The sequence below is a fragment of the Mesocricetus auratus genome, unplaced genomic scaffold (assembly GCF_017639785.1).
Source record: "Mesocricetus auratus isolate SY011 unplaced genomic scaffold, BCM_Maur_2.0 Super-Scaffold_6731, whole genome shotgun sequence".
NCBI lineage: Eukaryota > Metazoa > Chordata > Mammalia > Rodentia > Cricetidae > Mesocricetus > Mesocricetus auratus.
The window spans coordinates 3,423,300-3,495,388 of record NW_024429185.1 but is presented as its reverse complement, the minus strand read 5'-3'; the positions used below and the strand labels follow the sequence as shown (position 1 = coordinate 3,495,388).

Sequence of the window (72,089 nt, the reverse complement as noted above, 5' to 3'; positions counted from 1 at the left end):
GTCAGAGCTAGCCAGTAAGAAACAAGCAAGGCCAACAGCTTCATAATTAATACAGCTTCTTGTGTGTTATTTGGGGACTACAACACGGCAGAGTCCAGGCAACTGGTGGGGAAAAACCAAAGTGGCTGGCAAGGAAAAGGCTTCTCTCTACAAGTAAAATCAATGAATTTATGTCTCTAGCAATCACTTTGGAAAATAGAGTGTAGGAAAAGAAAGAAGAATTTAGAGATAGAAAGGACACTTTGGTTCTAGTTTGACACAATAAAGATTTCTATTGCTTTCACAACTTGGTGCAAGTCACTTGGTGCAAGTTACAGACTATAAAATGAGGCACACGAGATGGCCAACTTCGGTTAGCTGCTTTGCAAGGTATAGGAATGGAAAGAGCTGTGCAAACTATCACCACCAGACTAATCCCAAGGATGAAGATGACTGTGGATCCAGATGCATAAGTGGGTAAAGAGATGGTCCCTGGTTTGGTGAGTCTGAGGGTGTGGCCAGTAAGACATCAGGATAACAGTGATTAGGACTATCTTGCATGCTTATAGAGATGCCTGTGATTCACAATACATCCAGGATTTGCAGGTCCCCTATGGGTCACTGGGTAATTTTCTCACTATAATTAGTCTGCCAAACAGGGGTGTTTCTCTAGATCAGTAGGAGAGTTCTAAGGAAATGCAAGTACTCCATGATCTATTGTTCAGAATATAAACCTTAAGAAAGATTTTGGAGTGTGGGGACAACAGACCCTGGCCAGAAACCCACTCCTCCTTCAGCCTGGGAGCAGGCAGCTGCGAGACAATTTTTACTAAAAACATGTTTACTGAAAACAATCCAGTGCCATAAGTTACTGATAAGGGCTCGATAAGGGCTAGCCACTTCTTCCTGTCCCCCCTGCTGTTCCCGATTCTGGTGTCAGGGATTTAACCATCAGCCAGGAGGAGAAAGAGGGGTGTGGGATATGTGGGCGTGTATGTATGGCAGAAGTTTTTCTGAAGGGAAGCGTTTTCTTGGGAAGTTCTCTTAAGCCGACTTGGGGAGCATAAAGATTTCTTAATGCAACTGACCGGTCTCTGTGTCATCAATCCCGACACCCTCGCCACATTCTCGGATACAGGCTACGCAGCAGGCGTGCCATTGGAGTATTTCAAAGAATTTTGATTTTAAAAGAGACTTTTAAGCTTTTTAAGAGAGAAATTGTAAAATGTTTGAATTTGTAAGGCTGTGGGATTGTTAAGGTGTGATGTCTTCATTGAAGTGTAATCTTGGGGATGAACGAGATCTTTCCCTTCTAACCTCTCTCCCCAGCTCCTTGCTGTGTCCCATTTCCCAACCCCAGCAGTCACTGTGGCCCTAGGGGCTGTTCCTGACAGGGCAACTAGTAGGCTGGGGGTGAATGAACACATACATCTTCTGCTCCTCCAGATCAAATCCCCCCAGTCTAATCCCCAGCTCTGTGGCAGAATATCTAGGTCTCACTTTTCCCCTCTAATCCCTTCCCCAATGTATCACGAAGATCATTTCTCCCAACCTTCCTTCCCCCAAGTCATCCTACTATCCCAGCCTCCAATACCAGCAGGCACACGGGGAACACGCAAGCTGAGCAGGTCAGGGAAACAGATAAACCAACTGAAGACATTCACATCTCGCTCCACCCCTCCAAGGCCAACCCCTCAGTCTCAACCCCAGCACCACAACAGAGCAGCAGCTGAAGTCTTCCTTACCCTCCAGTGCCCACATTTCCTAGCCTAACCTCCCTCCCCTCACTCGACGATTTATCGCAGCCTTTAGCTCACGCACCACCTGCAGATCTTCTCTTCTCCCTCTGTTCCCCTAGATGCGACAGCCCATCTCATCCCCAGCTCTGCAGCAGATCCCCCGTGGCATCCTTCCCTGCCTGCCTGTCCCCATCTCCTGTGGATTCCACAGATCTTCCCTCTGCCCTCCCTGTTCCTCCCCGGGTGAGTGATGACGGGGTGGGACAGGTAAGAGCGGTACCCGAGTGGGTGATGACTGATTCTGTTCTCCTAGGGATTGCTTTCTTTCTTTCTTTCTTTCTTTCTTTCTTTCTTTCTTTCTTTCTTTCTTTCTTTCTTTCTTCTTCTTCTTCTTCCTCCTCCTCCTCCTCCTCCTCCTCCTCCTCCTCTCTCTCTCTCTCTCTCTCTCTCTCTCTCTCTCTCTCTCTCTCTCTCTCTCTCTTCCTTCCTTCCTTTTTTAGTTTCGTTTTTCTTTTGAGACAGGTGCAGCATTGGAGCCTGTCCTGGAACCAGTCTTTGTAGCCCAGGATGGCCTTGAACTCACAGAGATCTACCTGCCAATGCCTCCTGAGTGCTGGGATTTGTGGCATGTGCCACTACTGTCCAGCAGGGATTGCTTTCTTAATGTGTGGTTAGCACCACATGTGTTTCCCCCATTGTGATGACAGGCATCATGATGTATGGCATAGATAGCAACATGAGACAGACAGCCTTTGAATTTTTGTTTTGGATTATTCTCTGAAATTGTTTAGACAAATTAAATCTTTAATATGAAAGGAGAGTCTTAGTTATTTATGTACACACATTGGAAGTTTAGTCAGGAAGAAATAAATTATTTAAAATGCCATCACAGGATGTTCAGAGATGACAAGCACCAGGTGGTAGTGGTGAACGCCTTTAATCCCAGCACTCTGGAGGCAGAGGCAGGTGGATCTCTGTGAGTTCAAGACCAGCCTGGTCTACAGAGCGAGTTCCAGGACAGGCACCAAAACAATACAGAGAAACCTTGTCTCAAAAAAACCAAATAAAAACTTTATTAATAAGGAAACTATATAAATATATGCACTATGTCTAGTGGAGAAAGCTGAATAGGAGAAATAGTACATAAAGAATATAGGGTCTGGAATTTAAATGTCCCAGTTTTGAAAGACACAATGTTAATCACCACTAAACATAGTCTCACCTAAGTTTGCTTTTATTCCCTCTGATGTCTTTATTGGACTCCCCTTCAAATGACAGGTGAAGTGATAGAAAACCATGATGGACTCAAAGAAGAACATTTATTGTCAGGGTGTTGGGCCAGGAGTACCAAGGAGAGAAAGAGCTCAGGGATACATTGTCACTTGGAGTCCCAAGCACTGGAACCCAGATGGTGTGAGGTCTGGTGGCCTGGGGACAACTGCTGCCTTCAACAGAGAAGCTCCTTTTGTGCATGCAGATACCCTGGTTGCTCAAGGTGCCGAGGATCATTTAATTCTGAGTTTCATCTGTAAATGGGACACCTACATCACTCCCTCTATTCCTCAGAAAAGACTGTGGAGCAGGAACTCCAAAGAGTCTAAACATGGATGTGAAAACTGTTCTGGTGTTGTATAGCCTTTGTCATCATGAGCTCACACCAGTGTGGTTCTTGCCTTGAAGAAGACTAGATCTGTCACCATTCAGTCCTGGAGGAAGGACAATTTCAAGGGTACTTATGCCTCCCTGGGAGGGAGAATTATGGGGTATTTATGGATACTTGTGAAAAGGATTCATTGACATCAGTGGTGTAGTGCCAATTCCATCCTGAGTAGCTCCAGGGTTGGACTTGATTGGAGCAGTGAGGGAATGAATAAAAGACAGGCAGACAGACACAGGACAGAGATCTGGGGTTGGTGGTTCTGGGGTCTCACATGCGGAAATCTAAGCACCTAGTTTCTCAGAACATTTATTGTAAAAAGTTGAACAGAGACTTGGGGTTACTGCAACCCTTGAAAAAGAAGGTGGAGTTATACACAGTAATAAGCAAGAAGGTGGGGTTGGGTGCTTACATCTGGAATGCAGAGACAAGTTTATCTAACTAGATGAGTGCAATCTCCATATGGAAACAGTATTCAGGATGTAAATACCCGTGTGAGAAAAAAAAACCCATACTATCAATACTCACACTTAGACCACTGAGTTAGGGCATTACATTTCTCTGAACCTCACCAAGGGTGATGGAAGATTTACAATTTTTCCATGGGTGTGGGGTTATGGTTCTTTACACTGCTGGTCTATGTCAAGAACACACATTAAGGACTTGACACACTCTAGACTTCCTCCACTCTACACAGTATAGCCACACTTAGTCTGCCTTGCTGCAAAGAGGCTTGCTGCTGCAGAATCGTGGTGAGAAAGCTCCCTGGGCATGGCTCTGTTGGGAACTCCAGCTGACTACCTACACCGGGCTCCTCAGTTGGCTTCTACTGAATGTTTGTTAGCCCCCAGTGTGATGAAGTGTCCTTTCCCCTTCTCATTTCTGTTCTCTTTGAGAACCTCAGCACAGTGGAAACTGCTTTTACTGGGTCTCAGGAATCCCAAGTGCCTACCTTAATGGAGATTCCATATTAAATTTCTTCTTGATGTTTTGAGTGACTAGCTTAAAGATACATTTTTATATATCTGTCTGCCTGCTTGCCTGCCTGTCATCTATCCATTTATCTTCTACCTATCTCTCCACTGGTATGTATTCTTCTACTTTGGATATAGGTACACACACACACACACACACTCTGTATTTGACTCTCACAGCCCCTTATACATACACACATTGCAGGCTAGAAAACACATATGAAAGAGAACATAAATTTTTTTATCTTTCTAAGACTATGTCACCGCACTCATAATATATCCTTAAGCTGGGCACATGGTGGTGGCTCACACCTTTAATCCCAGCACTGGGGAGGCAGAGATTGGTGGATCTCTGTGAGTTTGAAGCCCACCCGGTCTACAGATAGCATTCCAGAACAGGCTCGAAAGCTACAGAGAAACAATGTCTCAAAAAAAAAAAAACAAATAAAATAAAATAATATATCCTCAAGATCTGTCCTTTCTATGCAAATTTAATAGTGTGTGTATGTATAAGGACTGATTCAAAAGAAAAACTATACTCCAACAGAGGAAACGCACAACATACATGCAACTCTGAAAATACTCAGCACCGCAACAAACCCAAAGCATTCACTGATATATCCACTGATGACTCAAAAAGCAGTGGCATTCAGGCCTCGAATAGCATAGCAGAATATCAGGGCAGTGTTAGTTACCAGTCTTGTGTATGTGGTGTCTGTGTGTGTGTCTGTCTGTCTGTCTTTCTGTATCTGTGTGTAACTGCATCTGTGTGTCTGCCTGTGTGTGTGTATATATATATATATCTGTGTGTGTGTCTGTGTGTATATATCTGTGTGTGTGTCTGTGTGTATACCTGTGTGTGTGTGTCTGTGTGTGTGTCTGTGTGTGTCTATGTGTCTGTGTGTATCTGTATCTGTGTGTGTGTCTGTGTGTTGTGTCTCTGTGTGTGTCTGTGTGTGTGTGTCTGTGTACGTGCACACACTTGCACACACAGTCTGTATACTGAATCTTTCACAATCGAAGTTTTCATCAACAGCACTGTCTAAGTAATGCTTAGTTTCTTTTTCATTTCTCATTAGCTTACAAAGAATCAGGCTTTATAATTGCTTTTTTCAACAAAAGTTGCTTTTCTTGTTGTTCTTCTCCCCCTGTTCTTCCCATCTCCCTCCTTTCACCGAGTTCTCCAACTCCACAAGCTTCCTTTCTTCCTCGTGTCGCTTGGGGCCTCTCCCTAGTCTCAACCTCTTGCCCGCCTCTCTTGGCACCTATCCAGTTTTACAGTATACAGTACATTCTCACAGCCTGTTATTTACATACATACAAACATTTTAAGTTAGGATACAATATGAAAGAAAGCATGAGATTTTTGTCTTTTTGAGACTGGGTCACCTCATCTATAATATCAACTCCCAGGATCCATCTATTTTTCTGAAAATTAAATAATTTCATTTCATTTGTTTACAGCTGAAGGACACGCAGGCATTTTGCCAGCACACTCATTGATGAATCTGAGGAAACAAGAATAAATGTCTTCTGTGTATTTTGAGGTGTATTTATATCACCAGATTAAATAGTATAGGATATAAATTGTAGTCTATGATAGACTGACATTTACAATAAAACTATTCAATTCCTCGTTTAAGTATTTCTAACAGAATCAGAGTGTCATGGTTACTTGTTATTTGTATAAATAATCATATGGTTTAAAAGTAAATGTACAATAAGGTGACTACAGGTAATAATACTATATTAGATGTTTGAGATCACTGAGTGTACATCTTCAATGCTCGATTTTGAATGTATTAGATTAAAAGCCAATGTATATGAATCATCAATCGTAAACTAAAATGGCCCCTGAAGCAAATAAAGAGTATAAAATACAAAAGTGAAGAGGTCCTATATTATATCTTTCAATATTTGAAAGTTGCAAATCTCATAGCATTTTCTCCCAAAAATGGTAAAGCACATATTCTATTCTGTTGAGAAGTTTAACACTGATAATTACTTAAAGTCCCTCTTCATCAGGCTCCTCTAACCATGTCAAGCATGTCTCCCACAGATAACCAAGGATCGCTCATTGCATTTGATCATCATGTCATTTTAGTTTATTTAAAACTAGAAGGCAGGCTCCCTTTTGTTGTTAATAGCACAGAGCACAGTCTGGTCTTGCAAACAAGCAGTTCATGTGAAAAACAACTTCCTGGATGGGGAACAGGTTTGGCATTCCAGCCCGCATCCTCTCCAGATAGTTAGTCTACTTTATCAGCCCAGCAGCTTCTATAAAAGGTTTATTTATACAGATATATTTTAGATTACTTTATTAGGAATGTGTATATGGGCACACACACATGCACTCATTCTACAGCATGCACGTGGATGTCTGAAGAAAGCTTGTTGGGTTGAGTTCTTTCCTTCCACCATCTGGGTCCTAGGCCTTGAATTCAGGTTGTCAGGCTTGGCAGTAAGCACCTGTGAACACTGAGCTTTCTCACCAACCCTGTTTACTGAGATGTGACCTCTCTGAGCTCACTCAAGGAGGGAAGCTCTCTGTCAGATTTTCTTTTAGAGTGGTATTGCATGAAAAAAAAAAGAAACTAGGTGGATTGACAAAAGGCTAAAAAATATGTGAAGGCAATTTTTAAGAGTGAGATATCTGTGAGGTTTCTGAAAACTTCAAACATATTCCTACAAATTTACAAGGCCATAAGCACATGTTCAAGCCAATAAAAATGGACAAAAGATACTTCATCAAAGATTGACAGGTTACAAATGTGCACATCTGCAGATAAGTCCGCATTTTACCCATTAGGGAAATGCCATTGAAAACCACAGTTAGACCCTGCTGCAATCCCCATAAGCACTGAAAGGGATGTGGAGGGCTAACAGCAGCTTATTATGAAGTTACAAAAAACTAACCTCACAACTTAGTAGTAACCTTCCTAGTAAAGTGGGAGAATTGAGCCGGGCGGTGGTGGCACACGCCTTTAATCCCAGCACTCGGGAGGCAGAGGCAGGCGGATCTCTGTGAGTTCGAGGCCAGCCTGGTCTACAAAGGGAGTTCCAGGACAGCCTCCAAAGCCACAGAGAAACCCTGTCTCGAAAAACCAAAAAAAAAAAAAAAAAAAAAAAAAAAAGTGGGAGAATTGAAACATGTATTTACATAAAAGCTCAGACACCTCATAACAGCTTTGTTTACTAACTGTTAAATTAGTAAATGCATGAAATAACTCAGTTTTTTCAAGGGGTGAATGAATAAAAAAAAATCAGACATCCAATTAATGGAAACTCAGCAGCAGTAAGAGTGAATGCACGGATACATACAGAACCGTAGATGAATCTCAAATGTATCATGCTCTGTGAGCTAAACCAGTATCAAGTGCTACCAGCTGCATGGGTCTATTTCCGTGGCAAATCGGTAAAGGTGAGCTGCAGGAGCAGGCAAGAGAGGACCAACCGGCAGGGCTAAACATTTGAGAGTGTGGTGGCAAAAGGTCACACTAGAGAACTTCGGAGGGGGCCGGAAATGTTGTACATCCTAATTTCAGTGGTGCTTACGTCAGACCATATGATATTTCGAGTTCTAGAAACAGGCCGACTTGGTGGCACACACCCATAACCTGAGGATTCAGGAGATGAGGCAGGAGCTTTGCTGGGTTTGAGGCTGTGCTAGTCTACAAAGGGAATACCAAGTCAGTCAGAGCTACACAGTAAGACGCAACCTTACAAGAAATTTCTAGAGATGAATGACAATATGTGTGTGATGGTTTGTGTATCCTGTGATAATTACACAAGTATTTATGTGTGAAATTTTATTCTTCATAAATTACATTTCAAAATATTTATTTAGAAAATGCTTCTAATGCCATCACAGCCTCACTATGGCAAGCATCCTACTTGAGGCTGGGTTGTAGAATGCAGGGCTAGAGAATTTGTTCTGGAGAAAAATCACATATAGATATCTTGCTGCCCTAAAGAACTTACAGAAGAACCATCAGTTGGAGATGAAAAAAAAATGATTTTTTTCTGTTTGTGGATGACTTTAGATGGTGAATAATAAAAATACACAGTTCTCATGAATTTCACAAAAATACAAACTAAAAAACTTCCTTAACTCCTTCTCTACCTGTTGAAAATAACCATGGTTTATAGTTTAGTATTTACCTGTCTGGAACACGTAAATATGTACTTTTTTTCTGTTGAATAAATGAAATCTTTGCACTCAGCACACAATGCTTTTTTACACTCAAGATATTCAACAGATGCATATATTCACATATAATATATACATAAAAGGTATTTGAGCCAACAACACCTTCTGTCCCAAAAGAGACCCTGACGGAAGACAGAAGAGGCACAACTTGAGAAGACTCACAGCAAGACAAAAAAAAAAATCTGTTTCTCTGACACAAACGGTCTCCTTTCCCTACTCCATGGCAGTTCCTATCTTAAATATCATAAAAATCACCCTAACTTATGCTTTTGCTATTCCTCAGCCCCTGTGCCTTCAACATTCCTAATGTTTATCAGATCCCTGAGGCAGGGGAGTGACGAAGGTGCAGGGTGACTGATGCAAGCTCCCTATCATTGCTGAGTCACAGGACACCAAGCTGATAGCCTGACACCAAATCAGCATTATCAGGTACCGCTTCCCACGGAGACTGAACACCATAGTTCTCGGCCAGTTCTGGGGAGCAGGAGCAGACTCTACTCTAGCTATGTGTGGACCACTGGGGCAGGGTCTCAGCTGTGAAACTGACTTGCCTGGTTGTCATTTTAATTTTCTTCTTTTTTCAATTAAGCAGTGCGATCTGGTGGCCTCTGGGGTCTAGCAAACAGGACTTTTGTTCCGGGTGAGGCGAGGCCTGCCAATGACTATGGAATGGCAGGTGTACAGCCCTGGCCACAGGTCCCCTCCTCTGTCACTCATGCGTATAGCAGCTATGAGCGCCCCATTTGTCCTGCACAAAGCCAGAGGTCTGGGATGCACACACCTCCATTCTCCAGATGTTTGTTCCCCTGCAGCCCCTCTAGCCCTTCACACCCAAGCCACATCCCTCCAGAAAGTGCCAGCACTCGGGACAGAGCAACATCCAACACATCCGACCATAAATGGGAGGTGGGGCCTAAGCCCGCCCCTGTGAGGCCCTCTGGCCCAAAGAGCATCCCGGAAAGAGTGTTAAAGGCCCCTCCCCCTCTCTGGCCTAGAACTTTGAGCTTGTGGCGGCTAGAAGCCGTTAATAACTGCTGTGGAGCTGCCGAGACATGGAGGCGGAGATGTGTTGGTGAGAGCAGCCCCAGGACAGGGTGGCCTGACTCAGGGTCTCTGAGCGGTGGGCCCCACGGGTGGGACACCACCATCTCCTCCGAGTCTCGCCTTCCTCGCATCCCGGGGTCCCAGAAAAGCAAGGGGTTAAAGCACTCCAGGAGGTCACAGTAACCTCTCAGCCCAGGGCCAGTGAGAACTGGGGCAACGCGTCTTCCCAGAGCCTGGTAACTCGTTCTCACGAGGGCAAGATGCCCTGGATGGTGATGATTCACAATGGCGGGTGCAGTTTCTACCGGGAGTCTCAGCCCTGCCGAGGCTGACAAATAGGTGCAAGAGTTTGAGACCATCCCACCCTCTTAGGACTCCAGTTTCAAAAAACACTACAGCAAAATGGGTGGCGGGTAGGTTTTTGGAGAGAGAGCTTTGGTTTTCTGTTTTCCAGTATCAGTGTCCTTACTGAGACGACTTTCATTATATATAATATATAAAATATTTTCTTTATCCATTCATATATTGGTGGACATCTAGGCTCATTCCATAAATTGTCAGTTGTAGGTAGTGCAATGTTAAACACATGCATGTACATGCATGTGCACACACTCGAACATATATATGATTCTATGTAGTGAGTTCACTTTTGTAAGTATGCATACCCTGGAGTGATAAAACTGGTATGTCTATTTTAAATTTTCATTTGGAACATCATTGTAGTATCCACAGTGCTAGGATTGTTTTACATTCCAGTAAACAGTATATGTGTTCTTTTTATCCTTTTCAGCATTTAATGGTGGAAAATGCAATCTTGAAAAGAACACATAAAGCTGGAATTATGGTGCAATCTTAATATTATTCATCACCAAAAGTAAAGATCATTTTAGTCCTTTTTTACACTTATTTTACTAGTATGAGAAATGGGTCTGGGAACCTAAGAACAGTCACCACACCATCCACAGTATTTGAGCCAGGCTATAAATCCTCCTGAAAATTTATTCTAATGCAAATGTTAGCCATGCCTTACTCTGAGTGGTCAGAGCTTGTCCTCATAATTTCATGGCTAGTTACCTCAAAGTGGGCCACTCAGTAAGTAGAATGCACTTTTGAGTTTCTAGTGCAACTTTGCACCCATATTTGTGGCAGGTGGGGATACTAACCACTATACTAATGAGGAACTGTTGCACACATATTTGCATTTCAAGCAATGTTGAGCCTGGAATTTCAACTGAGTGGATTCTTTATAGTTTTGTTTTTAGTATCTTAACCACACAGACACACACAACAGACACATGAAAACATTTCTATTCATTATAGTGATTTGAATGATGACTAGATAAATAAGTCAAGAAAATTAAATAAAAGGAATACAAAATAAAAAGAAAGTCAAAGGATTCTAATTTACAATGTATAGTTCTATACACAGGACACTCTAAAGAACAGTAAAACCAGCTAATGCCATTTTCAGTAAAGTGAAAAAATACAAATTAACAAATCAGTAGTCATCCTACATATCAATGACAAACACTGACAAATCAGAGACAGGACACACACACACACACACACACACACACACACACACACACACTCGGGAGTAAATATAACCAAGGACATGAACTATCTATACTGAAAACTTTATAGACACTGAAGAAGAATTTCAAGAGGACAGTAAATGTTTGGAAGACCGATGCCTTTAAAAAAAATTGAGATGATCATACAATTATTTCTTTTCTCCCTTTCCTCCCTCCAATCCCTCCCATATACACCTGCTTGATCGCTTTCTAAATCACATCCTCTATTTTGATTAATTGGAGTTGCATGCATATATGCATATGTAATATATCCACATTCTTTAACTATAAGCTCATTTTGTGTGATATGACTTTTTGTGTGTTTGCAGGGCTGACCATTTGCTACTGAATAAGCAATTGTGTGATTCCCTGGGAAAGACTTTCTTCCATGCTCAGCATTTCTTTGTTGCCTGTAGTTCTTTGTGTAGGACTATGGTTTATACTTAAGGATTACAAGAGTAAATCTTGGGGAAATGGGCATTTTATGAAATTAAATCTATATAGTAAATGCAATTCTACTCAGACATCCAATGCAGTTTTCACAGAATTTTAAAAAATACAAAAAAAATTATATGGAAGCAAAGGAGAACAAGAATAATCAATACATCTAGACAAAGACGCAATATTAATTATAAATGCCCAGCTGATAGCTCAGGCTTATTATTAACTATCTCTTTTTGTTTGTTTGTTTTTGTTTTGTTTTTTGAGACAGGACTTCTCTGTGTAGCTTTGAAGCCTGTCCTGGAACTAGATCTTGTAGACCAGACTGATCACGAACTCACAGAGATCCGCCTGCCTCTACCTCCCTAGTGCTGGGACTAAAGGTGTGCGCCACCACCACCCCGCTTACTAACTAGTTCTTGCAACTTAAATTAATCCATTTATATTAATCTACATTTTACCACATCATATTGCCTCTCTTTCCTTGCACCTCCAGATTCCTCTCCATGTCTTGCTGGCAACTCCTCTAAATCCTTCCCTTCTCCCCACTGTCCTTAGTCTGGTTTTCCTGCCTAACCTTATCTTGTCCAGCTATTGGCCAGTTGGCTTCTTTATTCAACCAATCACAGTGTAATTTGCACAGTACACGGAAGGAATGTTCCACAGCAGCAGTGGGCATTGGTGACTCACGACTGGCCAAAGTTTAGAGAATACACAATTGTGACATGGTCACACCTCAGCAAGGTATCTGAATCACACCCTCCAAGGCTCAGGGGCTGCTTTTGAAGAGGGATGCAGAGGTTGTAGATGATTTCTGTGAGATGGTGTCCAGGACACAGTGATCATCATACACGGGGAGAGGTCCATAAGGCCCACCCCCATTGAGGTACTTTGTGCATTTTATGTGAGCTGAGGGATGGGATGTCATAAAATTAAAGGAAAAGGAAATACAGGTTAGCAACCACACTTTAACTCTATGGATGTTAAAGACAATATGGAAGTTTGGGAGTTGTTTTTACTTATGTTTGAGTATGGAAACCTCAGCAAGACTGGTTTGTGACTTAGAAAATCCACTAAAATTCACTGATGCCTGTTGCGTCCAAAGGAAACTTCAGTTTCCAAAACTACAAAGGCAGGTACGGATATCCAGAAATGGGCTCACCCTGGACTTTCAGAGGATTTCTGGAGGGGGGGGGGGTAAAAGCCAGCATTCCTCAGAAACTCATGAAGCTGGCTCCCCTCTACCCAAAGGTATCATTTCTCTTATCACTGGAAGCAGGGGAAAGCGGCTACCTGTTGTGTGCACACACATAATAAGGAGCACACTGGCCTCCAGGCTCCCTCAGTTTCACAAGTGTCTCTTATGCTTTTCAAAGTCCATGCTGGTGTCCTAGGTCTTCTCCTCTCCTCCCCTACCCTAAACCCCCTCTAGTTCACAAGCATCCCCACCCCCACCCCCCCACTCCTGCACCCCCCCCCCAGCTTCTCATTCTCTTTCTAAACCCCTCTCTTCGCCTGTCTCTCTGTCTCCTGTTTCTCTATTCCTCCCCCATCTCCTCCTCTATCTCCCTTTCTCTGTCTCTCTGATCTTTTTCTTCTGTTATGGCCAGGTCCAGTCAACTGATTATGTTCAGCCAACTTCTCCTCTGTTCTGGCCAACAGTTGCCTCTCTCTGTTCTATCTCTGGTATCCATACTAAAAACTTTCCCCTTAACCATCCACTGAGCAGCCATGTTAATCAGTTTAGACAATGCCAAGAAACAACTTAAAATCGTTGTATAGTACATTTAAGTGGGAAGATATTACAAACTTATGTACCGAATTCAATACATACTGTGTCACCTTTCAAAGAAATATTCAAGTTTAAATTTTCTATATTTTATAAAATCTTCCTGACAGATTGTCACTTGATGTCAATAGGTCCTGATAGGTACTTATTTCGAAGAACTAATGATCAGCTTCAGCAGCAACTAGAAATACAGGAATTATCAGTAGTATCATCAAGAACATCATTGATGCCATCATCAGGGTAAGCAGTGGCATCATCATTAGAATCTTATGCAGTATCATCAGTATCACTGTGTTTGAGGTGTGAAGATGTGGAGTCTCATTTTGTTGATTTTATTCTGAGATGCTTGTCTCCAAGATAACACTGTTCTCATAAGTCACAGTGCATGGACTTAGGAAAACAGACTGTTTAACAGTTATATTTCTCTGCTTAGCCACTCAAAACACAAGATTCTCACTGGAAGAAAAATAATTCCTCATTCCAGAATAGGAGTCAACCGTGAGCCAACCAACTTTACTTGGACAGTTTTGTTGGTTTTTAACTGACTTTGTTATTTTTATTTGTTGTATTTTCAATATAATTGGGAAAAGGAATCTATTTGTTTCTGGTTCCAGGTAATGCCTACATAGCCCTATATAAAGCATGAAATTTGTTATCATAAGTATTGGTGCCAAAGAGAACTAGTTTTCTAGCACAAAAAATCTTCACCTATTTTAAATCATTGCTGTGGTCTAACTCACCTTGTTACTCTTTTTTTGTTTCTGGTAGCTCCTTGGTAATTTTCCCCGTACCACCTTTGCTGAATTCAGTGTGTTACCCATATCATCACCAGTAACAAGAATGTCAGAAAACACATGAAGGATGTTACCAGGAGTGGTGGCATGTCTGGTGCCAGAACAGAAACAGGTTTGGTGTCAGTGCTCACACCATGGCCAGTGTGTGCAGCTGAATGTGCCGCATCAAAAAGTATGTCCGTTCTTGATTTAGTTTTGGCAAATGATAGCTGTCCATAAAATACCTTGGGGTAACGCTAACCAAACAAGTGAAAGACCTGTATCGTAAGAACTTTGAATCTTTAAAGAAAGAAATTAAAGAAGCCCTCAGAAAATGGAAAGATCTCCCATGCTCTTGGATAGGTAGGATCAATGTAGTAAAAATGGCAATCCTGCCAAAAGCAATCTACAGATTCAATGCTATCCCCATTAAAATCCCAGCACAATTCTTCACAGACCTTGAAAGAACAATAATCAATTTTGTATGGAAAAACAAAAGACCCAGGATAGCCAAAACAACCCTGTTCAACAAGGCAACGTCCGGAGGCATCACTATCCCTGACCTCAAGCTCTATTATAGAGCTATAGTCCTGAAAACAGCTTGGTATTGGCACAAAAATAGACAGGCAGACCAATGGAATCGAATTGAAAATCCGGGTATTAACCCACACACGTACGAACATCTGATCTTCGACAAAGAAGCTAAAAATATACAATGGAATAAAGAAAGCATCTTCAACAAATGGTGCTGGCATAATTGGAGACTGGCATGTAGAAAAATGCGGATCGATCCATGTTTATCGCCATGCACAAAACTTAAGTCCAAATGGATCAAAGACCTCAACATAAATCCAGCCACACTGAACCTCTTAGAAGAGAAAGTGGGTGGTACCCTTGAAAGAATTGGTACAGGAGACAGCTTCCTGAACATAACACCAGTAGCACAGACAGTGAGATCAACAATTAATAAATGGGACCTACTGAAACTGAGAAGCTTCTGTAAGGCAAAGGACACAGTCAGCAAGACAAAAAGGCAGCCCACAGAATGGGAAAAATATTCACTAATCCCACATCTGACAGAGGGTTGATCTCCAAAATTTACAAAGAACTCAAGAAGCAAGTCTCCAAAACAGCAAAGGACCCAATTAAGAAGTGGGCTGCAGAACTAAATAGAGAGTTTTCAATAGAGGAGTCTAAAATGGCTGAGAGGCACTTGAGAAAGTGCTCAACATCCTTAGCCATCCGGGAAATGCAAATCAAAGCAACTCTGAGATACCATCTCACTCCTGTCAGAATGGCTAAAATCAAAAACACCAATGACAATTTATGCTGGAGAGGATGTGGTGAAAGGGGGACACTCCTCCATTGCTGGTGGGAGTGCCAACTGGTTCAGCCACTTTGGAAAGCAGTATGGAGATTCCTCAGAAAAATGGGAATAAACCTACCACAAGACCCAGCAACTGCACTCTTAGGCATATATCCAAAAGATGCCCATTCATATAACAAAGATGTCTGTTCCACTATGTTCATAGCAGCTTTATTTGTAATAGCCAGAACTTGGAAGCAACCTAGATGTCCCTCACCCGAAGAATGGATAGAGAAAATGTGGTACATCTACACAATGGAGTACTATTCAGCAGAAAAAATAATGGAATCATGAGATTCGCAGGCAAATGGATGACACTAGAAGAAACCATCCTGAGTGAGGTAACCCAGTCACAAAAAGAGAAACATGGCATGTACTCTCTCATATATGGATTTTAGACATAGATCTGGGGAGTGCCAGCCTACAATCCTATTGCCAGAGAGTCTGGGAAACAGAAACTTCATTTACTGGCTGGTTAAGTACTGAGCTGAACTCAAGAAAGCCAGTATCAGAGAGGGAGGACTGATGATCAAAGGGATTAAGACTGGGCTGGTTGAACCCCCAGAAACAGCTGACCAGACAAAGGTTAACTCTTGAATCCCAGGCATCAGCCTGGGAATCCAGCATGGGACTGATCAAGACCCCCTGAATCTGGGTGTCAGTGAGGAGGCCTAGGTAATCTATTGAGCCTTGGACAGCAGATCAGTACCCATCCCAAGTATACACATGGTCTCTGGACTCCCATAGAACAATGTGAGGTGCACTCTCACCCTGAACTCTTGGGGAAGGGTCTAGGCCCTGCCCTATATGAAATGACAGACTATGGACACCCCCATGGAGGGCCTCACCCTCCCTGGGGGAATGAGGGGATAACGGGGGGGGATGGGGGGAGGGCACAGGAGGAGGGGAGGGAAAGGGAGAGGGACCTCGTACTGACTTGTGAAGCAACCTTGTTTCTTATCTAAATTTAAAATGGAAAATAAAAAAAATATTAATATAAAAAAAAAAAAAAAAAAAAAAAAAAAAAGTATGTCCGTGTCCAGAGCAAGGTCCAGAGCTGCATTGGGGACATGAACGGAAGCAGATTCCTCATCGGAAGTGCATCTGTCACATTTGTGTTCTGCTTTAAGACAAGCTTCAAGAGCTGGGTCAGCATTTTGAAAGGGTTCATGATATCACCAGGGATGAGCTCAGGAGTGATCAGCGTGTGGTCTGCCCCTAGCATGCCCGGTGCAAATACCTAAAGTAAGTGTGAGATCCAGGCCAGGGCCATGAGCTGCATCCAAGTTGCTGTTCTCGCCTGCCTCACCAGTCAGCGTCACCTGTGCCACCAGCACATGCAGAAGGAGCTGCCTCAATGTTGGCAGTGGCATCATGAGCTGCATCCAAGTCACCTTTCTCAGCTACCTCACCGGTGTGACTTCTGTCATGAGCACATGCAGAGGAATTTCACTCAAGGTCAAGTAAGACAAAGCATAGCAATGCTATACCCATAATGCACATGGAGGAAAACTTCTGGATTCTTTGATTCAAACTTAAAGGGAAATTTGAGATGTTTCTATTTAATAGATTTCACCTGTTATATCCATTTTAGCGCCTGTCTGTTAATATCAGAGTCTTGATTTAGAGTCCCCCAAATGTGTGTGTGCTCAGTCTAATTTTATCACCATAGCCACTGATGTCCTGTAACGTCTGTTTCCTTTCTGTTTGGGTAAAAGCCCCAGAGTTTTGAGAAATCTTAAAAGGGGATCTGTCCAGCTTTATGCCTTCTTCTCTTCTGCTCTTTGCTACCTGACATTGTCATTCTCTACATTGGGAAGATGTAAAAGAAAAGGACAAAATGTGTCCTCTCCTGTCCCTATGACCGTGATTTTTACATTCTGGCCAGATTAAGAGAATGTGACAGTGGGGGCTTTGGGAACAAATGGAACCTCTCTCTTCTGCACTGCACTATGCGTCCCCAGGAACTTTCACAATTGCCCTTTAGGTTCCTGGGATAGCAGGGCAGTGAGGGTGACTTTTGAAATGTAAAGTATGCCACTACCCACAGCAGTGGGGAATTGTGGAGCTGAAGTAAGGATTCTGGGAGATGCCTTCCAATTTCTCACTCCTTAACCGTGACAATTGTTATACGTGGAGGATGGATGAAATGGCTTGCTCCAGCACCTTTGTGGTGGCTTGAAGGAGAACAGCCCCCATGGGCGCATCTATTTGAGTGCTTGGTCTCTTGTCAGTGAACTATTTGGGGGGGGGGATCAAGAGGTGTGGCCTTGTTTGAATAGTTGTGCCATTGGGGGTGGGCTTTGAGGTTTCAGAAGACTGATGCCATTTCCAGTGATTCTCTATTTCTTGCGTGAGTCAGGTGCCTGCCTGAACCATGATGGTGACGGAGCTGTATGTTTTCCATTAGAATCAAACACTCCAAACAAGTCTGTCCTTCTAGAAGTTGCCTTGGGCCTGGTGTTTTATTTAATAGCAATAGAAAGTAACTAATATAATCATCCACTTACAGTAGGAGTGACATGAACAAACCCTGAAGGATTCATTCAGAGCTCTGAAGGGGTGTTACTCAGTGGATTATGCCAAAAAACAGGGAGACAATTCCATAATGCTGGCTTAGGTAGGATACAGGAAGTGTGAGTTTTGAAAATGCATATGATGCAGCCTGGCAGATGGGAAGTCTCATTGACTTTTATTCCATTACAAATAATGTCTCCAGGTCTTTGTCATTCATGACATCTCAGTGAAAATCCCAACTTACCGGTCTTCTTTTGCCTTTCACACATTCCAAAGCTTACCCAGCATCATCAAGCAATGTAACACAGAGATGACCAAACAAAATAGCTTAAGAAGCATTGTTGATCAAAGAGAAAGAGATGGGGAAGCTTATATCTCACATGTGTGTCCAAACTATTCAAATGGATACTTATTTCCACTTTCATCATTTGCATATCAAACATGCATTCTGGAGGCTGGGCTGGAGAGATGGCTCAGCAGTTTATAACACTTGCTGCTCTTGCCGAGGACCTGGGTTGGACTCACAGCACCCACATGTTGGCTGACAACCATCTGGAACACTAAGTCCAGGGGATCAAATGCCCTCAGCACACACACAGTGCACAAGCAGAATGCATGTAAAACATTTATACACATAAATCAATCTAAAACACACACGTAAAAGTTGGTTACTTTCACGTTGACTATAACTACTCCTAGGGTCTTATTTATTCTCTGTATCTTATGAGTTCTTCTCACTTGTGATAAAAGTTACTCACTTGTTGATTTTTGTTTCCATAGTCTAATTTACTATTACTTATTCCTCAGAACAGAAGTTCTCAACTTGTGAGTCATGACCCATTTGAGGATCATAGAATCTTTCACAGGGCTAAGACCTTTTGAAAGCATAGATATTGACATTACAATAATTCATAACATTAGCAAAATTATAGTTTCATGGCTGGGAGTCACCACAGCATGAGGAACTGTACTAAAGGTCCTCAGTATTAGGAAGGTTGAGAACCACTGACTTAGAGGGTAACTGGCATCTGTGTTCCTGGGAGTGAGGGGATAAAGGAGGTGAAGGTTCCTCTTCTCTGACACTATTTGCAATACTGCAAACAGGAACACATCATTCCCCTCACAACAAGCAAATATGTCACTTTTCAAATTCCTGGTAATTACTGCTAAGCATGTTTTCTCTTCCGAGCTCCCAGGTTTTGGCTCTTCAGATATGTTTCTTTTCATATGGTGGGAATCACCATTAGGAATGTTTTCTCTTCCGAGCTCCCAGGTTTTGGCTCTTCAGATATGTTTCTTTTCATATGGTGGGAATCACCATTAGGAATGTTTTCTCTTCAGAGCTCCCAGGTATTGGCTCTCCCTGATAACACAGGTTAATTTCAGATTTTCTAAGAACTGTTTGGTTCCTCTTCTTTATATTCTAGATCTTGTTACAATGTAAAAATGGTTTCAGTGTTTTCTGCAATGGAACGGTTTGGTTCTAAAATTTCCTCTTTGTTTTGGGGTACATGCTTTCAAAACTACTTTTGTCTTTAGTAGTTACAGGATATTGACACATGATAAGTGTCATAAAAAATACTTAAAACACACTATTACCTAGAAGCGAAATATCCTCAAATATGTCTATTTAGAAATTCCTACAATATCATTAAGAAGTAAAAAATATTTATGCTAGCCTAGATTAAGAGAAAATTGTAAACTGAGAAACTTGTCCTTATCCTTGTTGTTGAAACTAAACTGAATTCCCTATGCTTTAAAATTGTAACTATTATCTGAGATGACTATTTGTCAGTGTTTCTCTTCCATGGTTGGGAGGCAGAAATGTGTATTATCTTCTACTTTAAATAAACACTGATTTAATTAGTAGTGTCATCCATGTCATAGTACCTATAGTACCTATGAAACTGCTTTATAAAAATTCATTTGTCCATTTTTTTACATTCAGAAATCATTAATATGCAATGTACACTTCACACAAACCTTCACTCTGGGCTCCCGGTTTCCTAACCTCCAGCAGCTCACGGTGATAAGGTCACTTTAATATGAATATAGAAGTATCTAATTAAAACCCTCCAATATTTTTAAGTGTTTGAAAGTGGCACAAATAATGTAAGTATACTATTTTAAAGTATAACAAAAGATCCAGAAGTGTTACTCTACGGTAATCGACTCTTCACTTCTAGAACAGCTGGCTAATTGGGGAAAAGATGCTTACTGTGTAACTAGAGGAAGAGTTTTCAACATACCCTAATGGAATTAAGTAGAAAACATGCTGGAATCTCTTCATAATGAAAATTTTGATGAACAGATTACAAATGGCTAAATTCCCACAATTTCCTGCTAGTTTAAAGACAGAAACAAAGAAGTTGCTCTTATATGTGATCCTGAAATAGGCGTGTGCAAGGGAGGATAAAACCTTCCTGAATTTATGCTGAAGGTAAAACATCTGGGAAATTCCTGGATCACTGAAATAACTGGACCCATTAAAATGTATTCAGGTATATTATCAGAGTCTTGTTTTAAAGTCATGCTAATGTGTATTGGTTTCTGCAAACCATCCTTGGTCAAACACCAAACATCTTCTATTATGTGAAGACTGCCCTCAGTCTTCCACTCACTGTTTCCAGTTTGTTCTCTTATTGGGCCACCACTACCTGCAAGGTCTTACTGCTCACTTGCAATTTATAGAAAGCATAGCTCACAGCTACAAAATGCTTTTCTCTGACCAAATTGCCATATAAAACTGCGATAGGTGAACTACTGCTGCATTTTAGCAAAATTCGTAAGAAAATGAATTTCACAAAGGAGTATTTTACCTTAACAACAAAGGATCTTTATCTTCTGTTACAGATACAGGAGCCTTAGGCTTTTCAGAACCTTTAGAATAAAAACTTGCAACAATGGGTGGGTGTGGTCCTTTGAGCAACTCTGGTGAAAGATTTGTTACCTTATACTAAGTGACTTTTTTGCATTTATGTAATTCAAATTTTACCTATTGTAAAGTTTTTTGTTACCTTATCTCAATCTATAAAACATTCAGTTAAGACTCACTTTTATTTAAAAATAAAAGTTAAAAGAGGCAGTGGCTTGGGAGATGGCTCAGTCAATAAGAGTGCTTGCTGCCCCCACTCAACAGCCTGACTTTGAATCCTCAGCATCCACGTAAAAAGCTGGGCATGGACACATGCACTAATAACTCCAGTGCTGTGGGTGGTAGAGACAGGGTATCATTTGGGATTGGTGGCTGGCAGACCAGCTCCAGGTTCAGTGAGAGACCTTATGTCAAGTGGATCAGTTAAAGAATGATACAAGACACCAGTATCCTCCTCTTGCCTTCATGACTGCACACAGCAGGTATATACAAACCATGCAACACACGCACACACACACACACACACACACACACACACACACATACACATATGCACTCACACGCACATGTGCATACACAAGAGGAGGTATGGAGGTTCTCCCACACACCTGTAGTATCTGTTGGCTTTGTGTTGATGTGTTCAATGTACTTAATGCTATTCCATTCTTCCCCTACCCCTAGAGCACCATGGCCCCCTCAAATGCCGAGGAACTTCTTAGGCATTTCATTGAGTCTCATGCTCCCTTCCAAGAAGTTGGTTAGTAGAGCGTGAATTGATTCCTACCTCTAGGCGTTGAACTGCATCACTCTCAGAAGCCCACTCTGTTGAAGCTGCCTTTTTGATATTCTATCCACAAGTATATGATGAAACTGTCCCTTGGCTATTTTTATGCTCCACTCTGTCGTAACTACAGCGAAGAGCTCCAAATTTCAGGACTTCTTTCTGATCAGTAAACTCTGAACCAAACACTTTGTTTCCCTATCTTGGGTTTCACCAGAGTTGTGGAACTCATTGGGTACCTATTTAACCTGATTCTGTACTACAAGGCCATTCTGAGGGGATCCTCAGCAGAGCCTGGGAGAGTCTAGAACCTTGCCATTTTAGTCACACTATTCTCAGTAGGCAACTTGCCCCAAACATATTACTGGCCTGATTAATAACCTGAAATTTAATTTTTCTAATATGTGTGTATAGGATGTTATGTGCAGTATATGTGTATGTGTGTGTGTTTGTGTATATACATGACAGTGTGCTAGTGTGGTGATTGGAGTACAGACTTGGGGTTAACCCTCACCTTCAATCTGCGTTTTGTGGCTGGGTCTCTCGTTCGTGAATGCAAAGCCCAGCCTAGCAATCTAGCAAATGTCTGGGGATCCTCTGTTTCCACCTCCCAAGCTCACCATAATCTTCCCCGGATTAAAGATGCACACAAGAGCATCAGGCCTGATGTGGATTCTGGGCATCCGAACTCCCGTTCTCACAGTAAGCACTGAATCATCTCCCTAGCCATGCATTGTTGACAGCATCTCACGCTGTATCAGAGGTGTTATCAGTCAGGTCAACATTGTGTGCTCTACACATAATCATTCAGCTTTGATTAACAAATAAGCAACAGCAATTGTCTTACACAAGGGAAACCATGGTGTCATTTTCTGAACTTTATATATTCTCCACATACACTGCATACACTACATATACCACATACGCAGCGTGTTTTAAAGCCCAGACATTTGCTCTGTTACCAGAGTGAGGCCCTTTGGTTCTTCCACTGGCTACTAAAGAGAAAGGAGAAATATAAACAACTGGAGAAAAGGCGACCATTAAATGCAAAGACTAATTCTGTTACCACATGAACTTTGGCACCAACTAGATACAGCCTTTAAAGTGAATTTTGATTCATAGAAAATAAAACTCTTAATTTCTCCTTTTATGTTTCAAATACAAGGAGACAATTTTGTCAGAAGTTACTACTTAAAATTAATTGTTGTGGCCGGGCGGTGGTGGCACACGCCTTTAATCCCTGCACTCGGGAGGCAAAGGCAGGCAGATCTCTGTGAGTTCGAGGCCAGGCTGGACCGATAGCCTCCAAAACAATACAGAGAAACCCTGTCTCGTGAAAACCAAAAAGAAAAAAAAAATTAATTGTTGTGCAAATACCTATGATCGTGAGCACTATCAGGTAAAGTAGCATCTCAACCAGAATCAGTATCACATGCTGAAGTGTTAGAGAAACAGCACAGTGTTGCTTTTGCCACTTATCTCTAGTCATAGGAGAATTGTAAGATAATATACTCATCCTGTACAGGAGTGAAAAGAGCTTCTCCAAGGACTGAGTTGAACTAGTTCTATTAAAGATAAAAATTCTTGACACAAGGAAGCTAAGTCTATGATGACTGCCCTTTTCAGCATAGAAAAGCATAAGAAATGCAAGCAGACCAAGGACAAAGACCTTTGTAAAGAATTTCCAGCTACCAATGCGGCAAAGTTCCAGAGAGGTTAGTATGTGTACTTTCTCTCCTGGACTGTTTCTGAGGAAGATGCTGAAGCCCATCAGGTCTAGCTCTGGTCCTCGTTAACACACAGTGCAGAGAAGTTCAGTATCAGCGGCCATCACATCCATGGTAAGGGCTAGTTATGTACCCTGAACTGGGAGAGAAGCATGGAAGAAACATGGGAACAGCCACAATTCCAAGGGAGTAGGGCCTCACCTGGAACATTTCTATTTGTTTCCACATAAAAACATGGAGTGAGTCAAGCACTGTATACTAACAGCCTGCCCTCCACAAAGAACAATTCCTGTTTCATTTACAGCATGTAAAACTGAAGTATAGCCTCCTTGGCATTGCCCAAGACTGGGCAGAGCATTTGTGCAATCAACAAATGGGCTGAGATAAAAAGGTTATTGAGTGAGCCTATTATGCCAAGATATATTCACATCAAATGGTAGATAATTCAAAATAACAGTAAGACAGCATGTGGATTGTCTAATATGTCTAAATTGAGAAATTACAAAAATGGAAAATACCCAGGTAATCTTAACATTTCATCCTCAAAAAACTTAATGAAAGTAATTGAATGCTGTATGTACTTTTGCTTTTTTTACATGAATATCTTTTATTGACAATGATGTATATGATAGTATGTTGCAAAACAATGCAGTTATCATTAAAAAAACTGAAAGAAAAATACATTGCAGCCGGGATATGGTGGCGTACACCGTTTGTCCCAGCACTTGGGAGGCAGAGGCAAGAGAATTTTAGTGAGTTCGAAGCCAGCCTGGTCTACCAAACGAGTTCTAGGGCAGCCAGGACTGTACAGAGAAACCCTGTCTTGAAAGACAAACAAAAAAGAAAGTCAACTTGCTGTTACATGACTATAGAGGACACTTACTGTGAACTAGGTTAGAAATCTTATTTATACAAAGGTGCTACATGAATTAGCAGCTCATGTTAAATTAGCAAAATGTTTCAGATGATATAGTTTGAGAATTGAAAATTCTTAGAAAAAATTTGTCAAATGTTAGGAAAACTTTTTAGAAGGATATAACTACAATTATATCTGATTTCCTTAATTCATTGTTTGCAGGAACAAACCTTTTTTTGTAATTAGGGTAGGACCAACAGAGCGGTCACTGTCAGTGTAACCTGTACAGATCTGGACAGGCTTATTCAGTATGGCTCTTAGGTGTCTTGTCAGTCTTACTCCACTGTGGCATATTTTAAAAGGTTATAATTTAATATTCATATGAGAATATTTACCAAAAGCTTTGAATTCTTTGCTGTTTGACTTCCCAACATACATTAAATTAGAAATTTACAAACAACTTTTAACTTGTTCTTCAATTGGTTGATTGTGTTGGTAACACTTTTACAACTTTTCTCATGTGGAAGAAAGGGAAGAATGAGGCACCAAAAACTATCCCAACAAAAGTACATACATACACACACGCATGCATGCACATGTGCACACGCGCGCACACATGTATGCGAAGAAGGAAGACTCTAGTTCCTTTCCCAGCCCTTTTTTTTTATGGCTGCAGTAATTGATGGTTTTATATTCATGCGCTTAATGTAATTAGAACCGTGACTCAATCTGTCATGTCATTCCGTGCCCCTAGAGCTCCACTGCACCTTCTCTGCCGGGATACATTGTGGATACTTCACTGACTGTGATGTCACCTCCAACAGGCTGGTTAGTGAACCATGAAATGGATACCTGCTTCTGCTAACACTCTTACAGGCTACCAAGGCTTTGGTTATGTTCAAGCTGTTCTTGTGTAGCCCATTCAAGAGTGAATCCTGAAAACACTATAAAAATCTTACCTTCGCTGAAACTGACACTTTTTCTTTCTCTGTTCTGGCTGTTTTGGAGATGCTCCAGCATTTGTTTAAAAGTGGTCATTACTTTACAATTCATATGAAAAACACATTTTCTAAATTATTTTTGAGTCCCTAATATATCTTACATTAGATACTAACAAATAATATATTTTTAAAGAGATCTCACTATGTATCCCAGCTGGCCTTGAACCAACTATGTAGACTGATGGGGGAAGTCCTTCTGTATATACGTTTCTCTTATTGGTTGATGAATAAGATACTGTTTGGCCAATAACCAGGCAGAAAGCACTGGTAGGTGTTGCACCCTTCCCCATGGGGTCTGTCTGAAGACCGCTAGTACTAGGAGCTTTTAGCTAAACACTTCTCCACCCTCTCCTCTCAGCAACACCTGCAGCAAGTTCCTGTTATCCATCCTTTGTTTAAGTGCTAATTCCTGTTTTGGGCCACCTTTTGCTAGAGGGCCCTGGGAACAGAGGCTTCCACCTTGGGGATTTTCCACCATGCCTGCCTTGGATATTTAAGGCTCTACCCCTGCAAGAATAAACACCATTCTCCTTGTAAGAATGAACCGATGTCTTTGTCTTCATTTTACATCCTTAGCCCTTTGCCTCGGATTGTTGTGAAGTATGGTAGCACCATAGCTGCAAACACACCTGCGGCTCACTACAGGTATGGCCACCAGACTAGGAGAAGACTGGGGAGAAGAAGGCAAAAAAGGAGATGCCATGTGGGGACACCAGACCTTGAGCAGAAACCCACTTCCCCTTCGGCCTGGGAGCAGGCAGCTGTGTAATGTTTACTGAAAACAATTCAGTGCTTTGAAGCTCTTGATAGGGCTCAGATAAGGGCTCCTCACTGAGATACCATGACTTTCACACCCCCTACGGCTAGATGCCTCTTCCTGCCCCCCCCTGCGGTGTCTCCCCGATTCTGGGGCTGGAGATTAACCACCAACCAGGAGGGTGAGAAGTCTGGAAAGAATGGTATATAGATGAATGGCAGAAGTCCTTAAAAAGGGAAGCTCCTTTTTCTTAGAGACACTTCTCCTGAGAGCTCTCCTAAGCGGACTGGGGTCTCCTCCTAAGCTGACTTGGGAAGCATAAAGTTTTCTTAAAGCAACCAACCGGTCTCTGTGTCATCTATCCCGACCACCTCGCTACATTCTCGGATGCAGGCCGCACAGCAGGTGCGACAATGCCATGTAGCAGATGAAGAAGTAACAGGTCCAGACCCTTCTCCAGTAAGATAAGATCACGTGGAAATACTTAGATTAATAGAAATTGATTAATAAGAGCTAGCCAGTAAGAAGCCCTAGTCATCGGCCAATATTTTATAATTTATATAGCATCCATATGTTTATTTGGGGTTAATTGGCTGCAGTACCAGGTGGAAAGAAACTCCAGCAACAGTAGACCATGTTGGCCTTGAAATCAGAGATCTGTCTGCCTCTTGCCTTCCAAATTCTGGGATTGAAGGCATGGGCAAACAGGCCTAGCCAAATAACTTTGAATACATTCTTCAACAGTTGATTATGATTTATGAATGCTGTCCTTTCCACCTTTTCTCATGGAGAATAAATTGGAAAAACTTAGTTCTTGATTAAAACAACACACACACACTCATTCACACTCACACACTCTCACACTCACACACTCTCACACTCACTCACACACACACACACACACACACACACACACACACGGGAAGTCAGGCCGTGGTTCTGATGGCTGCGGTGACTTCGTATTTATGTACTCATGAGTTAGTGCTCCTGCTTCATCTACCCATGTCCCTAGAGTACCACAGCCTTATCTCTTACACATGCCCATACACACAAGTTTTTTTTAATTAGGGTTTTGAATAGGTATGGAGAAGTAGATTACCATCAGTGAGAGTGGTTAACATTAGAAGGCCCACCTTAAAGCTGTTACTTTGGAAATAATGGCTAAACATAAAAAATGTGAAATAAAAACTTTTCAGCCTGAAAGAGTGTATTCCATATGGACTGTGGCATATGGCTTTATAAGGACAACATGATTCATAGCTAAACATTGCCATAGTTCAGGACACATTTTATAATGCTGAAGCATCAGAATCTGCAGAAAGAACCTAATGGCTTGTACATCCACTTTGAAGACTCCATATGAAATGTGGAAGAAAACTATCTCTCTTGGGCAGCAGAAATACCAAGAGTTCTGGGTGACTCTAGTATGAGCTTGACATTTCAAGACTCAAACACATAATTAGGAAATCCAATTTGTTACCAATGGTTATGGACTGTATAATTCTAAAAAAATGGCTAATACTGTGATCCTTAGGGGCAGAGATCATAAAATTTCTGACTTAGGGGCTATGGATGTATATATATACACACACACATATATATGTGTGTGTGTGGGAGAACATTCGCCAATGGCATACATGTGTGACCTTGAGTTCAGTGACAGACACAGTCAAAAAGCAAGAGTACTGCAGTACAGCATCCAGCTACAACATCTGGCTTATTTTTTTTTATTTGGTTGACAGCTCATAAAGTTCACTAACTGCTGTTGGAAAACTGTGTAAACCATACTAAGATCAGCGAGTCTGAATGACAATTAGGTATATCCACTGAGTCACTCACTGTCTCCATCAAGGTTTCCACACAAGGTCTTTTTTTAAACCTGAGATCTACTGGATCCCCTCCTATCTCCACTTCCCACTAGACAGGGATTACAAATTCAGTTAGAAATACCCATTTATGAGTGGGTGCCATGGATTTGAATCTGTTTGCTTGAACTATACCATCAAGAACCCTATCTTTAAGCTTTCTGAGATAATCTTAATATCTTTAGATCTGGAGTTTACTGTTATCTTTGTCAAATTTGTCATATACTCCAGTCCATGTTCTAAAATGCTCACTAAAGTTATCTTTGTCAAATTTGTCATATACCCCAGTCAGTGTTCTAAAATGCTCACTAATGTTATCTTTGTCAAATTTGTCATATACCCCAGTCTGTGTTCTAAAATGCTCACTGTTATCTTTGTCAAATTTGTCATACACCCCAGTCTGTGTTCTAAAATGCTCACTTCTGCACAAACCACTGAGGTTCCTCTTCAGTCTCCACCTTGCTCTGTTATCTCATGCCCATCCTCCTCTATGTGACTAACTTGCTAATTCCACACTTGCTCTTTCCATGGCCTTGAAAGACCCTAACTCAACATTTTTAGACCCCTAGCAACTAGCCCAGCACAGAGTAACTTGTTCTTCTGCCCTCTCCTGAGAAACCGGTGACCTCAAGATAAACTTAAAAGATAACATTCTCTGATTCAGGAACTAGCTCACCACATTCCTGACGCATCGGGTGCCTTGCTCAATGTTTAACTGTACAATGCCCCAAGAATGCTTGCTCGAGATAACCTATAACCTTCCCGTTATCACCTAACTTCTGCATCCTTTATGGTGTTTACCTAACTTCCCCATCCTTTATGGTGTTTGCCTAACTTGCCCATTCTTTATGGTGTTTGCCTAAACTCCCCCATTCTTTATGGTTTTTCCCTTTTAAAAACCCCCAACTGCAGCTACTGAGGATCAAACTCCCCTGCCCCTGTGAGGCTTATGAGCTTGGCCCCAGTACACTGGTTCCCCGAATAAACCTCGTGTGTTTGCATCAAGAACGGTCTCTCTTTAATTACTGGGGTGTCGGCTTATCCCGAGACTTGAGTGAGGGTCTCCCCACTCTGGGGGTCTTTCAGCCTCACTAAATGCATTCTAATCTTATTACCAGATACTTGAACACTAGTGGGCAAGTCAGGAGACATCCAGCCTTACAGTTGAGGAGCTTGAGTGAAAATTATCATTTCTGCCTTTCACTGTTTGCCAAATCAATTACTTTAGTGTGTTTTAACTTTGGGTATATTCTAGATTCTTTTATATGTATTCAGAAAAAAAGTAAATACTTATCTCTCAGAAAATTAAAACAAACGTCACAGGAGGAAAGATGAACAATAAAGGGTAAAAATCAACAAAGGAGTATAGTTATAAAATAAGAAGGGGAACAAAACCCCCTGGGGTTGAAGCATGTCAATGAAAACATCCTCTCAGCAGATGCTAACAACTACTTCTCACTTACCACAGAACTTCCTCTGCAGGACTTGACTGCTTAAGTAAAGTCTTTGGTCATCTTACCCTTGCTGAGCCTGGTCTGCCTCAAAACTTCTGATGACCAAAGCAAAGCAATTGTAACAGTGGCAATTGTCAAAAAATATTCAGGCTGTTGGGTCTTGTAAGCTGGGTTTCTTCTTATGTGCGTAAAGCTCTACATTAGAGCCACTGACACAACCTAATCTAGTTTTCTGAACCTGTGTGATGTGTATCTGCAGCCTGACACTGGAGGGCATGGGTCCCAGTCAACCTGTACAGAAGGCTAAAGATGAACAGGAAGACAAGACTAGGTACAGCCTCACGATCTCTAAACACAGGTACCTAGAGAGTAGGAGCTCTATCAGACAGCACTCTCACTCCATAACCCCAGTCTGATTGCCCTAAGGCAGAGCAAGCACTGAACACAGGATATGGCATCCATCTCCTTAGATTAGAGTGTAAGTATCAGCTTCTAGTCTTTGCATTACCCGATGACTTAATGCATTTTAAAACCTATAAAAATCTTACCTACATGAAGATGTCTGTTCAGTACTGTCCACTTCTAAAACAAAAAAGAAATGTATTTTATAACAACTGTAGTACTTGGGATGTAATTGGCCACCATAAAGTCAGAGAGAGTGGCATTATTATGATGTGTGGCCTTGTTGGAGGAAGTGTGTCACTGTGGGGATGGACTTTGAGGTTTCCTTTGCTCAAGCTTTGTTCAGTGTGACACTCAGACCACTTCCAATTACCTAGGCATGTGGGACTCCTTGACTCCTCATCCATACAAATACAAATCCAATGATATTCATACTGAAATAATACAAAAGAAACTCCCCCAACTGGGAAGAGGGCCACTTGGATTCATCTACAGTATGTACTCCCTAGTGCAGTTTCCAAGATAAGATAGAAAGATGCTGTGACAACAGCTTTTGGAAGAACAGACACTTGACAGTGTTCCTTCCTTCCAGAAGCTATGAGACTCAGTGGACCAGGACAGTGCAGTTAGTGCTGTGAATTACAGAACCTGGACATTTGTTCAGTTTTCCTCCTGTTGGGGGAAATTGCTGTGGAAACCACGCTTTTGAGCATGGGAACCATGGGTCATCATATCCTATATTACTAATAAGCAACAGGAAATGAGGTTCTAGAGGAATAGCTAATAGGGAGAGCACTTGCTTAGACTACTCACAAAGCCCTGTTTTCAGCACTTAGTTGTAAAAGAGAAGCTTTTTCTTTGGGAGAAGCCTTCCCGCCAGCCTGGTTCTAGAGCCGCATCAGTCCCAAATAAACACACAGGAGGCTATATTAATTATGAAGCTGTTGGCCTTGCTTGTTTCTTACTGGCTAGCTCTGACTAAAGTAATTATCCCATAATTGTTAATCTAAGTATTTCTCTTACCGGAGAATAGTTCTGGGCTTCCTACCCCATGGCGTTACATCTTGACTCTCTGTGTTTCTCCCTCCCAGAGGTCTCCTGGACTCCTAGTCCCACCTATCTAGATTCCTATTGGCTCAACAGTGCTTTATTGACATAAGACTTCCCCAACACTTAGTATTGCCTAATGAAAGAAAGAGAAAATATAATTGTTTTAACCATCTTCAGTGAGTCTATTATACTGTACTATGACATGACAGTCACTTTCAAATGAGAGATACTTAAAGGTAACAGTGACAGAGTATCTAAATAGAAACTAAACAGCTAAATAGAAATTGAGGAATATAAGTGGTTTAATTGTGTAGCCAGCAAGAAGATAATGAAAACAATTGGATATTGTATATTATTTTGTGATATAATCACATTTTAATGAAGTTGAACTATGCATTAATATGTAGATAGAAAACATGTATTCATTATAAAAACTGAAAGAGAATGGGCTTGAAAAAATGTTGGAAATCCTTTCATAATCCTTACATTTGCTATAATGTACCTGAAGAGGATACTCATAATACCAGCTTAAAACCCATTTTCTTGTATATTAAGTGACAGTTCATGTACCAGGAGCCCAATTAAGTGAACCAATATTTTTCAGAAAATACTGTTTGAGATTTGAAATTTCTTGGAAATAACATCTGCATTTATACTTGGTTTCCTTGCTTCCTTTGGGGGAAATCAACTTTTTATCCTTCTTTACAATGTACTGAATTTTCCTCCCACTGTGGGGGATTGCTGTGGAAACCATGCTCTGGAGCAGGGAAACCATGGGTCATCATATCTTTTATTACTAATAAACAACAGGAAATGAGGTGCTGGAGGTGCAGCTAATAGGGAGAGCACTTGCCTAGATCACAAAGCCCACCACTTAGAGTAGGTGATTATAAAAAATCTTACTTTCATCGACCTATATTTAATCACAATGACTTAATCACTGATTTTTGAATGTTTCCCTGTGATAGAGTTAGAAATCAATAATTAATAATCACATGAACATTACCCAAGTGCTCTGAATTTCTCTCTTTTTTTTGCATTCCACATGTAGCTTACATTAGAGATTTATTGACAAATAACTTTTAATTTCTGATTTAACACTTAATTTTGACTTGTGACTGTTTTCCTTATGACCTTTTCTCCTTTTGAAAAATGTAGTTCCTGATGAAAACACCGCCACCACCCAGGCATGCACACAGGGACAGGGGTCTCTTCCACATCCTTTGTTCTGATTTCTGCGATAAGTACATTTTATATTTGCATATGTACATGACCAGTTCAGTTATCACTTCTAGCTCATCCCTCCTCTCCTGCCCCTATAGCACACACCCCCTTCTCCGTTCTCCCAATTTTAAAGGGCATCAACCCATACTGTAAAGAAAAAAATTACATTTTATAAATTGACTTGTTTCTCAACTGAAAATTTATCGCAGATTCTGTAAACATAAATATGCCCTGTGAAGAGTCGCAAAGGATAGATTTTCCTTCAGCCCCCGCCACACTTTTACACACACAGCTGCCTCCTTCCCTTTGACACAACTTTCCCCTGCCTGTGAACACCACTCCTCTCCAAAACTCTCCCCAAATACTCACTGGTTCCAAGTGTCTTAGTTCCATGACACACCTCCATTGCGCCAACCCTAAAACGTGGGGTATAGGCTTGCTGTGCCTCTGTTGAATGAGAGAGCTCATTCAAAAGTATTTCTTCCCTAAACTAAGAATCATTATTTCCCATACTGAACAGCGTTTCCTATGTGCTGAAAGCCTTGCTCCAGATGGGTTCAATGATGTGGCATGGATGTGTGAAGTCAATGCCATTAAGAGGCTGTGACCACCTGTTGTTGTTCAAACATGTGATCCTGGATAGCCTGGGCTGTCTTTATTATACAGTTTCAATGGTTTAAATGAACAGTTTTACAACCAGTCTTGCTTCCTATGTTTCTAAAAATGGTTACAATAATTACCAATTTGTTCCTTGTCTCCTACCCCTCCTGCTTCCCACTGGTAATCATTACCTGTATAATATATAACATAATCTATAACTCTGTTAGAAGCATAAGCAGTTTTGCAAGCTACAAAGGAACTTGTCTAACTAGGCACACACAGAGGTAGAACAGTGTGCGTATTGGCAGCATACGAGGTTACAGCATCATGCAGGGTGAGAGACAGCTTTGTCTCTTCTGGTTAATATTTACATCCGATAGTGCCTGAGTTCTCACAATCAACTCACCAGCCGAAACTGAATCAATCCGTTCTACATTCTATTCTACTCTCCCTCCTCTGGGGATATACCAGGTTTTTCCATTTATCCTATAGGCAACATTACTTGGAAACTGACTCTTAATAGTGAGATATTTATCCCTTGTCCTTATGTCTGTCTCTCTTAACCTGTTAGGATATTGGCATGGTATTAGAAATGAGGACACTGTAGATTTCTATGATTCTGCTTCATTCCCTATCTCTAGACTGTTCCCATTAATTCTTGATTCCATCTATTTAATAACATATCTCAAAGACTCTTGTGGTTAAAAACATTATTTCCAGAACAGTTATGCAAATATGTATCCCTAATCTTCATGGCCTACTGTGACTCAGTCAGGCCAGCAGTGTGGCCAGCATAGTATAAGCAAGGAGAGCATGTAGCACACACGCTCCCGGAGTCACACCCAGAAGCATGTGTCCACGGTTCTCGCCAAGTGGGTCGGGCTCTCCAGGCTCTCCAGGCTCTCTCTCCAGACTCTCTCTCCAGGCTCTCCAGGCTCTCTCTCCAGACTCTCTCTCCAGGCTCTCTCTCCAGGCTCTCCAGGCTCTCTCTCCAGGCTCTCTCTCCAGGCTCTCTCTCCAGGCTCTCCAGGCTCTCTCTCCAGGCTCTCTCTCCAGGCTCTCTCTCCAGGCTCTCTCTCCAGGCTCTCTCTCCAGGCTCTCTCTCCAGGCTCTCCAGGGTCTTGCCTCAAGGAGAGTCATTTGTGCCAGTCTCAGGCCTTGTTTCCCAAAGAAGTCACATGGCTCCTGCCACTATGTACACAGAAAATTTGAGAAAAGTTAAATTTTTTAAAAAGTCTCCATTGTATGTTTTCTTCAATGATCAAATTTCCAAATTTGCTAGCACCCCTGTGACCTTTCTTGTTTTCCTTTCCAGCTTCATCTCTGACAACATCCACGACTTCTTAAGTGCAACCAAGTTCTGTTTATTCTAAAAAACATTTACCTTAAAATTAATTGTTATTATTTGTGTATATGTGAAGTGTGTGTGGGCCCAAATACTTTATTCATTGAATTTTAAAATAAAGGTCAAATTCTGAGGCAACATATGCTGTGCTGTGTTCTCTTATACTACCTATCAAAAATATGAAAAACACATTTGGAGAAATTTTTTTACTGTAAATAGATTCAGTGGCAGTGCTTGAGCTTTGGAATGTACAAAACGAATCCGAGTATCCAACTGTCACTGTTGGAAGTGCATGGTAATGAAGTTGAATGATTTGTACCTCTGCTTTGGCTTCAATATCTGCATGGTATTCAGGCAGTTTTCTGGCAATTGTTGTGTTACCCCTAGAAACAGCGTGGTGCAGGGATATATTTTCACTGAAATCTATCAGGCGAGGATCAGCACCCTGCATCAGTGTTACAGAAACACACTCTGCATTGTCTTGCTGTGGTATTGTATAAAGAAATATAAATCTTCCAGATTGGTGGTGACTCCAATTGTTATGAGAGAGCCTTTGTCCAGTAACTGACCGAAACAGATGCAGAGACCCACAGCCAAGCTCTGGACAGAGCTCGTGGAATCCTGCTGAAGAAAGGGAAGAGAGCTTGTGGGAGTCAGAAAAGGCAAAAACATCCCAAGAAAGTTCAAAGAAACAGCTACCCAGCTCATGGGGACTCACAGAGTCTGAACCAACAACCAGGGAGACTGCATGGGACCAGCCTAAGTGCTCTGCATATATGTGACAATTGTGTAGCTTAGTCTATTTGTGGAACTCCTTACAATGGCAGCAAGGGCTGTCCCTGAAGCTTTGGCTGGCTCTTGGGAATCTTTTCCTTGAGGAAGGATTTCAGGTGTGTGAAAAGACACGTATGTATTCTAAACACTTAGATCCATGCGAGCTGGTGTCCTGCAGTGTCTGGGGACTTTCTTCCCCATCTACCTGTGGGAAGGTCACAGTAGCTGTGGAGGTGTTCTCCATAGTCCATCTAGTGTGGGGCTGCTAGTGTGCATCTTTTTCCCAAAATGGCACATTATTTTGCTAACATCAGGTAAAAATTCTCTTCATAAGTTCAAAGATAAAACACATCCATGAATCCTGATGGTTATTTTAAAAGTTAATTCATTTGTGAACTTACTACTGAACTTGAAAACATCACTGTACTGTTGTTTTAAAAAGGGTTATAATGAACTATTTCTTCCCATGGAGAAATCACTCTTTAATTTGTGGAGCTGTGTGAAGACTATTATCAATCCGACTATCCGTGTTCACTCCTACTTGTTATCCATCATCCATCAGTTTATTTAACATAAACCTGCTATAAAACACTGAATAGACCAAATGGAGTGCAAGTTATTATTTTCTCCCTCTACTATGTAATGGTGTTGGAACTAAGTCAAACATTGTCTTTGAGAACTTTGTGGAAAAGTGAGAATTCATTTCCATCGAGTATGAAAAGCTTGGGATCCAGTCTGTGAGAAAGAATGCTCCCTTCCATTCTCTCCAAATTACTTCTAGAGCTAAGGTTATAACAATGTATGAGTCAATTACAATAGACTCATAAAGGATTAATATGTGTTCAGTAAATAATAGAAAGGGGGCTTGATAAACAGGTAGGACAGAAACTATTTCACAGGCCCTCAAGTTGGAAGTGCTTTTGAAGGGACCCTCAAGTTATCATGGTCTATAAATCCTCCCAAGCAAGCACAGAGTGCAAGAAGAAACTGAAAGACCCCAAACGGGGGACTTTCACGGGAGGGAGACCCGAACCCAAGGAACACCGAGACCACGAGCTTGGATGCAACAGCAAGAGGCTTTATTGATAATACACGGGTACCCGGGGCATCTCAGTCTCGGGACTGAGAGCCCCGAGCTGGGGACTCAGGGGTCCTTTTATAGCAAAAAGCGGAGTACAGAAGCAAGAAGCCTAGTTACAGGACCTTGATTGGGCAATTTAAATGAGGCTAGGGCTCAGAACGAGGGCAATTAAGGTTTCTCTCAGAACTCAAGTCTCGGCCTTGGCCCTATCTGAGGAACAATAGGAGGTCTCTGTGCTTGCCCAGTCTTGCTGGGCTGGCTATAGACACCTGTGTCCCTGGGCAGAGTTCCCTTCTGATAAAGAAATGACTATTCAGCTGAGCTGTGGGGGAAACGGAATTTTCCATGAGCCTCAGCTTGCCTGTGTAGGCTGGGCCGGGGTCTTTCAAAACAATGCTAGTTAAACCGTTCGGGCCATTTCCTCATTTCATGTGGAAATGAGGATGTGGCTGGGGGAAAACTGCTGTTAAGACAACCTCATTCAATACATTTGATTTTAGTATACTAGAAACCAAAACCTTGTGAAGACAAGCGGCCCAGCCCCACCACTCCTTGGCTTACACCCAAAGGACTCTACAAACTGTCCTACAGATTTGCTCAGCCGCGCTCATTGCTGCCTTATTCGTATTAGGTAGGAAATACAAACAACCAAATGTCTTTCAACGGATGAGTGGATAACAAAAATGTGTACAAAACACAATGGGAATTCTATTAAGCTGTAAAGAAAATGAAACTGAAATTTGCGGTAAATGGATGGAAGCAGAAACTAAACTGAGAGAGAACCCAGGAAGGGGGGGGGAATGAAAGGTTCAGGCATTACTCTGGCCTGCCCTGTTACCTGGCAGGATGCGCTCAGGCAACACTCTGGCCAGCCCAGAGTTCCGTGAGAACCAGGCAGGTGCAAAGGACCCCTTTAAGGGACTGACCCCTGCCCGTTTACTCTCTCTTACTCCTCTTCCCCTCTTCCTCTCTCTTACTCTTTTGCTCTTGCTCTTACTCTCTCTCTCTCTGCTCCCCTTTTCCCTCCCCGTCCACCAATAAACTCCACGTGGGATCGTTGAGTCACGGTCTGTGTCTCCTTACTGGATAAACCTAAACGTTTTAACAACAGGGGAGCCACGTTTTTTATTTTATAGCTATGGTGTTTTACCTGCACGTACATCTGTACACCACATATCTGCCTGGTGTTACTGAGGCCGCAAAAGGGTGTTAGGGCCCCTGGAACTGAAATTGACACACTCTTGGGTGCTGGAACCCGGGTCCTCTGGAAGATCAGCCCGTTTTCGTAATCTCTGAACCATCTCTCCAGTGTTTAATCTACATTAAAAATCTCTTTTTAAACCGCAGTCTTGCTTCATTATGACTCACCCTAAAATTATTTTGTACAGCAAAGAGAGAGAGAGAGGAGAGACGAGAGAGTGAGTGAGTGAGTGAGTGAGTTCCTGGCTACACCTGAATGGAGATCTCAAAACAAAACATAACCCTCGGGCAGGCGGTAAACACGTCCAGCTTCCCCGAGAATCCCTTTGCTCTCTGAAGTGAAGGGCAGTCTCCATGGGACACTGGGTCTGGGGCTTCCTGTGCCCATTCACGACTTCATCTCCAGGAATCAGCAACCAGAGGGTGCTCTGAGTACAGACAGACGCCGAATTTCTCTCGGGGAAGCTAGGAGCAAATTCTGCTGGGAAGGCATCTTCCCCACCACGCTGGGTTGGTCTTCGACCAGGAAAGGGACGAGGTCGGGATCGCCCTCCCGTCACTCAATGCGTGAGCACCAATCAAAAGGCGGAAGGCGGTGTGAGCCGTCCAATCAGGATGGCCGGGGGCGGGGCGGAAGTTCCTCACCCGCCGTCCTTGCTCCTTGCGGGGAGACAGCCGCAGGATTGCGTTGTCGCGGCCAGTGAGGTAGTGGGGGTCGCCCAGCCTCTGTAGCTGCGGGCCCGCCAACCTCGGGAGCAATGGCGAAGGCCGTGGGGTGGCCCGCGAGCTGCGGGAGCGGGCGCGCCGGCGGGCGGGCGGGCGGAAGTCCCTCACCCGCCATCTTTCTCCCTGGTGCCGCCCCCGTCGCCGCCCCGCGCTCGCAGAAGCGGGAGTGGGGACGGCTCGCCCTCGGCGGCCGCGTGACACCTGGGCGCAGGGCCGGGATTGAGGGCCCCGGGCAAGCGCGGGTGCGGACCTAGTGCCCGATGCGTGCGTCGGCCGCCCCAGGCAGGCGCGACGGCGAGCGGGGAGGAAGTCCCTCTCCGCCGCGTCCGTCAGCCGCGGGAGCCCGGGGAGACTGAGCCTCGACGGCTGCTGACGGGCGAGCCCCGAGCCGCTGCCGGGCCGCCGGGGGCCCGGAGCAGACATGGTGAGCGCAGGGCGGGCGGGAGGGCGGGGCCCTCGGTCCCTCTGCTCCCGGGTGGCCTCCCGCGGGTGCCGGGGTCCCGAGAGTCTCCAAGGTCTTTGCAGCAACGTCGGAAGTCCGTGAGTTTGTCCCGATCCAGGTGCTTCTTGGGCTAAACGCCCCCAGATTCTTAGGTATTCGCTGTTTGGCCAGCGCGCTAGAAGTGGGTGTTTACATGCACACGTAGTTGGGGCCGGAGGGGAAGAGGGGAATCGATGCCTGACCCCCTCGGTGAAGTAGTTTTCGTCCTGGAGCCGCTTGTGGACGTTGACTTAAAGTAGGAGGAGAGACGAGGTGGGGCGTGACTTTTATTTCAAGCGAGTGTTGGCGATAGCGGAGAAGCCTCAGTTATAATATGTGCAAGCATCTCTAGGGTTGGGCAGAAAAGAGTTTTGATTTTTAGGGACGGGCGACAATTTTTTAGAAGATGGAGCTGTAGCAACTTCAGCTCTGGAATAGTTTCCTCTAAGGTCAGACTGTCCTGTTCTGGCTCAGGATGAGGGTGAATAAAAATGAAAAGTGACAAAATTGGGAGAGAAAAAAAAACGAGAGAAACTTAAGGAAACATTACCTAAGTATTTTGTTATTACTCATGAGGTTGTTGTTTTGAGGGTCTCTGGCTGGTTTGTATCCTGCTGAGTAATAGGTTAAAAAATGGATAGATATTTTAAATGTCGTCATCTAAGAACGGGGATGTTCCTCGAGAGAGAAGGCATTGTGAGATGGACAGCCTGTAGCTCGTGCTGTTTGCCAAACGAGAAATGGAAGGAAGGAAAATAATGAATGTGGAGATCCCCAAATGAAATTTCTTGGCCACTTAGAGTTCCTCTGCTCCGTTTCTGGAGTGATATATCATCAGCTGTGCCTGTGTGGTGAGATGGTCTCGAAGCTCAGAGACAGTTTTAACCTGAATTTTGGTTCCTTTGTGAACTGTAAGGGAGACAGGCTTCCTGGTTTTTTCACCAGGAAGTTTATAGCACTTGAAGTTATAAACTCCCTTCACAAGACTGTTGTGTTATGTTTTACTTTGGTTTTTTTATGTGTCCCAAAGGTTTTGTGTTTTCATTTTGATTTAGTTCCAGGAATTTTGATTTCTTTCTTGATTTCCTCTTTAGCCCATTCTTCCTTCAATAATAAGTTGTTTAATCTCTTTGAGTTTATGCACTTACTAAAGATTTGTTTACTGTTGATTTTAAGTTTTATTGCATTGTAGTCAGGTAGGATACATGGACTTATTTCAGTCTTTCAGATTTTGTTAAGATTGATTTTGTGCACCAGGATTAATCTATTTTGGAGAAGCTTCCATGGGCTGCTGAGTAGAATATATATTTGGGCAGAATATTCTATAGATAACTGTTATATTGACTTGATTTGTGACTTTTAACACTTAATTCTGATGTTTTTCTATCTCTTGTCCAAATGGCCTGTCTATTGGAAACAACAGGGTATTAAAATCACCTAATAGTATTAGATTAGTGTTAGTCTATCTTTAGTTCCAGTAGTATGCTTTTTAAAATATATTTGTTATATATGTGTGAGTATCTTGCCTGTGTGTGTGTGTGTGTGTGTGTGTGTGTACATACACCACATGCTTGTCTGGTGGTGCCTGTGGAGGTCAGAAGAGGGCATTCTCTGAAATTGTAGGCACCCTGGAAGTGGTGTTGTGGATGTCATTTTGGTTAATTGTTCCCTGTCAGTCACCTATTTGTGCTCTTCACAGGTCTATGGCTTTCTTCACCAGACTGTATTCTCTTTCACCTCTCCGGCTTTGTTTTTCTCCCTAATCTGTTAAATTCACCAAGGTTGCTTTTTCTGGGCTGTCTCCCACAGCAGCTCAGTTTCAACTGTCGCCTTGTCTTCGTCCTGTACAGAATCAAACTAGGACTGGTTATCCCTGTCCTACTATCTTAAAGCCTAACCCAATATTCATAGGTTTAAATGTCTCCATCCATTTCTTATTGTTTTAAATTCAAAACTTGACTGTGATCTTAAAATATTGAAGTTTTTTTTCCTGTTTCAATGGATAGCTTGATATCCACTGATAGGAAGGGGAAATACAATGTATGTTTCCCAAGTATTATTTTTCCTTTGTTCTATATTAAAGAGATTGTGGTTTATGACTTTGTTGTAAAATGTCTACTATGTGATAAACCAACTTTTTGTTTTCATTTGGGTAGGTTAAATAATGTTACTTTTTTCCATGATCCATTTCTGTGTGTGTGTGTGTGTGTGTGTGTGTGTGTGTGTGTGTGTGTGTGTTGCACTCTTACACATAAATTTTTGTTTGAAGTCACATGACAATCTTTGTTGCATATGCCAGGCTACCTGGCTCACCACCCAGCTTCCTGGCTTCTCCTGTCTTTACATACATCATGCTACAGGAGTTCCTAGACCTTTGACACTGAACTAGAAGATTTGATTTACACTGCTACTGCTGGATGTTGGTTTTTTGCTTTGATTTTATTGTAACTATGCCTTGATTCTTCCTGTTTCCAGTAAGAAAATATTTAACTTATTTTTTTAATAGGATTCTGCATTTGAAATTATAAATATGCCTTACCATGTCTGGCTTTACTTGAGTTCTGGGAGTTCAAACTCAGGCTTGCACAGCAAGTGCTTTATATACTGAGCCATTGCCTAGACCCTTCCACTATCCCTTTTTTAATTCTTCCTTCATATAAGATATCCCTATTACAGTTACTCCCTTCCCCTCCCCCATCCATTCCTCCTCCATTCCCCTTCAGAAAAGAACAGGCCTCCTAGGGATATCAGCCAAACATGACAAGATGCAATAATACTAGGCACAAACCCTCATATCAAGACTAGGTGAGGCAACCCAGTAGGAGAAAAGGAGTCCCAAGAGCAAGCAAAAGAGTCAGAGATACACCTGCTCCGACTGTTATGAGTCCCACAAAAACACCACGCTCACAACCATAACATACATGCAGAGGACCTAGCACAGACCCATGCATGCCCTGTGATTGCCACTTAAACCTTTGAGATCTGCTTAGTTGATTCTGTGGGTCATGTTGCCCTGGTGTCATTGACCCCTCTGGTTTCTACAGTCTTTCCTCCCCCTCTTCCATGGGTTACCCAATTCCCATCTAATGTTTGACTGTAGGTCTCTGAATCTGTTCCTGTCAGCTGCCAGAGAAAGCCTGACGATGATTGGACTAGGCACTGATAATCCATTCTTAGTCAGTTTGTTAATGTTATCTTGAATAATGGGGTATATTAATTAGCTTTGCATTCCTATCCAATATATCTAACAAAAGCAACTGAAGGTTTTTGTGATAGTCTTCTTGTTAAGTTGACATCATTTGGAATCACCTGTTAGACACACCTCTGGGTCTATGAGAGTGTTTGCAGAAGGGTAACTGAGAAGGGAATACCCACTCTAAATCTGTGTACCTGTCTTATTTTCTTTTTGTGTTGTTATGGTAGAGTACCCTGGTGAATGCAATTTAAGAAAGGAAGGGTTTAACTCACAGTTCAAGATGTAATTCACCCTGATGGGAAAGTCAGAGGAGCAGGAACTTGAAGCAGCTGATCACATTATATCTGAAGTCGGAAGAAGAAAGTAATGAATGCATGCTAGTGTTCAGCTCACTTTCTTCATTTTATACAGTCCAGAATCCCTTGGCCAGGGATATTCTCACCTACAATTAAAATGTATTGTCTTAACATCAGTTAGCATAATCAAGATAAATCCCTACAGGTGTACCCAAATGCCCATCTGCCTAGTTACTCATCACTAACCATTACACATAACCACAGGCTAAGATGCCAAACTGAATAAAAGAGGAAAAAGGAAAAAATCCAAGTAGAAACCAGCATTCCCTGTTCTGTTTCCTGATCATAACTGATGAAGAGTCTCTGCTACATGATCCTATCCCCCATGAATTCTGCCATGCCTGCCCCCCACAACAGACTCTACCCTCTCAAGACATGATTCAAAGTAAATCTTTCATGAATAGTTATTTAGTCACAATAATGAGAAAAGTAACTTATACTTTTTGAAAGGTTTATTTTTATAGCAAGGATCATATAATTAAATCTTGTCACTTAGGTTCATTGTGTGTCTACGATGAGGCAGAACATTAATTATGGTCATAGGAACTAGTATTGGATGAGGACACTCACCCTCATAATTTATTCTTAAAATATGTGATTTTAAAGCAGCTGGTTGTTACCACATATCTGCACTTGTAGTCATATTGTGGGGGAAATGATAAAGGCCTGTACACCAGTAAAAATTGTAAGTTCCAGTATCATACTTGGTATTTCATTATTGCTGTTCTGTGCTTTACCAAGAGCTCAAAGCTAATGTGGGAATGCTTAGTTAGAGAGCACAGTTAGGATGTAAAATGAGAATGTAATGATCAGGATATGTGTTAAACATTTAGAGGACACTCACAGATTTTCAGTGGTATGTGTCTTATCTTTTCTTCTCAAAACATCTCGGCCATTTTAGGACTCTGTGACCTTTGAAGATGTGGCTGTAAGCTTCACTGTGGAGGAGTGGGCTTTACTAGATCCTTCCCAAAAGAAGCTGCACAGAGATGTGATGGAGGAAACCTTCAGGAACCTAGCTGCTATAGGTATGTATGAGATCATACTTTTACTAAGTCAGTCAGATTATAAGTCTGTCTTGCTCAAAAATGTTGCTCCATGATTTAGAATATGGAAAGGGTAAATTTGATGACTATATCAAGCATGTCATGTTATACCATGAATTGACATAGACTCTGGTATTTCTGCAATAACTACGTAAGTAAATCAGATTTCTCTGGATCTGTATTCTAGGAAGAACACATGAAGACCAGCACATAGACAATGACCATAGATATTCTAGAAGAAATCAAAGGTAACTTTGCCAACCCATGATAATATGTCTCATAATCTGGAAATGGTCAGTTTTTAAAATCAAGACAGCTATCCAAATAGGCCCAGCTTCAAGGTGATGTAATCTAAAGCATTTGTCTCCAAAAGTGCATATAGGATTGAAAATATTTGCACTATTGCCATGATGACGCAAGTGATACTTTCTAATCGTTTTGTATATACAAACTTTTTTCCAACCAACAAAGTTAATGAAAAACAATGTGTGTTCCTTTCTTCGGGCTTTGAGTATGCATAAAATATAAAGAAATTTTATGTTTGCTCTGAAAACAAGCTTTAAGATATCAAAAAATTAGAGAATAGTTTTTGCTTAAGCATTTTGCATAAGGAATAATCCAGTACATTTACCTGTGATCACTCATGCCCACATTCCCAGCTATGAGGAATCTGAAGGAGTGTTGATTTTGAAGGTAGCCCATGCATTGTAGCAAGAGATTGACCTCAAAACTAAGTAAGACCTAGACATTCATCTTTTCCAAAATAATTAACCTGTGGAAGGTATTAAAAGTTCCATATGACTAGGCTAGGAAAATGACTCATCAGATAAAGGTATTCACTACCAAACTTGATGACCTGAGTTCAATCCCTGAAAACTACATAGTAGAAGTGAATCATCTCCAAGCTGCCCTCTAACTTCTATGTGTACACCATAGCATGTGTATACACAAATAGTAAATAAATAAATGTTAGCACAAAAAGAAACCCTATGTGAATACAGTGTCTTGATATTACCTTTCTCTACATCCTATAGAACCTCCAATCATATTCAGAAATAAATTCTCAGGAATTGTGCTGGTAGGGAAATTTATAACTTTACTGGTTAACTTTTTTTTTTGTTTTAATAGAAATGAAGTTGTAGAAAGACTGTTGGAGCATAACAAAGGTAGTGAATGTGAAGAAATCTCCAGACAGATTCCAAACAGCATTGTGAACAGGAAAATGTCTCATAGAACAGTGATTTGTGAAAGCCATGTGTATGAAGACAACATGCTCATCGGTCATTCCTCTCTTAATGTGTCTGTGCCTCTTCAGACTACACAGAGACTGCATCAATATGAGCTAGGTGGAGAAAGCCTCTATAAGATTGGGAAATGTGAGAAAGCCTTCATTTATCCAGAATGCTTTCTGAAGCATGAAGACACTGACACTGAACAGAGATTCTGTGAATTTAACCAGTGTGAGAAAATCTTCAAAAGTAATGGTTACATTCAAATACGTGTGGATAATGAAGCTAGAGAAGAAATATGTATGGATAAGCAGCATTATAATGCCTTTACTTATCCCGATTTTCTTCAGTATGTTGAAAAGATCCACGCTGGAAAGAAACCCTTCATATGTAAACAATGCGGGAAAACCTTTTCTTTTTTGAGTAACATTAGAAGACATGAACGAACTCACACTGGAGAGAAACCATACAAATGTAATATATGTAATAAAACTTTCACTTGTTTGGCTAACTTTCAAGAACATGAAAGAACTCACACTGGAGAGAAACCCTATTTGTGTACACAATGTGGGAAATCCTTTTCTTTTCTGAGTAACATTCGAAGACATGAACGTACTCATACTGGAGAGAAACCATACAGATGTAATATATGTGGTAAGGCTTTCAGTTATTTGACCAACTTTCAAGACCACGAAAGAACTCACACTGGAGAAAAACCTTATGTGTGTACACAGTGCGGGAAGGCTTTCACTTACTACTATTCCTTCCAAACTCATAAGCGATGTCACACTGGAGAGAAACCCTATGTCTGTAAGCAGTGTGGGAAAGCCTTCAGTTATTACAATTCCATTCAAACACATAAACGATGTCACACTGGAGAAAAGCCCTATGTGTGTAAGCTGTGTGATAAAGCCTTTACTACTCTAAGTTCTCTTCGCTATCACGAGAGGATTCACAGTGGTGAGAAACCCCATGTATGTTTGCAGTGTGGAAAAGGTTTCAATTCTTCCAGTACCCTTCGAATACATGAAAGGACTCACACTGGAGAGAAACCCTATAAATGTAGGCAGTGTGGGAAGGTCTTTAGTGTTGACAGTTCCCTTCGATACCATGAAAGGATTCACAGTGGGGAGAAACCCTACGTATGTAAGCAGTGTGGGAAAGCCTTCACTCGCCACACCTCCCTTCGATGCCATGAAAGGATTCACTGTGGGGAGAAACCTTATGTTTGTAAACAATGTGGGAAAGGTTTTATTTCTTCCAGTAACTTTCGAAAGCATGAATCAACTCATTCTGGAGAGAAACTCTGTGTATGTAAACTATGTGGGAAAGCCTTTACTGATCATAGTTCGCTTCGACGACATGAAAGAATTCACAGTGGAGAAAAACCCTATGTATGTAAGCATTGTGGAAAAGGTTTCTCTTCTTTAAGTGGTTGTCAGAGACATGAACAAATTCACACTGGTGAGAAACCCTATGTCTGTAAGAATTGTGGGAAAGCCTTTACTAATCCCAGTGCCCTTCGAAATCATGAAAGGATTCACAGTGGCGAAAAGCCCTATGTGTGTGAGCAGTGTGGGAAGGGCTTCATTTCTTTTAGTAAGTTTAGAATACATGAACGGATTCACACTGGAGAGAAACCATATAAGTGTGAACAATGTATGAAAGCCTTTACTGGTCACAGTTCCCTTCGACGTCATGAAAGAATTCACAGTGGAGAGAAACCTTTTGTATGTAAACAGTGTGGGAAATCCTTTTATACTTTAAGTGACTGTCAGAGACATGAACAAATTCACACTGGTGAGAAGCCTTACATTTGCAAGCAATGTGGGAAAGCCTTTACTCGTTCCAGTTCCCTTAAAATACATGAGAAGACTCACACTAGAAGGAATTCCTAAGTGTAGAACACGAAAAAGTATCCGTAACATAGCAATACATAGAACAGAGAACCAGTGTCATGTTGTCTGTAGGAATGTCTTTAGTCATCTTGGTTGTATTCACAGACATGATATTATATACCATAGTGAATAACCTTAAATGAATGTGCAGATATCTCGTCAGTTGACCGACCTCTGAGAATGTACTCAGTATCAAAACTTGTATAACTGTAAAACAATTTTCAAGGTTTTGTGAAAATTCCTTAAGTAAGAGAATTCATAATTTTTTAAACATTCCTGTGAATGAGCTTGAGAAAGAATATTGCATTAATTGGTCAATAATTCAGAAGATAAGTCTCTGGGATGTTTACTTCTAATTTTTACTCTTGTAAACAAATTTTCAGATGACTTTATCTCTAAGGTTTCTTTAAGGAGTGAGGCATGAATTTCAAAGGTAGTGTCTTTTTTATAGTCAAGTTGGTATATTTCTTTTCATGGTGGATCCATATGTAAATCAAATGTGTTTCTAATATGTTTTTGGAGTAATATTAATGAGCTGTTGACAATGAAGTTTCATTGTTAGGATTTCTCTGTTGAGATCATGTGGCAGCTTCTTTGATGTTTTTTGTCTTGTACTTTGTTGGTTTTGGGAGGAGCTGGGGGGGCTGTTTTGTTTTTTCAAACAAGTTTTCTCTGTAGCCCTGGCAGTCCTGGGACTAGCTCCTTAGACCAGGCTGGCATACAACTCAGATCCACCTGCCTCTGCCTACCCAATGCTGGGATTAAAGGCGTGAGCCACCATGCCTGGCTTATCTTTGTTTATACTGATTCTTTTCTGTACTTTTTCTTATTGCTAATTAATGCCAAATACTTGAAACAACTTAAGGGCGAGAATTTCTTCCCTTTGCCTCACAGTCTGTCATGGCAGAGAAGTCACCAAGTTCAGGAGTTTTTATCATTGTACACACAAAAGTAAGAAGAGTGTATTCAAAGAAGAGGCCAGTAGAAGACATAAGGACACACTCTGCCAGTCATTCGTCCTGCATCTCACCACTGCCCAACAGCACGTTCATGAGCACACGCCGGGTTTAACCCTTTGGTGAAGCCCTGTTGACCTAACCACTTCTGGAAATGACAAAGCGTAGATGTGCTACTTGCACTAGGTCTTTCGATGCAGTCCAGTTGGTTTCTTCTCAGATCTCATGTCACTATATATTTTGTTTTGTACTCTGACATATGTTTTCTTGAAGACTTTGCACGTTAGAGTGCTCAACTACTTTTAGCCAATTTTCAGATTGTCAAATCTGAAGATATCTGCAAGTATCCTACCATAATCATTTATTAGGTAGAATATGTGACTTTGCCAGTATTTTCCTTTAATGTCATATTATTATCATGTGCTAACAAGTAATGGCACCTTTAACCATGTATTAATTGCACTTGAATGATGACAGGTAACGGGATCTGGAATGTCTATCTCTTGTGAGGAAAATTGTGGCTACATAACGGTGTCCTCGTTGTTTATCACATTTCTGGATTCAGTACCTCCTCAACCCTGCGTCAACAGTGAGAAACATGGATATGAACCCTGAGTCACTGCAGGCAGCCCTGCCTGGTGACATGACTGCTGTCTTATATGTAGATGGTTTAGGATTTATGCCATGCTAATTGGTTTATTTCCTATGCTGTGTGAGCTCATTTCCATTGGGAGTATGGAACCTAAGGTTTCTATTTTTCAGTACTGTCAGGTTTATGTTTCCTGTGATTTGTGACTTAAAACATACATGTGTATGTCATTCTGCTGTTATATACAATAACTGGTGCTGATTTTTTTAATAGCATGCAGAAAACCTGTCACTAGTACCCAATGACAATTTAAAAAGACAGCAGGAAAGCGCATCTGAAGTCCCAACTTCTCAGCACCTCAATTTATTCTCAAATTCAGAAAGAAAATCCAGTAATCCCCTAGTCTCTATACAGTTGTGTTCACTGCCGTGTCTCATTTGCAGCATAACTTGGAATAGAAGGCAGAGAGTTGAGTCCAGAGATTCCAAGCTGGGGCTCACATTAAGACTGAAAGGGAAGCCATTCGGTGGTGGCCACGCCTTTAGTCCCAGCACTCCGGAGGCAGAGGCAGGCAGATCTCTGTGAGTTCAAGACCAGCCTGGTCTACAGAGCAAGTTCCAGGACAGCCTCCAAAAGCCACAGAGAAACCCTGTCTCAACCCCTGTCCCCCCTCCAAGAAAAGACTAAAAGGGAGAGCGATGGGAGTTCCTTTTAGAGGTTTCTAGAAAGCTGTCCTCCCTTACACGTGGCCTCCAGCTGCTCAGAACACTCAGAAATGCTAACAGTGAAAGCTACAGAACACCAGAAAGCAGATCCACATCTGAGTTTGTCTTCTCCGAGGCGGTCACCCTGAATACAGGCCGACTTTTCTGAAGCACCTGTAGGTTTTGCAATTGGTGGAATTGCTGGAGTCACTCTTTACCGTCAGTAGATTAATGGAGTCTGTGGGCTGGGTGTATAGCTCAGCCGAGGTGTCCCTAACTAGCATGATCAGGAACCTGAATTCAATCTTAGGAAATGAGGGGAGACAAACTGAAAATGAGGTTTAGGGAGGTCCCCTAGGCAGTCTCCTGGAGTTTATGAATTTGACAGCCTGCTTAGGGAGAAACCATGATGTGTAGTGAGTGAGGCTTTTCTTAGGAAGGATAGAAATTGACACATTGGGAAGGAGGGACAATGCCATTGTAAGGTCCCAAGCCTCCCAAAATGGCAGTGCCACTTGTCCTAAATGACAGTCTGGGTTCAGCTCAAGCTAAACTCAAGGGTGCTGGCTGAATGGTTTCCTGCAGCCAGGGTATCCTCCTAGTTCTTCTCACCCCTAACTTCACACACCTCTCTGCCCACACCCAGTCTGTTTTGGCTGGTTGGTTGGTTCGATGCTTGCTTGGTTTTTCGAGACAGGGTTTCTCTGTGGCTTTGGAGGCTGGCTTGGAACTCACTCTGTAGACCAGACTGGACTCAAACTCTCAAAGATCCACTTGTCTCTACCTCCTGAGTGCTGGGATTAAAGGTGTACCCCATCATGGCCTAGCTACAGCTACTTTTTATAGCAAGACTTTCCCCAGCATTTTCTCTATCCTCTCTGCTCCCATGATTCTCTACCACCCGACAGATAGTCACCCTGCAGTTCCATATTTGCAATAAATCCACCAATACGTCGGCCTTGTTCAGTGTTTTACTGCGCCCTCCCTTACAGCTGTGATGGCCCGTAAGTTACAACCTTCCTAGTGGTTGTTCTAGGGCTTTATTTTAGTTGTATTGCTTCTCGGGTTGGGGAATGTGCTCAGCCTTCTAAGTGCTTAGTTATCCTGAGACTTTGGGTACAGCTTATTTGTTTTCTGAGCTAAGTCAAATATTTATCTCACCCCCCTTCATCTCCATCCCCTCCGTGTGTGTGTGTGTGTGTGTGTGTGTGTGTGTGTGTGTGTGTGTGTGTGTGTGTGTGTAGATGCATGTGTTCATGTGTGTCTGTTTGGAAGCCAGGTAGAATGTCGTTTTTCTTTTTTCAAGACAAGGTCTGTCTGTGTACCCCTGACTTGACTTCCTGATGCTTGCCCTGTAGACCACCAGGCTGGCCTCTTACTCACCAAGACCCACTTGCCTCTGCCTCCCTAATGCTTGGGCTGAAAACGGGTGCCACTACCCCTGCTGGACATCTTTTTCTGTTACCCTCGATCCTATTTATTTATTTAGAGTCGGGGTCTGTCTCTACACCAGTAGCTCACCATCGGGCTAGACTGGCTGGACAGCAAACCCACAGAGGATCCACCCGTCTGTGTCCCACCACACCGTCACGTTCTCAGTTCGCATTGTAGTCACCGGCCGCCATGCTTTTAACGTCAGTGCCAGGGATCCTAATTTAAGTTGTCATGCTGTGGAGCCGCTTCACCAGAGCCCTGTTTTCCTTTCCTTCGTGGAATGTTGTCGGCACATACCTCCAGTCCCTCTATGCACTAAATAATCGTATTCTCTTACTTCCCTTTCTTGACTGAAATCGAACAGAGTGAAAGGAAATACTGACACAAGCCCAGTCTATAAAGTCAACTGCCTCGTCCCAAACTACTCAAGCTTAACATCGCCTCGTTGGTCCTGTTCCTGTGTATCCCACCTGCCTAAACGGCTCTTCTTTTTCTCCGGGGCTGGAAAAGCAGATGCCTGGCTCCGCAGAGCCGGCTGCTAGCTCTGGTTAAATGCACTTATTGCATAGGCCACAGGAAGCCTTCTCTGAGAAAATCTGCAGGGAGCTGTCATTTGGGCTCCTGATCCTTGGTCACTTGTCCAGTCACTCGGGTCAGCAACACTAGCCAGTCAGGGCCATGCGCGCAGTCGGAACTGTTCTGTCCGGAGCACCAGCGGGTGGAGCGTTTCTTCCTGGCACTGCTGTCCTGTCAGGGTGTTGTCCGGGTCACTGACCCGGGAGCCTCTTGTGCGGCCACTGGAGCCCCGGCTGCAGACTCCGTGAGCTGCGGGTGGGCAGGGCGGTGGGAGAGGCTCTCCGTCCTTCTGCTCCAGCGTCCCCCGAACGCCAGCGTCCTCTCCCGCGGGAGCCGAGGCTCACCTGCGCCCGGGACTCCTGCACTGAGAGGCTGCGGGGTGGGTGAAGGAGCCGCCTGCGGGTCTTCTCCGAGCAGCCCAGCTCCTGGGAGTCCTTAGACTCAAGAAAAACACCCAAAGACACCAGCTTGTCCCTTCATGCCTGTGTTTAGCCTGACACTATGTTACTCAATTTCCAGGGCCTTCCGAGGAATCCCAATTCGTTGTAAAGGGGAAATCCATAGATGTGGTTTGGCGTTGGAATAGAAGCATCTCCCGGGGCAGTCCTTAGTAACTCTGGACCGGAGGCACTGATTTAAAAAAAATGTAACTATCCTCTCCCAGTAGGCCCGCAGTCAGGGCTGGGGCCTGGGAATCGATGTCTGGACAGACTTGATCTGGTGTAAGTGTTGTGCAGGTCACCTCAGCTGCTTTGAGTCCGTGCCCTACCCGTGTCACGTCCAGAAGACCGCCCTTGACAGCCCTTCTCCAGACCCTTCCCACCTCTGTCTCTGCGGGGTGGCTGGAGCGGTTAATGTAGGTACCCCGTTTAGGGCTGGACACTGAGTTAGCGCTTGACCAGTGATGCTTCTCTCCATGGACTGCTGTCCAGTGAGAAAGGAAGGGGCAGGGCAGCGCAGGCCAGGGTAGGATCACTCTTTTTTGAGGACATGGCTACCGGTAGGTTTCCCATACTCCAGACGATGCCCCACACTCGTGCACACATGGACAGCGCTTACTAAATTATCAAAACAGAAAAAGACGCGAGGTTGGGAAGGCGTGGGACACGGCGGAGGTCCAGGTGGGAAATGGAGGTAGAAACGTGTTCAGATTTCATTGTATGCACGGAGGAGCCATTGTACGCCTGGAGGAGCCATTGTATGCATGGAGGAGCCATTGTATGCAGGGAGGAGCCATTGTATGCATGCCTGAAATTCTTTTTTGTTTTGTTTTGTATGTTTGTTTGTTTTCAAGATGTTTCTCTGTGTAGCTTTGGAGGCTGTCCTGGAACTCACTTTTTAGACCAGGCTGGCCTCGAACTCACAGAGATCCGCCTGCCTCTGCCTCCTGAGTGCTGGGATTAAAGGTGTGTGCCATAACCATCAGGCAAATGTATGAAATTCTTAAAAATAAAGTTTTAAAATACAGCTGAGGGTATCATATTTCATTGTATGCATGCTTGAAACTCTTAATAATAAAGTTGTAAAGTACAGCTGACGGTATCCTATGACCGCATTTGAAAGGCTGCAATAGGGGAGAAATGCAGCTGTGAGTGCCCAGCATCTCCGGAGTTCTGGAGTGTAAAGAGAAGCTTTTTCCTGGAGAGAAGCCTTCCTGCCAGCCTGGTTCTAGTGCCGCATCAGTCCCAAATAAACACACAGGAGGCTATATTAATTATGAAGCTGTTGGCCTTGCTTGTTTCTTACTGGCTAGCTCGGACTTAAGTAATTACCCCATAATTGTTAATCTAAGTATTTCTCTTACTGGAGAATAGTTCCGGGCTTCCCTACCCCATGGCGGTTACATCCTGCCCTGTGTTCCTCCTTCCCAGAGTTCTCCTGGACTCCTAGTCCCACCTATCTAGATTCCCTATTGGCCAGACAGTGCTTTATTGACAAATGCACAGGACTTCCCCAACACTGGAGAGCAGTGTTTTTTCATGGATGCTGTTGAGACACCACAGTGGGTAAGAGCCCTTGCTTGAGGACCTGGGTTTGGATCCCAGGACCCAGTAGCAAGTTGGACATAGTCTCCCGCTTTCCTGTAACCCCAACTCTGGTAAGTGGAGGGGAGGGTGACTGAGGCCTGCTGGCTGCCCACCTAGCAAGCGTTAGTTCAGAGAAAGACCTTGTTGGAATAAAGTGAAGAATGACAGAGGAGAGTGCCAGTTCCCTCCTCTGGCCTCCAGATGTGTCCCCGGGCATAAGTACATGAAAATGTGTATTCTACACACACCTTACTTTTTCTCTGACAAGCACCAAGAGGGAGGCAACTTACAAAAGAAAGCAATTGGCTGGGCTGCTTCAGAGGGTGAGAGTCCATGATGATGGAGCAAAAACATGGATGTGGGAACAGTTGAGAACTCATATCTTGATCCCCAATTAGGTGTCACGGAAAGTACAGTAGGAGTGGCCCGAGTCCTCTGAAACCACATCCAGTCCCCAGTGACACTCCTCCTCGAAAAAAGCCAGACTTTTAATCTTTCCCAAATTGCTCCATCAACTGAGGACTAAGTATTCAAATATATAGGCCTGTGGAGCCATTCTTACCACAGAGGCTAGGTGGAGAGCATAAACACATGAGGCCTTGTGGGTAGGAAGGAGCCAGCAATATAAGGAAGTTGGCAATTCCGAGGTAAAGGAATGGCCTGAGTTTGACCCCCAGGACCCACACAGGGCAAGGAGAGAACAGACTCCACACGAGATGCCCTCTGACCCCATACGTGCTATGTTGTGCACTCACACTTACTTTTTTCCTGAGACGGTGTCTCTGTATAACCACCCTGGCTGTACTGGAATTCTCTGATCTTGAACACAGAGGTCTCTGCCTGCTTCTGCCTCCTGAATGCTGGGATTAAACGTGTGCCACCAACGCCTGATTAATTTTTTAAATTTATTTATTTTTACTTCATGCACATTGGTGTTTTGCCACGGGTGTCAAGTCCCCCTGAACTGGAATTACAGACAGTTGTGAGCCACCATGTGGGTGCCAGGAATTGAACCTGGGTCCTATGGAAGAGCAGTCAGTGCTCTTAACCCCTGAGTCATCTCTCCAGCACAATATTTTTTTTAAAGAAAAGTTAAGGCCAGGCGTTAGTGGCGCACGCCTTTAATCCCAGCACTCGGGAGGCAGAGGCAGGTGGATCTCTGTGAGTTCGAGGCCAGCCTGGTCTACAAAGTGAGTTCCAGGACGAGCCTCCAAAGCCACAGAGAAACCCTGTCTTGAAAAACCAAAAAAAGAAAAAAAAAAGAAAAGTTAAGAGCTGGAAAGATGACTCAGAGTTTAAGAGCACTAGCTGCTCTTTCAGAACTCCTGAGTTCAATGCCCAGCAACCATATATTGAGCTCACAACCATCTATATTGAGATCTGGTGCCCTCTTCTGGTGTGTAGAGATATACACAGGCAGAACACTGCATACATAATAAATAAATCTAAGAAAGGAAGGAAGGAAGGAAGGAAGGAAGGAAGGAAGGAAGGAAGGAAGGAAGGAAGGAAGGAAGGAAGGAAGGAAGGAAGGAAGGAAGGAAGGAAGGAAGGAAAAGAAAAGTTAAGGAGGAGTTGGTGGAATTTAACGATTTCACCTCTTAGACCCTGTCTTAGTTAGAGGAAGAAAGGTTTTACTTTGCTTTTCTTCCATGATGTCCTCACTGAGGAACTCGGCAGGACAGAACCCTAGGGTTGGGAGCTGAAGCACAAGCATGGAGAAGCACTGCTGGTCGGCTTTGTCCTCACGGCTTGCTTTGCATGCCTTCTTATATACCTCAGCACCACCTGCCCCAGGGCAGCACCACCCCATGGGCTGGGCCTACCTACATAAATCACAAATTAAGAAAATACACCCTCCCCTAGACCTGCCTACAGGCCAATCTTAATGGAATCGTTTTCTCAATTGAGAGTCTATAACATGTAGTTTTCCTCCGCCAGCCGCTTTGGTTCCCCCCACCTCCCACCCCCGCCAGTCGCTTGGGCTCTGCCACAGTTGCAGTCCCCAAATAACACACAGGAGTCTATATTAATTATGAAGCTGTTGGCTGTTTGCTTGTTTCTTACTGGCTAACCCATAATTGTTAATCTAAGTATTTCTCTTACCGGAGAAAAGGGTCCGGACATCTTACTTCTCTGGCGGGCTACATTGTCTCTGCTGTGTCTCTCTTTCCCAGAATACTCCTCGACTCCTAGTCCCACCTATCTTGCTTCCCTATTGGCCAACAGTGCTTTATTGACATATATACAGGACTTCCCCATCAAGAGTCCCTCTTCCCAAATGACCCTAGTGTAAATGGAGTTCTTAACTGTTCTAAACAATAAAAGCCAGGAGTCATATACAAAGGAAAATGCCAAGAGAGCAGACAGAAGAAGGAGCAAGCCAAAGCCACCTTTACCTCCTTAGTTTCCCAGTGGAAAAGAGAGCAAGTTCCTGTTTCTTTCCACTTATATCTTCTCTCTGCCTATCTCACTTCCTGTCTGTCTGTACTGACCTCCAGATCTCTGTGGTTAGCTAGTGGCAAGCTCCACCCTCTGGTCTTCAGACAAGCTTTATTTGTACAATGCCCTTTTTTGTCTAAAAATAAAAAGTTTATAACTAATATAAGAAAAAATATATACAATACGTATAATAACAACATACAATACAACTACATACAATATATACAGGCAATGAGTACATCAACAATGTCTAGTCCATAGCACTTGACAAATTCAGAGAAAATGCTCTGTTCTTTCTTGATGAGTCCAATATCTTCAACATCTTGTACCTTCTTTCTTTCTTTCTTTCTTTCTTTCTTTTTTTTTTTTTTTTTTTTTTGGTTTTTCAAGACAGGGTTTCTCTGTGGCTTTGGAGACTTCCCCTGGAACACGCTCTGTAGACCAGGCTGGCCTTGAACTCACAGAGATCTGCCTACCTCTGCCTCCCGAGTGCTGGGATTAAAGACATGACCACTGTCTGGCCTAATTTATTTTCTATTCTAATTTGCATTATCAAATTATCTTTTAATGTCTTTCAATCTTTTACACTTAACACATCTTTAGTGAGTTGCTTTTCTGAGTTTGGTAAACAAGGAAAACTATAACTATACTATCGAGTCTTCAACTCCCTCAGAGGCCCAAGAAGGAAATAATACTAGCTGAGTACGCAGGAAGTTTGAGCAAGTGACTTCCAAAAAATGTGAGAAACAGCTGGCTTCCTGGGCAGTAACCCAAGGTTGCTCTGCAATGCAGGGGCATCTTCAGCCTACAGGCCTAGCACATCTGACAGACTTTTCTGTGACTCAGGATTTTCTGAAGGACTGGTCCACCTTGTCTTGGCAAGGTTTGCAGTCACTCTTTTAGCTTCTGTCAAGTTAATATAAAAACTAACCAACAGACATACTAAAAGTTTCCCTGTAGTCAGCCTAACCTTAGAAATGGAGTTATGTGCTGAGTGTTGGTTAGAAGTACAGGCCTGGAAGAAAGAAATTAACAGAAGGAATTCTGCCTAATATTTTATCATTACTGATGAGTTAGGCAACCATTCTTAAGATAACAGGCATTTGGATACTTTATTTCTCACAAATCAAAGGTACAAAGATAGCAGGGTTTCATCATCTTAAGTGTCAAAGGACAGATGTTTGGCTTAGTGGTTAAAAGCATGGACTGCTCTCCAGTTATCTGCAATTACAGGGGATCCAGCACTCTCTTCTGGATTCTGCAGGCACCAGAAAAACAGTCACACATATAAAAGTAATTTTTAAAAGTTTAAAGACTGTAAGAAGTCAAGTGGCGTGCACAGCTGTATTCCTAGCAGTAGGCAGGTGGAGACATGGCTTTTTAAAAACAAAGGATGTAGGGAAAAGATCACGGGTTATAACCTACTTGCAGTGAATGGTTGCTGGTTAGAACTGAGCTTGTTCACATTGTGGGGCATGAGTAATAAGGCTTTTGCAGGCTCCATAATGTAATTTCCTATCTGCTCACCTTCCCCTTCTGTCAGCCATCCAGTGCCTTGAGACAGGTGTTCCTTAAGCTTAGGAACAAGTATGGATTCCTTGTGGACTGTGGGTAAATCAAGCTGCCTCCCCTGTGTGTATCTGTGTCTGTTTTTGAGATGTTAATGATATAAAGTGTCAGTTTTATAAAACTTTCTCAGAATTTTATTTCATCATTTGAGTGTAAAATGGTACTGTTCTTGGTTGGATCCTGAGTGGACAGAATGAGGCTGTTTTGGGGAGGTGAGGGGAATTCTCCAGGGCTGGAGATTTAGCTGAGTGGTAGAGTACTTTCCTAGCATGAAGGAAACTGTGGTTTGAATCATCAGTACTGAAAAAAAAAACTTAAATTGTTAATACAGTAATATTTTAAATGACAATATGTGTGTATGCATGAAATCATCCTACAAGTGAATAACTGGGCTGTGGTCACTTCATTTAGATTTTTTCTTTAACTTTTTTTAAATCTTTGTGTACAAATGAGTACAGGCATGAGTATGTCACTCAGAGGACAACCGCTGGTGTCCTCGCCTCCCAGCTTATTCATGGCAAGGACTCCTGTCCTTTACCGCTCTCTGTGACATCATTATCCACACGGCTCTGGTTTCCCAGGAATGAGTAAAGGGTCCGAAATCTCCTCCAAGGCAAGGTGTGTGGCAAGAGTGTCCCTGCATGGAGGCCCCGAGAAGCTGTTTTGTGGAGCTGTGAAAGAGAAGCCTGGATGGCACTGGAGACCCCAACATGTTAGAGGTGCCAGAGCTGTGGGCCGTCTGCCGAGAAAAGCGGAACCAGCCCAAGGCAGACGAGCAAAGCCCAAAGGGCAGCGTCACCCACGTCTCTGACATTAGACACGGAGCCTTAGGAGTTTGCCCTGCTGGGTTTTAGTCTTGCTTTGGTCCAGTATTCCCGCACTTCTCCCTTCGGGAATGGTAATGCATGTCCTGTACCATTATATGTCGAAAGAACGTAATTTGCCTTTTGATTTTACAGGGGTTACAGTTAAGAGATTGCCTTCAGTCTCAGAAGACACTGGACTTCTAAACAGTGTTAAGATTGTAAGAGACCTTGAGGCTTTTGGAGTTGAGCCAAGTGCATTTTGCATTATGATGCAGCACGAGCCTACTGGGGTGAGGGAGCTTGAATGAGAATAGCCCCCACTGCTGGAGGCCCTGTCAGAGGAGCAGCTGGAAGCAATTGAAGTTTGAGGGGTCGGCCCACCAGGAGGTGAATCCCTGTTGGATGAATCTCAGTGGGCAAAGCCCTGCCCCGAGACCACAGACTCCAGAAAGTCTCTTGCTTCAGCTGTGCCTCTCCGTGTTTGCCTCTGCCATCTTTCCCTGGTGTCTGGCATGGTGTGAATGGGCGTGGGGAGATCCCTACTGCCTGTAATGTAGTGTGGTTGTCTCATGGATCCATCCTGTTCTACTGGACATTTTGACCTGTGGATTAGTATGAGGATGATTTCCTCTTAAGCTGTACTGTCTAATAGATAATAATAATGTTAGTTTACATAAAATTTTGATGATTAATAAAAATAAATACAAGGAAATGTTACACAGCTAGGGCCTATGGGTTTCACCTCAGTACCTGCATACTTCAGGTTAATGATTAAGAAAAACAATTGAAGCTGAGTGGTGGTGGCCACGCCTTTAAGTCCAGCACTCGTGAAGCAGAGGCAGGCGGATCTCTGTGAGTTTGAGGCCAGCCTGGTCTACAGAGAGCATTCCAGGAAAATCTCCAAAGCTATACAGAAACCCTGTCTCAAAAAGCAAAAAAAGAGAAAGAAAAAAAGGAAGAAAGAAAGGAAGGAAGGAAGCAGAAAAACAACCAGGCTGGCTTGAATTTCTTTAATCTAAATGTTGAAAGATGCAATCACAGGTTTCAATGGGCATCATAGCTGAAAAGAAGCCTCAAAATAACTTCAGGTTAGAACAGATGCTTTGATAACAGCTTTGAGATGAAAAACCCTGGAGAACAATCTAAAGTTTATAAGGACACATAGCTGAGTGACAGATTCATTAGGTCAGGGTCAAAAACACAAAGCAATCCAATTATTACTAGCTCATGTATGCGATGACCAGATCTCTGAGTCCCCCAAAGATCACCAAGGAATCCAAATCCATATGCAAAAGCAAACAGCCTCTATCTGAGCTGGAGCTTAGACCCTTAGTATGTTGGACATATTGTTTGGAGATATTTTTATCAAAGCAGATGTGGGGTGAGGGGATTTCTAAGGCTCAGGACCCCTGATTGCCTAACATTTGTCTGGGGGTGTCTTGGTGAAAGGGGGATGTGCTGGGTTAAGGGACATCAGGTGATCCTATCTACAATGGCTGGAACATTAGGCTGGAACTTTGGAATGCTGATTGGTCCTTTCCTGGGTGGTGCCTGGGTGATCTCAGTTTTTGGTCTTTTCTGGAGTCAGGTGTTGCCTTAGGCTAAACCAAAACTCAGACCTGTTTTCTGGCTCGTCTCTATTAAGCCTGTCATGGTAGCAGTGTAGTCAAGCCCTGGGATCTACAATGTACTTTCCTTGCTAGGACTGGTTAGTGATCAAAGGTGATGATCAATTCCTTGTACCAATTCCATGTACTCAGTCCCCTGATATAAGAAACTATTGGTGAGTGGGTGTGCACCCTAAGAATATAAAGTAGAGATAACTGATTGTTTTTCATGTATAAAAGTTTAGGTTTAGCCAGGCGCTGGTGGTACACGCCTTTCATCCAAGCACTTGGGAGGCAGAGGCAAGCAAGTTTACGTTTGTGATTCCTTCAAGATTCCTTGTAAGGGGCTGGAGAGATGGCTCAGAGGTTAAGAGCACTACTTACTCTTCCAGAGGTCCTGAGCTCAATTCCCAGCAACCACATGGTGGCTCACAACCATCTAGAGTGAGATCTGGTGCCCTCTTCTGGTGAGCTGACATATGTGGAGGCAGAACTCTGTGTACATAATAAATAAATCTTTAAAAAAATTCCTTATAAGATTACCTTTCAAGATAAGTAATAAAGTGACTGACTCTTTGTAATCACAATATACAGCCTGCCAATAAAAAAATTGACTGAGAAAAAAATATCCTCCGTTTGCTCATATTCTGTTAATCTGTAACAAGTTACTTAGATATAAATGTATGTGGGTTCTTCAGATGACTTTGTTTTAATCATGTAAGGGGATGAAAAACATATTTTTACCTATGTTCATTATAATCATTCACTTGAAAGATAGAATGTATGTTACCACATTGTAATTCCTGTATTACCTGAAAAACTGTGTTGGGTACACAAGCTGTAGAGAGGTATATGGTAGAAGAATAAAGAAGAAGACCATTGGGCTGGAGAAATGGCTCTGTGGTTAAGAGCATGCTCTACTCTTCCAGGGGACAATATTCCATTCCTAGCACTCAGGTGGCTCCTAACTGTTAGGAACAGAGCTAAGCAGTGGGAATTTTAGTAGGTCCCGTGGCAAGAAGGGGACAAAAGGTGGGTGAGAAACAGACCTACAGACAGACTTTACATGGAGAGTTTACTGGGGGAAGGGAAGTGACGAGACAGAAAGAGATAAAAGAGAGAGGGACAGAGGAAGCAGATCTCTGTGAGTTGAAGACCAGCCTGGTCCACAAGAGCTAGTTCCAGAACAGCCTCCAAAGCCACAGAGAAACCCTGTCTCGAAAAAACAAAAAATAAAATAAAAATAAATAAATAAAATAAAAGAGAGAGAGAGAGAGAGAGAGAGAGAGAGAGAGATCTGTCTGCCTCTTCAGAGAAGTGGCAGAAAGACAGAGAGGGGAGGTGGGCAGTGTTTGCCTCTTTTTTTTTTTTTTTTTTTTTTTTTTTTTGGTTTTTCGAGACAGGGTTTCTTTGTGGCTTTGGAGGCTGTCCTGGAACTAGCTCTTGTAGACCAGGCTGGCCTCGAACTCACAGAGATCCGCCTGTCTCTGCCTCCCAAGTGCTGGGATTAAAGGCGTGTGCCACCAACTCCCGGCTAAAATAATACATATACATTTTTTAAAGGAAGAAAACCATTGAGAAAGTGTGAATATCTTTTTCCCTTAATCTCGTCAGTTAGAAAAATCTAGCACACCAACTCTGTGGATTTCTTTTGAGCCCTGCACTGCTGGAGGCTGCCCCACCCCCACCAGGCAGCAAAACCCTATAGGCTCATATCGCTGAATAATTGGTCCCCAGTTTGTGGAATAGTATGTAGGAGGTTGGGAGGTGGGAGGTGTGGCTTGACCTGCCTCCAACTTGCAGGTCAAGATGTGAGCTCTCAGCTATTCCTACCCTTGCTTCGCTATCGTGGATTCTAAGCCTCTGGAACCACAAACCCAATTAACTGCGTCTTTTTATAAGTTGTCGTCACCACTGTGTTTTGTCACAGCAATAGAAAAAAACTAAGACAGGTGTCTCACAAATGTCAGTCACTCCAGCTCCAGGCAATATAGTATCCTCTTCTGGCCTGCATTTGCAAACACAAGAGCAGAAAGTAGCTACGTTCTTTTCCAGAGCATCACAAGGAGTATTTCTAGCCAAGATGCTAATATCGTTTCCCGCTTGAAACCTCTTGAGCTCTGCCTTGATAGACCACGTTGCTTTCAGCACTGCTGCCATTGGAATTCCTACTAGGGTGGCCCATTAAGCTCTGCTTACTGCAGTCAAACACTTTTGTAGTCTAAAGCCTTCCACGTTCCTCCAAAAATCAGTAGCCCACTCCCTGGTACCAACTTTGGTCTTTTCTTTTTAACTTTTTTTTTTAGATTTATTTATTTAGTATACAGTGCCTGCATGTATGCCTGCAGGCCAGAAGAGGGTGCCAGATCTCATTACAGATGGTTGTGAGTCACCATGTGGTTGCTGGGAATTGAACTCAGGTCCTCTGGGAGAACAGCTAATGCTCTTAACCTCTGAGCCATCTCTCCAGGCCCAACTTTAGTCTTTTCTTTTCCCAGCAAATCTGTGTCACATACACTACTTTAATCCATGTGTCTGCCATCAGCCCGCTAATGTGGCAGTTTGTTCATGAGGATTCTGAGATGTGATTATGATAGGTTCTCTGACTTTCAGAATAGAATATTCCCCAATAACGGTGGCACACAACTGTAACCTCAGCACATAAATGGTAGAGGGCAGACAAATCTCTGTGAGTTCAAGCCCAGCCTGATATACATGGGAAGTTTCAGGCCAGCTAAGGTTACACACATAATAAGACTGCTATAGAGTATTATTTTAAGATGTGTTACATTTGTTAATACTGTAGAACATTTATTTTAATGAAGCTAAGATTATTGCATTCTTTTATGTTGCATTTGTTTAACTCTGTGAAGCTGTGAGTCTTTGCCTGTCTAAACACCTGGTGGTCTAATAAAGAGCTGAGTGGCCAATAGTGAGGCAGGAGAAAGGATGGGCGGGGCTGGCAGGCAGAGAGGATAAACAGAAGAAGAATCTAGGAGGAGAGGAGAAAAGAGATTGAGAAGCAGGATAAAGAGGAGGACATCAGGGGTCAGCCACCCAGCTACACAGCAAGCCATGGAGCAAGAAGGAAAGAAAAGAACACAGAATAGAGACAGATAAAAGGCCAGAGGCAGCCAGGCATTGATGGCATCTTTAATCCCAGCATTCGGGAGGCAGAGGCAGGAGGATATCTGTGAGTTCGAGGCCAGCCTGGTATACAGAGTGAGTTCCAGGACAGCCTCCAAAACAATACGAGAAACCCTGTCTCGAAAAACCAAAAAAAAAAAAAGAAAAAAGAAAAAAAAAAAAAGCACAGAGGCAAAAGATAGACGGGAAACTGGCAAGAAACGAGCCAAGCTAAGGGCATTTATAAGAAAGAATAAGACTCCATGTGTGATTTATTTGGGAGCTGGGTGGCAGCCCCCCCCAAAAAGCCAAGAGTAAAACAACCAAAGTTTTGGCATTCCAATGTGGTGCTAGAGTAAAAGAAAATCCAACAATATAAGACTCTGTCTCAAAAACTAAAAACTAAAAAAATGAAAACAACAAAAAAAAATAGGACCTTCTCAAGATAGCTCCTGGGTGTAACATTCGGGGCTTGCTGAGGGATGAACTGTTTATTTTCTCAAAAATCCAACTCCTGTGTCATGGTGGTTTGAAAGAGAACAGCCCCATAGTCTTGTATCTTCGAATACTGTGTCCCCAATTGGTGGAACTGTTTGGGAAGGATTAGGAGTGTGGCCTTGTTAGAGGGGGTATGGCTCTAGGGTGGGCTTTAAGGTTTAAAAATCCCACACCATTCCCAGTTAGCTCTCTCCCCCTCCCTCTCCTCCTATGATGAGGGACATACAGGACCTTTTCAACCTTTTGTCTTAATTCAAAGATTGACTGGAGTTGTTCTGTTAAAGAAGTTTCAGCTCAACAAACTAATCATAACCTAGGCAAAAGGAGAGATATGTATGCATGGTCTGTGTGTATGGACGTGGCCACGTCAATATGTATGAAGTGTAAAATGTAAATGCGTGAATGTTGACAAAAGCAACTGTTCTAACTGCCTTGGATATGATTAAAGGGATACTTAAATCCCTTCAAACAGTTAAAAACTACCTAAATTGATTTAGATATAGCCAAAAGAAACATCCAGTCAGTCGGTTAATATCTTAACAAAAAATTCAAGTTAAGCCCTCAGAGCCAGTGCAAAAAAAAAAAAAAGAGAGAGAGAGAGGTTTTTTTCAGGGAACTGCCCTGCCGCTTTGGCAGGCCCCCACCCCCAAAGGTGTCTGTGTAGATGCAAATTAGGCCTTGTCAGTTCAGATGCAAATGAGGCCTTGTCAGCTAGGGAGAGCTACAGGGTAAAAAAAAAGGGGGGGGGGACTATTTGAGACATAGTATAGTTTATAATCCTTAAATGATTCTCAAAGGTACTTAATGGTTATGTGGTTATGTCCCTTTTAAAGGACATCTACTAATAATTTAAATAGTGATCCCAATTCACCTAGATAGTTGACTAAGGAGGGTAGACAAATCCTTCTACTGTTATGGTCCAACTTCAACAGTTCAAACAAAATTTAAAAATAAAAGGGGGAGTAATGTCCCCAGTCCCCACATGACTCATTAAATAATCCACTCCTCATTTAAAAAAAATTTTTAAATGTAAATGCCAGTGAGGAATCTGCTTCAGACAGATTCTGACATAATGAAAGTTAAACAACTATTACTCAGGTCAAATGGAAACATCCATACACTAGACAGTAGAGAAGACCCTAATTTGGGGTCGAGGGCATGTTTGTGTTTTCTTACAGGAAAAGAATAAAGCTTCAGTAGCTGTCACAACATTTGGTGAGATACATGGAGCAGAGAAAACTAGACCTGAGACCATGGGAGCCTACCTAAGCCAGTTTGAGTGAGATCTCCTAAATCAGTGTTCCTGACCCTTGATGTCATCAAATCTATAGCCCAAGAAAGAAAGAAAACAGTCAGTTTGAGATTTCCAGTTTCTCAACAGACCTACTGCATCAACCTTCCGGAAAAAAGGACCCATTTAAAACATTTGGACATTGGTATGGACTGTGATGAGTGGCAAAAGCCTCTTTTCAGTATTTGAACAGGACATGGACACTTAAAATATCAGACTTGGTAGTTCCTGTTTCTGGAATCACACCTATGCCAGTGTGTTTTTCTGGAGAAACGTGGTTTGTCCTGGTGCTACAAAAAGACTTTGACTTGGGTTACATGTTCGGCTGATACTACTGACATTAAATCGGCAGACTACATCACCACAGGAACAAATTGGTACTCTGTAAATAGTGCAACAAGCCTCTTGTTCATATTTTTTATAATGCTACATGTGTAACATCAATGATTGTACCTAATGTATCTGTGCAAGTGCACTATCTAATGCTTTCCTAAGTAGATCTCAAAATGATTGTAAACTTTATCACTGTTTTAACCGTCAAATTGTAACTATAAATCACCCTTGTAGCAAAGAAAGACTGGTGGTAAAATGCTACAGGCCCAGATTGGGGGATGGGCAGGTGACAGAGAGGCGCTATGTCAGTGGGGGTCCTAGGAATGGTAACAGTGACAGTAGGCATTCTGGCTTCATGCTGAGTTCAAAGTGCCTTAGCCCATGGCAATCCCGATAGCCATAAAGCCTTATTACAGATGATTCTAAGGTTGGGGTCTCTCCGTCGACGGGCAACCTGTGGGGAAGACCCCCTCCCACCTAAGACAGGGGTTCAAGGTCCCCTAAAGACGGGCCAGGGAGGGTGACCCTACTTGACCCAAGCCAGGAGTGCCTCATTTAAAAATAAAAAGGGGTGAATTGTGGGGACACCAGACCTTGAGCAGAAACCCTTCGGCCTGGGAGCAGGCAGCTGTGAGATAATGTTTACTGAAAACAATTCAGTGCTATAAAGCGCTTGATAGGGCTCAGATAAGGGCTGGCTCACTGAGATACCATGACTTTCACACCCCCTACGGCTAGATGCCTCTTCCTGTTCCCCTGCTGTGTCTCCCCAATTCTGGGGCCGGAGATTAAACCACCAGCCAGGAGGGTGAGAAGTCTGGAAAGAATTGTATGTAGGTGGATGGCAGAAGTCCTTAAAAAGGGAAGCTCTTTTTTTCTTGGAGAGACTTCTCCTGAGAGACTTCTCTCTCCTAAGCGGACTTGGAGTCTCCTCCTAAGCTGACTTGGGAAGGATAAAGTTTTTCTTAAAGCAACCGACCGGTCTCTGTGTCATCTATCCCGACCACCTCACTACATTCTCGGATGCAGGCCGCACAGCAGGTGCGACAGATAACTGTGAGTTTGAGGCCAGCTTGGACTACGACCTGTCCGGGATAGGCTCCAAATCTACAGAGAAACCCTGTCTCAAAAAACAAAACAAAGCCGGGCGTTGGTGGCGCACGCCTTTAATCCCAGCACTCGGGAGGCAGAGGCAGGAGGATCTCTGTGAGTTCGAGGTCGGGCTGGCCCAACAGCCTCCAAAACAATAGAGAGAAACCCTGTCTTGTAAAAACCAAAAAAAATATATATATATTATAAATATAATGTGCCTATCAGTGACCTGTTCCTAAAGTAGATCTCTGAGCTACGCATTTCTAATTTCAGTCTTGAAAATAAATGTAGGCCATTGAAATGATCCAGTGGATAAAAGCACTTGTCGTGCAAGTCCAGTGGCCTGGGTTCAATCCCCCAGAGCTTACATAAAGGTCAAAGACTTAAACTAGTTCCACACGATAGTAAAAATTAAAGACAGTAGCTGCAGAAAAGCAGTTCTGACAGCTTTAAGCAATAACAATTCACAGTATCAATACTGAGCTTAGCCGGGCGTTGGTAGTGCACGCCTTTAATCCCAGCACTCAGGAGGCAGAGGCATGCGGATCTCTGTGAGTTCGAGGCCAGCCTGGTCTACAGAGCTAGTTCCAGGACAGCCTCCAAAACAATGCAGAGAAACCCTGTCTCAAAAAAAAAAAAAAAAAAGCACTTAACAGGTGGTGATTTTAAATCAAATTATATCATAAACATTTAGTTTTCTGTTTTTATTTGAAGCTATCTTGAGTTCATTAGTGAATAATGTGCTTTTCTAAGATGTCAATAGGATTAGTTCTTAAATTGTGGTTAATGGGTATTAGAGATGAATTATTGAGCTCACTTTGATAACACATATACTAAGATTCAAACTAGCAAAAAGTATGGTCCCTGCATGAGAATGAAATTAACATTCATGGATTTTTTTTCTATATTTTTTTGGATAATGACTTAATGTTGAAGTCCCTACTGGAGTGATATGATAGTTTCTTATATATTTAGTCTATGCTCAGAAAGAAATAGCTTTTGTGTGTGGATTCACTAGTTTTATTTTTGTTCTTCAAACAATTTCTGTACAGTTTCATAACTGTTTCAATCAATGTGTTGGTAAATATAATTTGTTTTGAGGCAGGTGTGAATACGATCAAAATATCTTGTATGACACTTTCCAAGAACTAGTAAGTAAAGAAGGAAATGTTCCTGAGGTTTGACCTAATACAGAGGAAGGCTCAATCTATGAGAGAAACTATACAGATGAGGGTCTTAGAGGTCCTTTGTGGAATCTATAATGATCAGGGAATGCTCTACCTTTGAACTGTTTGAATTGGGAAAGACTTAATTAAACAAAAAAAGCAAGTCTCTCACAGCCATGGGACAGGTGGGCAAACTGGATCAATCTAGCACTATGGAAGCAGAGAAATTGATACAACTACTGATCCCTCCTTGAGAGAAAGGCCGCACAGTCTAAGTCAATATGAAGGAAATTAGTCCCTGATGAACTGACGCACAGCTGTTAGAGACACCTGCTTATCTCTAGCGGAGGTACCCAAGAATATCAGGGACTTTTTTTTAAAGACTTATTTATTGTGTATACAATGTTCTGTCTGTGTGCATACTTACACTCCAGAAGAGGGAGCCAGATCTCATTACAGATGATTGTGAGCCACCGTGTGGCTGCTGGGAACTGAACTCAGGACCTCTGATAGAGCAGCCAGTGCTCTTAACTAGATATCAGGGATTTAAAAACAGTCAAGAAAGCAGGTGTTTCTGAGGCAATTGGGTATGCCAGAGAAAGTGTTCACTGGGTTCACCAGAGAGTTAATTAAAAATAAATAAATAAATATAGCTCATCAGGAACTTCGAGACAGGAAGCTTTGCTAACACCACAGTGGAGCATGATCTATCTAGGTTCTGAGGTTTACAAGGTTCTATGTACATGATCTTTTGAGGTTCTGCTGGACAGGAATAATTTAGACTAACATGCAAATTGTGTCCATAAAATGCTAAAACACTCAGGAGGAGACGGAGAGGGGAAAACAGAATATGGGGCCTATTTGAGTCACTTGAATGTTGGTGTGGTAAGATATGTATGGAGCCAGAGTCTCTAATGAAGGGGGCTGTGCTTTGGGAGCTTTGAAGCATAGACAACAATCCGTCGATGACTAATATATCATTTTTGTAATGAAACATTTTCAGAGAGGATGCCTTGCTATGCAGTGGTGTTAGCTCTCAGGCTTAAATTACTGTTGCCTTCTCAATCTTGTAAATGTGGATGAAACAGGCTATTATTGCATAAGAATTCAAATGTTTTTCTTCCCTCTGTGGAACACTGACAGCACAGGACCCCAGTTTCCATACGCATGGAATGCTTGTATTCTCTTGTTGACACGTTTATCTTTCCTTGAATGGAAATGGGAAGTTTTTTAAAAAAATATTTATTTATTTATTATGTATACAGTGTTCTGCCTGCATATCAGAAGAGGACACCAGATCTCATTATAGATGGTTGTGAGCCACCATGTGGTTGCTGGGAATTGAACTCAGGACCTCTGGAAGAGCAGTCAGTGCTCTTAACCTCTGAGCCATCTCTCCAAGCCCTGAAAAAAAGTTTTAACAAAGTCTTGGCTCTGCACCAAACTGCCTCAAGGATGGCATCGGCTGCCCCTGTTTCGGTGTCGTGAACTAGCCAACCTCTTCTCGGATTCCAGGACACTACCACCTGGAAAACTGGTGACTTCACTGCCTCAGTGGGAGGGTAGAAACGCGGCAGGCGGCCTTTCAGCAAAGCCAGAGGCAATTCTGCTTACGTGCAGCTATACCCGAGGCCAGCGGGTTCCCAGCGAGAGAAGAGCCGAGTGCCACGGAGGCTGCAGCGCTAGTTTTGGTTCGCGCTCCCCGGGAGCCACCGCTGCCCCGTGGAGAGCGCCGGGAGCCACCGCTGCCCCGTGGAGAGCGCCAGCGGGCTGTCCTCATCCGCCGCCGTTCTCTGGCGCCGCCACAACCCTGCCAGCTCGGGGAGCCCCGGGCCGCTCCGCCGCACGGTGGGACACTGACCCCCAATAAGGGATCCCGGGCAGGCGAGGCGGAAGAGCGTCACCCGCCACGCCTTCTGGGGCCACGTCGCGGCCCCATCCTGTCAGTTTATCGAGTCCCAAGCTGTTCAGTCTCGTTTGGTTTTTTTCTTCATGACCTCCAAACCTAGTAACAGAGTCAGGTCGCAGCAGTCCAGGGATTCGGACGTAGAAAGTGTCCATCCGGAGCAACTTGCCTGACCAGGCGCGCGGGAGAACGAAGCGGAAGCTCCTCCTCCGCCATCTTTCTTCCTGGCAGCGCCGTCCTGACAGCCGCGGAGAACGGGCGTCCCGGAACCGAGCCGGGAGCCGCGGGAGGCCGCGAGCGCAGCCATGGTGAGCGCGGCGGGTGGAGGCGGGGGCCTGGCCCCCAGGGTCCTGGGGACCGCGGCGGAGCCTCTGCACTGCGCCCCGGACGCCCCGAGGACGCGGTGGCCGCGGCCCGAGCTCTGCGGCCCCGGGCGGGCGAGCGGCAGCGGCGGCGGCGGCGGTCGCTTTGTTTTCCCTGGGAGAGCCCGGGTTCGTGGGAAGCCGTTTCCAAATTCCACGACTGTGTCCCCCATGCTAACGCTGTTTCTCCGGATTGTCAGCCCCCCAATTCCAGGTCCTCCCAGGCACTGTCAAGTTTACCGCCCGGGCGACCCACCGATCCCCGTGACAGACCCGGAGTGTGGCCGTCTGGGATGCGGCTGGACTGTTGCAGGGACTGAGTCGGGTTTTTAATGCTAGTTGACAGAGTTAGGGAGAAGGCCCCGATGTGAGAGTGAAAGGTTGTCGTGGGGTTAGCTAGAAGACCCGGGGCTTTTCTTGGGAGGTAAATCGGCAGCATTAAGGTGTACTTGATACTGTTCTGTCTTCTCTGGCCAGCGGATCATTTTGAGGCAACAAGTGATGGTTTTGTTCTGCGGTGTAATTTCTCTAGGAGGCCAGTTTCAGACATCTCCATATAGAAATGCAGTTTCACCGCCATCATATATCAGTCATGTCCTCCTGCCTCCGGTGTGTGTTTTTTGACGGCTTTGTTGAGTATCAACTGACCAAATGGTTTTGTTTCCGTGCTCTCTTTTCTCTCCCATTGGACTGAACATCTGTATTTATGACAGTATCCTGTCGGGTTTTATCCTGTTCTGTTTGTTCTCGCTGTCACCTGCAATGTGTTTTGAAATCAGGTAACATGAAACACGAAGCATTGCTCTCCTGGTCTCTTATGATTTCAGACCAATTTTAAGCATTGTTTCTGTTGTGCCCAAGTTGTAAAGATCCCCAGAGACCACCAGGAAGACAGACCCACTAAACTGCAAAAGCAAGGTTTAATGATTGTTCATCCACCCATGGCAGGGACCCCGTCTAGCTAGCTGACTCAGCAGCCCCCGAGGGAGTGAAGTTCCCTGTCTCCTGCTACGTTTTATAACAAAAGTTACAGGATTACATCAGTAGGTACAGGTTGGTTTCTGATTGGTTGACATTTGGGAATAATTAGGAGCATTTCTCAAAGTCATGCTTTGGCATGAAATACCTGTGTACCAATTATTCTCATTGATCAGTGCTGAGAGGGAACATTCTGTGGTTTCTATGGCATTGTCTTGTTACTTGCAGGTGGCCTGTTGTACATAGACACCAATAGTTTTCAGAACTGTATCCTGGAGACTACAGGGGAGGTGTTGGTCCCCCCTGGAGTTTCTTTTGTGGCCAAACAGTTCCCAGGAACCAAGTATCTAGGAGACTGGGGGTGGGGGTGATCTGGAGTTTCTTTGTGTTCAGCTTTGTCCCTAGACTCTGGGAGGCCAGAGGATCTGGAGTTTCCTTGTGTCAGAGGCCCATGTGTCTTTTCTGTAGTCTGTCATGGCTGCTGAAGCAGGGGCTGAGTGAGGGTCTGGTCCCTTTATTTCTAAGTTATTAGAAGTGGAGCCTTTGAATTTAGTTTACCCTTTCAGTTTCTAGTTTTGTGTAAAGTGTTGTGATAATTTTAAGCCAATTTCACTGAATCGATGTTATTACTTTGGGTTATTTTAGAGATATTGACTCTCCTAATTCATGATCATGGTAGGTCTTTCTTTTCTAATGTCTTGTTTAATTGAAAATAATTTTTTTTGTTTTTTTGAGACAGGGTTTCTCTATATAGTTTTGGAGACTGTCCTGGAACTCACTCTGTAGACCAGGCTGGACTTGAAATCACAGAAATCCGCCTGCCTCTGCCTCCTGAGTGCTGGGATTAAAGTTGTGTGCCACCAACTCCCGCAGTCGTTTTGTTATAATCTTTTGATCGGTACTTGGTTTTCTTGGCTTTGTTGCTCTTTACACAGAGAGTCTAACTGTGCACCCCGTCTGGCCTGGAACTCTTAAATCATGCTGCCTTAGGCTCTCATGTACTGTGTGCTGCCTGGTGCACACTATAGCACCTGGCTGTGGTTTTCTATGTATTGAGACAGGGATGGTTTGACTCCTTCTTTCTGATTCGTTTACCTGTTGTTGCTTTTGCTTGCATAATTACTCTGACTAGTAGTTTAGTACTATATTGAAGAAGAGGCTTGGGTAGTCACCTAGCAATTGTTTCTAATCTTTGAGAAAATACTTTCAGTTTTTTCCCTCATTTAGGATAGTATTACTGGTTATGTGTTTGTCATGAAAACCTTTGTTATCCTAATGTGTGCTCCTCCTGTGCATACCAGATGCTGAACTTTGATCATGACTTGGGGTGGAATATTGTCAAAGGCTCTCTTGCTTCTAATGTCAGTTATTAGATTTTTAATTCTTGATTTTGTTTGTGTGACACTATACTTGCTAATCTTCTTATCTTCTGCATATAAAAGGAAACTTTACACATGAAAAGATACTTGTCAAAACACTCGAATTTGGTCTTTTCCATTTCAGCGTATAATTTGATTATTCTTCATGGGAAAGGGAAGTGTGTGCATGTTTCCAAGTAAATTCCTTGGGAATGCTGTCCACCTTTTGAGAAAAGGTCTTCTTTTTTACCTGAAGCTTACCAGTTGTACTAGATTGGCTAACCAGTATCCACCTGTCTGCACCTGTGATCGCCAGTGCTGTGTCCCACCATGCCCAGCAGTTTTATGTGGGATTGGGGGGTTTCAAACTCAGGCCCTCATGCTCAAGAGTCAAGCACTTTTCCAAGACCTGTTCTAAGAATAGTCTCCACATAGCTGCTGTTAAGTCTATTATGGATACTGAATAGTGGGATTTTTTTTTTTTTTGGTTTTTTTCGAGACAGGGTTTCTCTGTATTGTTTTGGAGGCTCTCCTGGAACTCACTTTGTAGACCAGGATGGGATTTTTTTTTTAAGACAGAGCCTCACTAGCTGACCAAGAACTCACTATGTAAGGCTGGCCTCAGACGCAAGGAGACCCGCTGCCTCTGCTCCCGAGGGCTGGGATTAAGGTGTGCGCTGCTGTGCCTGGCCCAGTGGAATTTTTTTAGGAGAGGTGCAACAGAGCCATTGTACAGATTTTACTGGACAATCAAACAGCATAACAGCATCTGCTTTTGCTGTATGATATCGTTCCAGCCTAGCATTGGAATTACATTGCTAAATAGTGAGAGAGAGCACTGACCAGAACACTGGTGAGCATTACATGGATTTAGCGTTGGACGACACAGCATTCTATTTTGTTTTTTTTTAAGATTTATTTATTTATTATGTATACAGTGTTCTGTCTGCATGTATGCCTACAAACAACAAGAGGGTACCAGATCTCATTACAGATGGCTGTGAGCCACCATGTGGTTGCTGGGAATTGAACTCAGGACCTCTGGAAGAGCAGAGCAGGCAGTGCTCTTAACCTCTGAGCCATCTCTCCAGCCCCAGCATTCTGTAACACAGCATCATATGCACTGAGTAGAAATCTCCAATGTATCTCACCCTTCCTCCTGAAAATAATGTGTCATTTTTCAGGAGTCTGTATCCTTCGAGGATGTGGCTGTGAACTTCACCCCAGAGGAATGGGCTTTACTGAATTCTTCCCAAAAGAGACTACACAGAGATGTAATGCAGGA

The 72,089-nt window shown here is 42.9% G+C and overlaps 2 protein-coding genes across 2 annotated transcripts in view; both read left to right on the top strand.

Annotated features, from left to right (window-relative positions):
- The first annotated feature begins 37,714 nt into the window (after positions 1-37,714).
- LOC101835477 (zinc finger protein 14) lies at positions 37,715-49,190 on the top strand. The gene is made up of 4 exons (XM_040742185.1): positions 37,715-38,205; positions 42,716-42,842; positions 43,048-43,108; positions 43,989-49,190. Exons 1-4 carry the CDS (start codon positions 38,203-38,205, stop codon positions 45,985-45,987), a joined length of 2,190 nt encoding a protein of 729 aa, XP_040598119.1. The 5' UTR covers positions 37,715-38,202; the 3' UTR covers positions 45,988-49,190.
- A 19,099-nt stretch (positions 49,191-68,289) lies between these two features.
- LOC106022633 (zinc finger protein 709) overlaps positions 68,290-72,089 on the top strand; it is a 7,824-nt gene continuing 4,024 nt past the window's right edge. The window contains exons 1-2 of the mRNA XM_013126013.3: positions 68,290-68,414; positions 71,989-72,089. The exon at positions 71,989-72,089 is cut by the window's right edge and continues 26 nt beyond it. Coding sequence (XP_012981467.1) covers positions 68,412-68,414; positions 71,989-72,089 — 104 coding nt within the window. The 5' untranslated portion in view covers positions 68,290-68,411. The remainder of the gene's footprint in view (positions 68,415-71,988) is intronic.

Coding starts and splice junctions, on each gene's coding strand:
- LOC101835477 (XM_040742185.1), top strand. Junction 42,843..43,047: donor CAGGAACCTAGCTGCTATAG/GTATGTATGAGA, acceptor TCTGTATTCTAG/GAAGAACACATGAAGACCAG. Junction 43,109..43,988: donor TATTCTAGAAGAAATCAAAG/GTAACTTTGCCA, acceptor TTGTTTTAATAG/AAATGAAGTTGTAGAAAGAC.